This window comes from Gavia stellata, chromosome 14 (assembly GCF_030936135.1).
Source record: "Gavia stellata isolate bGavSte3 chromosome 14, bGavSte3.hap2, whole genome shotgun sequence".
NCBI classification, from domain to species: domain Eukaryota; kingdom Metazoa; phylum Chordata; class Aves; order Gaviiformes; family Gaviidae; genus Gavia; species Gavia stellata.
Window position 1 is genome coordinate 22,661,571 of NC_082607.1, and position 58,223 is coordinate 22,719,793.

Here is a 58,223-nt window from a genome sequence, read left to right on the forward strand (position 1 = left end):
ATCCGCCGTGCGCGGCGCACGGCCACCGCCGCGTCCCCACGAGAGCAGCGCTTATCATCTAAACCAGACATCTCGGTGCCCAAAACCTGCCCTGCTCTCCTGTGTGGAAAAATAGGGGGGAAAAAATGGGGGAAAAAATAGGGAAAAATGGAGAAACCCATAAGGATGGAGCCCGGCTATAGCATTTTATAGGGCACCGCGTACCTCACCGTGGGGTTATGACTCGGAGCTGCTGATGCTGAAGGTTTGGGGGACCAAGGGAGGCCAGACCTGTAGAAGTGTGAAGCGCAGCCCACGCCGGGTCGTCCCCATGTTTCCCCCCGCTCTGTCCCCAGAAAGCGCCCCAAGGCCCCGGGCTGCCTTTGCGGCTTTCGGGAGGACTTTGGGGAAAACGCAGCTCCAGCTCAAGAACTGCAATAACTGAGCTCTCCCTTAGAGGTCAGCCCAGCATCAAAACTGGTCCAAAAATCCGCAGAGGTGGATGCAATTCCCGCAAAAAGCGGGAATTTGGTTAAAAAGGCCATTCAGGGAGAGCAGAGGATGGTCCCCAACACCTGCAGCCCCTCGCCTTGCTGTTGCCAAAGAGTATTCCCAAAAGCTGAGCTCTCCTGCCCACTCCCCAGCTCCTTCCCATGCGCTGGCTGCTCCAAACTCCATGTCTACCCCCGGTCAGGGGGACCCCCCAGCTAGGGGAAAGCCTGCCCGGATCCAGTGGATGGTTTTGGGGGAGCAGGAGGACCGGAGGCTGGTCTTGCTGCTGCTGCTGCGATATTTTCCATGCCCAAACTGGCCGGGACACCTCACTCCACAGCTTTTCCTTTTGGCTTAATTCCCCCTTCCCTTCTTCACCTTTCTAACAGACAAATACGACTCAACAAAAATACCCCCCCCAAAAAAAAAAGCCTTCACTGACAGCTTGTGTGTCAGCAAGGAAACAATTCTTTTTTTCTTTTTCTTTCCCCAGATCCCTCCAGCATAAAACAGATTTCAGCATCGTACTAAAAATAGAGAGATTAAAACTAAACCTCCGGCACGGAGCCCCCGCTAGCGAGTGGCACCGGGGGCCGGTGGCCGCCCTGGAGATGGCAGCAGGACCTCGGGGCTGAGCCCCGGGGGGACCCAGAGCCCCGCGGCGATGCCCGAAACCCCCAAACCCGGTTAGTGCAGCGATGCTGCCGCGTCACTCTGTACCCAGGACAGGTACCCCAGGACCATCCCCGCTGTGCTGACCCAGCGGGAGCCGCTGGCTGGGGACCGCTGGCTCACGGCTCCGTAACATCAGGCGGGACGGGATGGGGTACGATGAGCCCTGCTTGGGCCCGATGGGGGAAGAGGCCATGGGCATAGGGAAGAAATTAAACCAGCTGTCCCAGGAACGGTGGCAAACCGCTTGCAGGACCTCAGGTAGAGCAGAAGATGGAGATGGGTGCTGCCACCAAGCTGCAGGTGACACAAAGGCCACCCCACCGCTCCCCTTCGGACCAGAGGGATGCAGAGCATCGCTGTATCACTCACCGGCTGCTGCAAGGAGCTGCTTCAGCCTTTCTGGGGGCATCCACAGCCCCTCGCTGGGGAAGGAGGCAGCAGGCGTGTGCCATGGACCGTCTGCCCACGGCAAAGCAGTGCCACGTCCCTCCGGCCCACCCCCCTTTTTCTTACTTATGGGAGCTCAGGTAAAGCCTGAAAATGCAAAATGAGGGTAACCTAAAAGAGGCACCTATAGAAAGTAAATAAAGACAACCCCACTTTTTCTCTCATTTAAAAAAACCCCAATAAAATGCACAGAGCATCGGTTGGGCAGCTCGTTTTCGGACCCCTCACTCGGCAGCGCCCATCGCTGGGGAAGGCAAGCGGCTTTAAAAAGAAAGCGAACACGTTGCTGCTGCTGTTGCTGCTGCTGCTGCCCGCCGCTCGGCCCGGGCGGGAGTTAAGGACGGGGATTATCCCGGCGGGATGCAGGAGGAGCGGGCGGGGGGAAGCGGATGCTCATCCCGGCTGGCAGAGACTCGCGCAGGAGAGGAACCGTGGACATTGCTAAAGCTTGGCCTTGCCATCTCTGGAGGGAGGTAAGAGCCAGTCGGAGACTTGGGACCGTTCCCCAGCCCTCGGATCCCGGCTCGGGTCGGCGGCTCTGCCCGATACCTTTACAAACTGGGGCAGTTTCAGGAAGAAAAGCCCGGTTGAAGGGAATGATGTGCAGAGCGGCTCTACGCCACGCCAAACGATGCTCGGGGCTGCAATCCAGCCCTCCACGAAAAGACGGTGATTAAACAGCAACCACTCGTTCCCTGCAACGAGCCTGAAAGGTCCCGAAGCGCCCAGCCCCGTTTCTCTCCGGCGTTGCCTGTTTCCAAGGTGAAACATTATTTTCAATTATTTTTATCCATCTCTGGAGACTGCAGGGGGGCACACAGGGTTTTGCCTGCCTGAAATATTTTCTCCCATGATACCAATCACGGTAAGTAGGTCCTGCCTGAGCCGCGGATCCCTCCTCTGCCTGACCCCATCGGCTTTGTACGCCTTTGAAAAGGGATTTGCCTCAACCGGCGCTCGTTCGTGCTTTCGCAACCCCGAGAGCAGAGAGTTTTGCTTGAAGCAAGGATTTAGAGAGATAAAGATGGAATTAAATACACAGCAAAGCTTGCCAGACCGGGTTGCGCAGCAGAAGCGGAGCCAGAAGAGCTTCACGGCCACAAATCCCCGACAACTGCCTTGATTAATGGGCTGATGCTAATTATCACACCTGGCTTAAGAAACGGGGCCGGGCTGCCCTTTGCCTGGCAGCCTGGTCCTAGCCCGGATCTCAGCGGGATCCAGGGATGCCGGACCCCGGGGCGCTCCGCGGTGCTGCCGTGCCCCCACCGGTCCCCCCAGCACCCACATTATTGCTGAGCTGCATCCCCAAGCTGGAAGCCCTGGAGCCCCACAGCTGCCCTACCAATCCCCCCCCTTCCTCTGCCAGGTTCACAATCTCTTTGTTGGTTTTTGTCTTTATTTTAATTAGTATCCTCAGCTGAGACTACACGAGAGCCACGTTCAGCCCCAGAAAGACCAGTTTTGTTCCAGCCTCTGGGAAACACAAGTCATGAGGATGCCTGCAAGTATTACAGATGCCCGTGTCCTCCTCCGTGGAGCTATGTTGTTGTGTTGGCACTTTTTAAGTTACTTTGGAGAAAAAAGGAAAAAAAAGATAAACACTTCAAAGCGTGAAATACATTTGCATGATGACAACTGACTTCCCGTGTGTTTTTACAGTAGGACCTTGTTTGCAGTGAATGAGTCGATTTGTATTTACTAGCAGGCAATTAAGGCTGAAGGTTTGAAGCATCCCCGGTGGGATGGGCCATCCCAAGCACCGATCACGCCGTCCTCACCAGCAACGCTCTGCTATCACGGTCAAACACTTCTCCTGCCATGTGAGCAGCAGGAAAGTGGTGGGAGAAGGAGAAAGCAACACAGGGACAAGGTGAAATCCGTCTCCCGCAGCATCCCTCTGCCCATCTGTGCCCTGGTGACTTCTAGCATCCCCTCGGTACCCGGCCGCCTGTATCCATCGCTCTGCCAGAGAGCTGTTACTCGCTGCGGGTGAAGTTGAAGGGAATACGCCCCAGGCACCACTGACAACGTGCCTGCAGCCGTGAGCGTTGCCAGCGGTCCCCCGGATAACCCCAGTCCCTACCGGGGACCCCAGCCGGCACAGCAGCCTTTGCCATTGCCCTCGGGAGAAAATGCCGTTGCAGCTTTAGCAGTCTTAGACCTCAAAAACGGCAGCTGGAAAGGCAGCCCGAGTGCTTTGGGGAACGTATTTTAAGCCAAGAAGCGTGTGGGATGCAGGAGGGATGCTCAGAATAACAGCCCGGCAGGCTGCGAAGAGGTTAGACAGGATCACAACTCCGGAGGGAGAATTTGAAGACTAAGACCCAGGAACCATCAAGTTCCAGCAGGCACACAGCCCTCGCCCCTGCCCGTCCTTTCAACAGCTTTTTTTTTTCCTTGCTGGATGAGGTTTCCACCCTCAGCAGGGGAGAGCCCTTGGCAGCGCTGACCCGGCTCCACGTGCCATTTTCCCCAGCTGATTACCTTCCAGAGGTCTGCCCGTGTTTAAAATTAAGGAAAATAATTGGCGCTCATCAATCAGCGGCGGTTGGTGCCTGCCCTCTGCCCTTTCCCCTGCCTGGGTATTTTTTTTCCTCCCTACATTCAATTAGGGATGATCAGGAGCTTCTCCCCCCGGAGCAGAGCTGGGCTGGTGGCCTCTCCCTCGTGGTGGTCCCTCTCTGCTTGTTGTCAGAGGTGGTCTCAGCCGCTGCCTTTGTCCCTCACCGTCCCCACGACGGGGGGTCCCGCCAGCGCACACTCCTGCGGGACGGCTGTCGGGGACAGAGCAGGGATGGAGCTGCCCGAAAAAAACCCCACTCACCTTCTCCCCCAGCTCCTATTTCGGGCAAAACTCGCCAAAGCTGTGACTGACATCGACCTTCCCTGGTGACGGCTTCAAACCTCCTCCCTGGGGCAAAGCAACCAAAAGGCCCTTGTTTAAACCCAAAGGGAAAGCCGCTGTCTCACCCCGCTGCACCGTGGCTTCGGGCGCTGCCGGATGCTGCACCCCGGCTCCATCCCACCTGGAGAAAGCCCTTTCCTTCGGGCTGTGGGGTATTCCCAGCTGAAATGCAGCAGTTGGGCAGAGAACAAGGCTACGGGGGCAGCCCGTGGGCCCCCCTGGCCCCTGATCTCCGTGACAGCCCCCAGCGTCTCCTCCAAGTCCGGCAGCAAACAGCCCTCGAGCATATTTCCCTCTCTCCATCAGCCTTGGGAAAAAAAGCCTCGAGTAGGAAAACGTATTAGTTTGGTTAAAATACGCCCTTGGCTGTGGAGCGCGGGCAGCAGAGGTGTGTTTGCTTTCCAAACTCCTTCTCAGAGAGGAGTCTAGGTGCGGCTGGATCCAATCCTCGTCCCGGACTTGGTCAACGGTTCCTGTCTAAAGGATTGTACGTGAACAAACAAATCCCTTACATCACTTAGCGAAGCTTTCAAAGTTTACCGTGCTATTAGTCACTTACCGAGAACCTCTTGCGGCAAGGAATCTCTCAGCCTCGAGGAGTAACCTTGGGAGACATCCCTGCTCGAGGGGAGATCCCGGCGCGCAGCCGTCACAACCCGTGCTGGCGGTCATGGCTCAGCGGAGCCGCTCCGCAGCGCGTCGTGCCTGCTGCGAGCCTCTCCGCTGCCCCACCAACAGCGGGAGAGGTCCCGTACCCCCATACCAGCGTGGGGTGACACATCCCCATCGCTCTTGGGGCATCGTTTCTATTCACTCAGAGCTGTCGCTCGGCTCAGGGAGTTTTAGCAACTCTCATTTCAGCTTTTCTGAAATCCAGCAATGAAATCACCCGGGCCGGGTGCTGAAGAGCAAAAGGAGGTGGGTGAAGGAGGAGTAATGCAGGAAGACGGGTTTCTTTTAAACCGCCGGAGCACAGGGCAGAGCCGATGCCTCGGCTCGCTTCCGCACCCTGCCCCATCCCTCACTCGGCCACGCGTTCCCTCGCCCCAGTGACACACTTTTGAGCACCTCATCACCCAAAGCGATGCTGGAGAGGCCGTTAATTAAACCCAGTCGGAGGGATAAGCTGTTTGTCAGCTCTTAGCTGGGGGAAGATGCAGTTCTCAGCGGTGCCCATGAGCACGTGCCTTTGCCCAAGGGCACTCCCAAAGCCCCACGGGACCGGGATACAGGGCTGCAGCAGAGACACAGCCCAGAGAAACTAACAGACCAAGAAACTAATGCTACTAAACAACAATGCTGATAAATTCCCTTAGAAATGCTTACTCCACAATAAAAACCCAAATTAAAACCACCCCTTCAACCTCTTCTCTTCCATACCAAGGAACCCACCGGTGAGGCCAGCCAGGTAGCACCGGGCAGGGGGGAGGCGAAGCCGACACTGGCTTTCCTGCTCCCATGGATGCCACTGAAATTCCTCCATTATAACAAATTTTGCTGAAAAGGAAGGAGCCCGGCGAACCCCAGCCCGGCTCGCTGCCGCGTGCCGGCTCACCTGCGGCCACGGGCCCCTTGCGAGGACGGACCCCACCGGCGATGCTTCGTCAGCTCAGAGCCACGCCATCGCTGCTCCCGCCACCCACCTCAGCCCCGGCCACCGCTCGAGCCCAGCGACAGCAGAGGATGAGAAATGAACAGGGAAAATTGGACTCTGGGGTCTGGTGCCTTCGATGACGGCTATTTTGCAGGGTTCATTTAACGGCACGGGGTTTGGCTGAGGAGCGGGTGTTAGGGACCGGCGGCGTGCTGTGCTCTCTACAGCATCTCTTCTGTTGCCTTCTCCCATTGACAAAGCCACTTCACTTGCAAATAATCAGGAGATAGGAGGGGAGGGAAAAGAAAAAGATTAAATCGAGTATAAAATAAGCCGTGGGAAAAACCCAAACCACAAGTGAAATCCAATGTTCTCTAAAAATCTGAAGTTTATTCATTAGAATTCAGTGAAAGGAACATTCATTTTAAAACACAATCAATACATTAAAAAGTTTCAAGGACTAGTAGCAATGAGACCAGAAAGAAAATGAAAAAAACCCCCAAAATTCAGACAAGTCGGTCACTGGGAGGAGCCGCCTCCGCTCCCAGGGCGCGGGCAGACCACTCCGCAGCCTGCCCGCAGCGGGACGGCAGGCGGGACGCACGGGCGACCTGGGACAAGGGCTAATTATTTTATTTGTCTTTAGAACTGAGAGGCTTTTCGAGATTTTAATTTATCACTTCACCCAAGTGTCGCTTCTAGGATGACTCGATACCGGCGAGAAGAGCCGGCAGCCCCAGCCGGAGAGGAGGGAGCCGCAAAATTAAGGGGCAGAGGGAATGTGAAAGGCGGCGCGGGTCCGAGCGCCCCGGGAATGTTTGCCGAGCGACCTGCCCGCCCAGTCCCTGTGCCGGGAACAGGGGCAAACCCATTTAAGAAAAGTGAAAAAAGAAAAGCACCATTAGGTGACGGGCTATTGAGTTAAAAGACAAAAACCCTACGCAGAGCCAAACGTCTCAGCGGGAATCGCCATCCCTGCTGGCGTTGGCGGAGGGGGGAAGAAGGGGAAAAAATTTGCTCTCGGCTGTAATCTTTCAGCATTTAATTTTCTGTTTGCACGTCAGCGTTTGACATTGTTCTCCTCTGCTCAATTAATCACCGTGGCCTTCTGCAGAGAAGTTATTTCAGCCCTTATACCCCGTGCAGGGTTGCGAACTCCGCAGGGGCACAACTCCTACAGAGTCAAGCAAACAAAGCAGCATATTCATTCAACAAAATAAAAAACAAAAGCAAGAAGAGCCCCGCTAACTACTGTTGGGTCTTAGCTCACCAGAAGCTCTCCTTGCATTTCTGTTCCCAAAATTCAAGGCAGTATTACTCCAGGAAGATGCTTTCCTGATGCCAGCAATGCAGGCGGCACAGGGCTGGAGCTCCCCGGGCTCCAGCCTAGCGCGGCGGGAGAGGAGGAGAAGGCGGAAAGCCCGGCTAATCCCATGCGGACCCCAGGATTATTTGAAGAGCAATCCTCGGAGGCGGAGCAGGCGATGCTGCCTGGGCAAGGGCGAGAGCCGAGCTCCCAGCCCAGCCAGGGAGCACCACGGGGAGAGGAAATTTGTCACTGGTTTGAAGAGCATCACCACGCACCAACCAACAGCACCTCCCGCCCGGGGATTTAAGAAAAGCCCCAATGTCGGACAAAAATAATTTAAGCGCGCAGAAGGGAAAGCCCCAACTGAAAAACGCGGTTTTCTAGTTAAAAAAGAGGGTCAACAATACTTTCAGGGAGAATTCCACAAAATCCACGAATTCAGATTAAAAACAAACCTTCAAAAAAAAAGAAATAACCGTTGACGAGTGTGACAAAGCAGTACTAAAACAGAGACGTCTCAGCGGCGTGCGCAAAGAGAGGGTGTCTGTATTGGTAAGGGACAGGCTGCCGGGGTTGGGAGCCGGCCCTGGGTATAAAGCGGGACGGCACCTTACGGGAGGGTACGAGGAGCGGGAGGATACGAGGAGCGAGGTGGTTCCCCCGCATTGCACGGGCGGCGGCAGCAGCAGCGGTAATTGCCTTTTCTCCATCAGACCGGTAAACCACACCACTTGAAAGACAATGCACACGAGTAAAAGAAGAGTCCATAAAATTTCCCCATGAATATAAAATGCAAAACTATACAAAAATAGATAAAATCGACCGTTTTTCTTATGTGTATAAAAACAAACAAAAAGAAACCCAAAGTCCCCAAAATGCAATACAGAATTACTTGGTAGACTGACCCGAATGTCAGTGGTTTAAGCGCAGTTTAACAGCCATAATTCATCGCTTTAAGGCGAGACCTTCCCTGGAAGGGACGCACTCAGGCGAGTTCCTCGAGGGGAGTTTTTCCTTAATATCTTGGCGAGACAATCCGCTATTCCTGACTTTTATGACTTACTTCTGGTTCGGAAGCCCTTTTTCATAAAAAGCCTCAATCACCACTCTCAAACTGGAGTTCCTCAGGTAAGGCAGTATTAGACTAACGGCTCCAGGTCAAGACCAGAAGATCCGGTCCTATTTATCCCGGGACAGACGGGTATTTTAGGAAAAGCAGTAAATTAGGCAGTGGAATCCAATCTCTCTACGGCAGCGATAATTTACAGGCTGGGTTAGCGCATTGAAAATTCTTATTTCTTCGGGTTAATGGGGCAGAATACGCCAATAACCCAGAAAATTAGCTGCAAAAATGCTTTTAGAAAACTCATTCGAAATCAATGGGTATTTGCTTCATTTAGTTCACATCAAATTAAGAGGAGAAACCTTTGGTATAAAGTCAGATTATCAAGTCTTGGCTGTATTGCTTTCACACATTCGAGTCTAGAAGCTGTTTTCACTGAGCCTTTCCGTTACGTACCTACAACCAAAAGAATTATACCTAGAGACACGCGTTTGCAACCGAACATTCATTTTAGCACCGAGACACTTTCATACCCCACCAAGACTTTGGCAAAGGCTGCACCATGTCTAAACAAAACGCTACGCAAAACCCCCTTCGCCAGCGAGATGCCTTTGGTGACACGCTAAAATAAAAGAGTAATTAAAACCCCCGGGAGGGGCTGCTGCTCAGGCCGAGCGATCACCGCCGACGCCTGTCCGCGTGACGTCGTCTCCGGTGTCGCCAGCCGTATTCGCTCGTGGTTTTTATTTTGCGAGTGGCGGCGAGCCACGCAGCGCCGAGACCTGACCCCGTCCGTACTCCGAGCGAGGGGGGAGCCTGTTCCGATTAGGCAAGATTCGTTAGCAGACGCTGGCGCGCCGTGCTAACGAGGGGAGGCTGCACTCCCAACCTCGGCGGCGAGGGGACCTTTCGCCGGCCGACCGCGTTCTCCTCTCAGGTGGGGGATGCGGAGCGGGAACAGCATCAAGAGCCGGGTTTGCCCCACGAAATCCTCTCCGGGTGCGCAGAGGGATGGGAGGAAAAAAGGTGGCACAGCGGGTTCCTGCGGTAACTCCCTGCAGCAGTACTGGTAAGAAAATAGTGACAAATTCAGGTTTAAGCTCATGGATACAGGGATGGGTCTACTCTAGCCTCAGCAGTCTACTCAGGAAAGAAAAACACACATAAATGAGTCGAACCATGGGCAAGCAAAGCCTGGCTTCGCCTTCCCCTGCTCCTCCACAAATACACACGGACGGGGCACTAAGGAGTCTCTTCTCAAAAAGAAATACCGGGACCTCATTTTGCCTGGGGGGGGACACACAGAAAAACCGCACACCAGCTCCCGGTGCCTGCGAACACAGCGATGCAGGGAGCTGCTGACGTTTCCAACCGGAGCCACATCCGCACGGGGCCGCGGGTGGAGAGAGCAGCACGGCCGGGGTTTGCTCGCCGCGGGCGGGGGCTGGCAGGGAAAGCGGGTTAGGGCTGGGCAGAGCCGTCCCCGCCCCGCGCTTCGCTCCGCAGATGGGAGAAAACTCTGCTATTTCCAGTTCGCGATTCGTTTTTTTTTTTTAACGCTACAAACTGCTGCGGAGAAAAGCGGAAAAGGGGCAACGCGGCGAGGGAAACAAGAATCATCGTCGGCAACTGAATTACAATCAGAACACAGAGCTTGGACGGGAGGAGGAAGCAGCTTTGTAAGTCACGGACAGGGAGGGCTGGTTTACAGACAAGCGTGTTTGAGATCACGGAGGACGCAGGAGATGCCTCGGGGACCAACGGCCTCAAATAGATGTTTGCAGGAGCTCGTACGACGTCCTCAGACAAGGTCTGTCTCCTTAGCTCGTGTCCCTCCTCCACGCCCCTTCGAAGAGGAAAAAGAAATCCAAAACCTCCAGCAACCTCCAGCTTTTTTGTTCCCTCCAGTGAGGAGGAAGAAGTCGTGAAGCCTAATTTAGGCTGCGTTACATCCTGTATTCCAATTAACAGAATACTTTCCTCGTACGAGTTTACGCAAAGAAAACAACCGTAAAATAATTAAAAAAAAAAAAAACCCAAACAACCCACAAAACTTCCTTTTGAAGAAAGTAACAGCATCTGCAACTTCGCAGCTACAGGCACGATGCAAATTTAGCTTATTTCAAAGACCTCGTCCATGTGCCCATGGCCTGGGAGAGGCGAGGAGCGTGGGACAAAGCACGGGAAAGGTTTCAACCGGGAATTACGCACCGTGAAGACAGACCACGACAAAGAAGGGACCGACGCTTTGTTCTTAAAAGGGACACCATCGACAGCACATCTCTCCAAGCGCGGTATTTTTGAGCAAATTAAAACTAGACCTGGAAAACGTTATCGGCACGCACACAAAAGCTCCTGCTTTCCTCCGGGGCGAGGGAAAAAAAACCCAATAAATAAAAACAGCACTGCAAAGTTCCCCTTTCAGCTGACTCGCCCCCCGTCCTCGCTCTGGAAATAACCGGCGTCCTTCCTCCCAGCCTCCCCAAACTGAGACCGAGACGGAAGACATTCAAAGTGAGTCTGAACCAAAACGTTTCACCAAGAAGAGGAAGAAAAAACCCAATTTCTCTCAAAAGTTTCCCCAAGGCTTGCTCCCCCAGCCCCAGTCCTGCAGAAAACCCCCAAACCTGCCACGCTAGCAACGGGTCCGTCCCCAGCTTTTATTCTAGCAGCAATGTGAGCGCGCGTCAGGGGCTGCCGCTGCACTTGGCGTTGGAGAGGGCGGCGGCTCGTGCTGGAAAAGAAGAAAGTGCCTCAGAATTAACGTACGAATCCCGGAGGCGGCTCCGAACCCCGCCAGAGAGCATCTGCAGCAGCCAGACCACGTACCACGGCTGTGGGAGAGGAGCTCATCCTTATCAGCCCAGGTCTAAATTAAAGTCACTCACAAATCGCTCGCTAATGTTCATCTTCTCCCCCCCCAGCACTTTGCAACCCTTCTCACACCCTCCCCGGAGCAGCTATTTGGCTTCGGTGACATTCACGGCAGCGCTCTGGCAGGCGGTGGGCAGCACGTGGCCGGGGGTGGCTCTGCCTTTCAGGGGCTCTCCGCAGCGCTCCGGGCTCTGTACGGTGTCGGTGCTGCCGTTGGGATGCTGAGGCATGCCCTGGGCGATGCCAACGGGTTTGCACTTGGCCCGTTTCTCCGGGGAGCAAGAGAAACCAAAGCTCGGGGGCAGCTCCAGCTCTGTTTCTCCCAAGGGTAACAAGCAGGCCAACTTTTTGGCGGCGACTTCTCCGTGGTACCTGTAGGAACCAACCGCCTCCCGGGACCGCCTCGCGTCGGTCTGCAGAGGTAAGTCAGAGGGCCTGAGCGGGTGTTTGTTCAGCTCCAGCTCTTGGGGCTGCCTGTCCGGAGGCTCTCCATCAACGCTCTGGGAAAGAGACAGGAAAGGCGACACGGTGCCCGGTTGCTCCGATGGCTCCCAGGCACTCTCCATCGCGGCGGCTGGAGTGAAACCCCAGTGCTTCATCGCCCCGGCAGCTGTGTCGGTGTCGTGCTGGAGGTGCTGCAAGCCCGGCCAGCTCAACCCGCCATCAGGAGCCGCCAGCTCGCCCTTCTCCTTGCTCCTGCTCCTCCTCGCTCCGCCCGAGTCCTTTTTGCCACCCTCCTGCTTTGACCAGAGCCGGCACGGCTGAGGGCCGCTCTTGGCAGCCTGCGAGTCGGCAAGCTCAAACTCCAGGCTCTCCGTGTCAAGGGAGCGGCTCCTCCGGTCGACGGAGAGCGGTGCTGGCATGGAGGGGCTCAGCCCGTGGAGACGCAGGTGGCGGGGCAAGCTGGCAACACCCCAGTTGCAGCTCTGGAAGGAGCCCAGGGGGTACCCCGGGGACATTCTCTCGTCACATTCGGCCAACGACTCTTTCCGTCCGTAGCCGTCGTCAAAGGCCTCAGCAATGTCCTCGCCGGCGTTCATCTCGGGATGCTGCTCGCACTCCCCTTCTCCTTCCTGCTCCACGTCAACGACGTCGAAGGTGACCATGGTGGGGAGGGCAGGGAGGTTCTGGGTGAAGGAAGAGCCGGAGTTGGAGCTCCCCAGACTTTCGGAGAGGCTGGAAAAGAGGGTCCCACTGCTGGCGAACTCCACCAGCGCTTGCGAGAAGCTCACAGCGTGCTCAGGCTCACGTTCGCTGCCCGCCTGGGGCTCACCGGTGGTTGTCTCCGCTCCGCCGCCACGCTCGTGCTCTGGGAGTCTGTAGCCGGGGAACATCGCTGCTTTGGCTGGGGCTACGCCGCCGTGGATGGAGCCCCCAAACAACCCACAATCCGTGTCCGAATCGAACCCTGGGTTGCTTTTCGCAAGCTGAATAAGGCAACTTCCTTGGGCGTTTTGGCTGTTGTAACAGTTTTCTGGACACAGAGTCCCTGGAAAATCCCTCCACTCTGGATTTTCAGCTCTAGCCACCGAAACCCCGCTGGCCACACCCCTGTTTGGGGTGTGCGAGGCCACCTGCTCACTACCAAGGCCACTCTGATTCTTGCCAATCGAGCTGGCTGCTCTAGTTTTACATTCAACGCACTGCTTTTCCCGGGGACACTTCTCCTTGCTGGGAACATCAAGTCGTTTCAAGACCGGTTCCCTCTGCAGCTCCCAGTACAGCAGCTCCTTCTGAATGGCCGCTAGCCGCTCTTCTTCCGTTTCCATCACCCCTCTTTTCTGATCCATCATCTGGATCAGGCTCTTCTCAGCAGGGAGGCAGATGTCCAAGAAGTAGCTGAAGATCCCCGGGCGTGCGACTTTGCTCTCGAACAGGGATTCCTCCCCGTGAGAGGGACTCATCAGCGCGTCAAACTCATAAAGTGCATCACCGCTGTAACTGTCTCTGGGAAGACGGTCCTTCTTGATCTCACCGAGCCCATCTCCGGCTTCGTCCTCCAGCCCCGGCGTGGTGGAGTCGTAATAACCCTCGTCGCTATTAGGGGCGGACTCTTGCTGGTCACTCTGTGGCGTCAGGAGGTCAACGCCGTCCATCGCGTCCCCCATGTAGGGGTGGGCTTCCGCCTCGTGCGAGGCATGTGTCTCCAAACTGCTACTCGACACCTGGGCTCCGTAGCTCCTATCCCCTGCCGCGTTGCTGTTCCATAACTGGTGGAGGTACTCCTCCGCCTCCTCAGGTATGGCCATCTCCTCCCCACCGCCCTGGTAGGTGACCAGGCAGGAGCTCCGTTTAGCAGCATCTCTGCTGCGCTCCACAGAGATGGTGCTCTCGGCGATGTCAGGCTCAGCAATGTCGTCTCCGCACCCTGTCAGGGAATCGAAGCTCTTCAGGGATGTGACGTCTCCTAAGATGAGGCTTAGCAGGTCCCCGGAGTGTAGGCAGGGAGGGTCGTTATCCATGAAGTCCGGATGAAAGGCCAGCAGCAGATTGTCGTGGTCATACTCTGAGCAGACAACAGCATCAGCCTCTGATTTCGTATCCAGAACGTCCCTCTTCCCCGGCATCGCCTCCGCGTCGCCCTCAGAGCTGCCTTCGTCAGCCACGAGACAGCCGGGCTCGGCAGCCTCACCACCGTGGGCAGCTGTGCCCGCCGAGCGGTCATCCTCCGAGCTCCCCGGGCAGGCTGCGGCAGGAGGGACAGGTCCCAGTCCCCTTCCCTCCGCGGCCCCTCGGCTCTCCGCTCCCACACCAGGAGCTTTGCCGGCCTCCTCCGAATCCCCGGTCCACTCGGGGAGCTCTGCTTTCTCACACTCGGCAACCTTGCTCTTCCGGTGGCGCCGGATGCTGTTAAAAAACCCTTTCAGGCCTTTTTTGGGTCTGGGAAAGGAGGACTTCTCTCCGTTGGGCTTTTTCTCACAGCCCTCGATACTGCCGGGTGGAGAGCTGTCCCGCTGGCCGAAATCCAACTTGGCGCTGGCATCTACGGCCAAGTGGGCACTTTGGGAGCTCGGCAAAGGGCAAGGATGCGAGTCCCTGCTCCCCTCCGAAGGGCTTTCCAGCTGCGCCCCGCTGCCCTTGTCGTATGCAGCACTGCTGAGCCCGTCGTGGGTCTTACATTTACTGAGGCCCTTTTTTGAGGCTACTTTCCCCTGGCCTTTGCTTCTGCCTCCAAAGAAACTGGGCAGTGTACAGATGCTCCTCTTCCCTCCAAAGAGTTTGAAAGCCGTTTTCTTCAGCTTGCCGGGGGGCGGCTGAGGCTGCTGCGGCTCCGCAGCCGCGACGGAGGCGCTGCCCCACTCGGGCAGCCCGTCCCCGTTCTCCTCCCGCCGCTGGTCGCTTCCCTCCCGCTGCCCGCAGAGCACCGACTGCGACCTGGTCCGGGCAGGCTCCTCCGTGCAGCCCGTTTCCATGGCAGCCGGTCGGTTCGGGCGCATCTAGCTGGAAACGATGACTGTGGTAGCGGAGTCCTCTTCTGGGCGCAGAGATCGAAGCATCACAGCTGATCTACAGCAAAGAGAAAGGGGAGAGAGGTGAGCAGACGGCAGCGGACGGCGCAAAGCCAGAGGTGTCACGAGACGAAAGGCTTCATCGCCAGCTGGAACTGGAGCCGCAAAAGCCTCCGACAGCCGCTCGGCTCCCTCCGCTCCTTCCAGCCGGGCATGAAAACGGCACGACGCTTAAATTTACAAGTTTGCGAGTGCAGGAAAACCACGCGCCTCCGCTGGGCAGCGTCCCCGCCACCCAGGGACAGGCAGGTCTGACCCCTGAGCCACCTCGCTCCAACCCCTTTGGATTCCCAGCCTTTTTGCCACCGGGGCGATCGGCTTCGGTTACCAGCCACCTTTGGGTGGGGAAACAGGGGCTGCTCCGGCGGGGAGAGGGCCTGACACCTGCCAAACCCCACTTCCAGCTCTCCCAGACCTATCGCCAAGCTACAGGGAGCGTTTTGACAGAGAGCCAAACCAGGACGCAGCCCTTGCCCTAAGCACGTGTCCAGAAAGGCAGCCGTTTAGTGTATTTGATTTCAGTTGTTTTTAAAATCATCTGTCCAGCAAGAAAGAATTGCATTAAAAACATCCACTACGAACCACCCTGATCAGATTATCTCAGAAGCAGAGAGGTAGGTTTTAAATTTGATCCTAGATTGACATCGGTAACAGGAGAGCTAAAACAATAATGTTTCTTGTGCAGAGGTGAGGTTGGAGAAAGTAAATGCAATAAAAATTGTAACGCGCTGCCGAGTTGCAATGCCCGAGGCTTAGCTCTTACTGCCGTGAGGCCGCTGAAGCTTTCCGTAGTGTTTAGCCAGAGATCCTGAATTAAAAATACACCCAAACGACGGCCTCTAACTCCTGCAACCCGACAGCAAACCTGCAATTTGAGATTTACTTTATTTCCTCAAGTCTGGGGAACACCACAGCGTTGCTTTGCCTCCATACGTAACGATATGCCCCGGTGTTCGCCCACCCCACTCAAACGGGCAGCTGGGGCGCAGCCAGCCGGCAAACCCCCCTCCCACCAGCAAACTGGGCTTGTCCAGGTCTGCCCAAGAGCCCTTCCGGAGTCCTGGACGCCTCCAAAGCCTCTCTGGAGCACCGCCGGGCTTTGCCTGGAGCCCCTCTGCAGAGATCTGGTTAGACAGGCCTGAAAGAAAGTCGTACGCGTGCGTCCGTACACACAGACCACTTAAAAAGTAGAGGGGGGGTGAAATGAAACATAACCAAGATTTCAAAAATTCAATTTGAAAATTCGCACTGGCTCCACATCCACACCGGTGTCAATAGACACTGCTGCGACCACACGGCTATTTTAGAGAATCATTAAGGTTGGAAAAGACGTGTAAGATCACCAGGTCCAACCACCAACCCAACCCCACCATGCCCACTAAACCATGTCCTGCAGTGCCACGTCCACACGGTCCTTGAACACCTCCAGCGATGGTGACTCCACCACCTCCCTGGGCAGCCTCTGCCAGTGCTTCACCACTCTCTCAGCAAAGACATTTTTCCTAATATCCAGCCTGAACCTCCCCTGACACAACTTGAGGCCATTTCCTCTTGTCCTGTCACTTGTCACTTGGGAGAAGAGACCAACACCCACCTCCCCACAACCCCCTTTCAGGTAGCTGTAGAGAGCAATTTATTGAAGCTCGAAAAATAAAGTCACCGAGGGCAAACACCACTATCAATAAAACATGAAAACAGGGTTTTAAAAACCAACACAATAATACAGGGCAGTGTTTCATCTATGCTCCCCTTCCCGGGGTGGCCACGGGTAGATTTGGGTATATTGGGGAAGACGACGGTTCAGTTTTCGGCCCTAGAGATGGGTACGAGTAGGGCACGTCCAGCCGGTCCCGAGGAGAGAGGAGCGGGTGGCCCTGTCAGGAGACTCCATTGCTCAGCGTCCCTGCGAGAGGGAAGGCGGCACAGAGCAAAGCTCTCCCCTCCTCGGCATTTGCGTGTAGCTCAGCCGGGCTCGCCAGACTTTTGAGAGCATCCACGAAAATGTGCGGCCACCTCAGCATTTGCGTTGGGTTTGCGTGGCAAGGTTTTGGTAGCGGGGGGGCTACAGGGGTGGCTTTGTGAGAAGCTGCTGGAAGCTTCCCCTGTGTCCGATAGAGCCAATGCCAGCCGGCTCCAAGATGGACCCACCGCTGGCCAAGGCCGAGCCCATCAGCGATGGCAGTAGCCCCTCTGGGATAACTTAGTTAAGAAAGGGGGGAAAAAGCTGTGGCAGAACAGCAGCCAAGAGAGGGGAGTGAGAGGAACAACTCTGCAGACCCCAAGGTCAGTGAAGAAGGAGGGGAGGAGGTGCTCCAGGCGCCGGAGCAGAGGTTCCCCTGCAGCCCCTGGTGAAGACCATGGTGAGGCAGGCTGTGCCCTGCAGCCATGGGGGTCCACGGTGGAGCAGATATCCACCTGCAGCCCGGGGAGGACCCCACACCGGAGCAGGGGGATGCCCGAAGGAGGCTGTGACCCCGTGGGAAGCCCACGCTGGAGCAGGCTCCTGGCAGGAGCTGTGGCCCATGGAGAGAGGAGCCCATGCTGGAGCAGGTTTGCTGGCAGGACTTGGGACCCCATGGGGGACCCACGCTGGAGCAGTCTGTTCCTGAAGGACTGCACCCGTGGAAAGGACCCACGCTGGAGCAGTCTGTTCCTGAAGGACTGCACCCCTGGAAAGGACCCACGCTGGCGCAGTCTGTTCCTGAAGGACTGCACCCGTGGAAAGGACCCACGCTGGAGCAGTCTGTTCCTGAAGGACTGCACCCCTGGAAAGGACCCACGCTGGAGCAGTCTGTTCCTGAAGGACTGCACCCCTGGAAAGGACCCACGCTGGAGCAGTTCCTGAAGAGCTGCAGCCCGTGGGAAGGGCCCACGCTGGGGGAGTTCGTGGGGGAGTGTCTCCCGTGGGAGGGCCCCAGGCTGGAGCAGGGGCAGAGGGTGAGGAGTCCTCCCCCTGAGGAGGAAGGAGCGGCAGAGACAGCGTGTGATGAGCTGACCGCAACCCCCGTCCCCCCGCGCTGCTCGGGGGGGGACTGGGGAGTGAGGCTGGGCCCGGGGGGAGCGGGGGGGGGGGGAAGGTGCTGTAAGGTTTTGTCTCCTCACCACCCCGCTCCCGGCAACACATTCAACCGGTTTCCCCGCGAGGCGCCCGCCCCGCAGCGCGGCCCCTCCTCAGGGACCTGCGGGCCCCCCCGGGCCGGGCCCCGGACGCTGCCGCCGCCCGCCCGGCTGAGGGGGGGGAGCGAGCGGCTGGGGGGGCACCGGCGCCCGGCCAGGGTGGCCCGCCCGCCGTCGCAAAGCCCGGCGGAAGAGGAGGGCCCCGCGCTGCGCTGCGCCCGCCGCCCCGGCCCGAGGCAACGGCGGCCCGGCGGGGCCGGGGCCCGCCCGGGGGCCGCAGGGAAGCCGCGCGCCGTCCCCCCGGCCCCCGCTCCCCCGCACTTACCGGCTGCGCGGGGCGGCGGCCGCCCGCGAGGTGGGCGCGGCGGTGGCGGTGGCGGTGCGCGGGGCCCGGCCCGCCGCCCCCCCGGGCCAGCCCAGGCCGCCGGCAAGTGGCCGCCGGGGCAGCGGGTCCGCCCGGCGCGGCGAGGAGGGGCGGGGCCTGCGTGACGTCGGGGGCGTGGCCGAGGCGGGGTCTCTGCGGCGGAGGAGGCGTGGTCCCCGTGGCGGAGGGGCGTGGCCTCGGCGGCGGAGGGGCGGCCGCCGCGACGTCAGGCGGGGGCGGGGCCGCGGGCGGCTGCGGGGCGCTGCTCGCCGCGGGTGGCGCGCGGGAAGGCGCGGGAAGGCGCGTGGCCTGCTGACACGCAGGGCGGGGGGGGGGTGGCACTGACGCCGCGCGCGCGCCGCCGCCACGCCGCGGGTGTCTGCCACGGTGTGTGACGCCGCGGAGGCAGCGGGGCGGGGGCGCTGCCGTGACGTGCGCGCCGTGATGGCGAGCGTAGCACCGTGACACTGCTGTCACGCCCTGGGCCGCTGCCGCGCCACGTGGGCGCCGCTGTTACCGCGTGTCACCCACCCGCGGCACCCCCAGGCCCCCCCCACCGCGCACCCCCGGCCGAGCAGCCGGGCACCGCCCCACTTTGGGGAGCCCCGGTCCCCCCACGGCCACACTCGGGCCCCCCGCGGGGAGGGGACACCCTGGGCTGCCGCAGCGTGGGGACAGTCACAGCCTTCGGGTGACCATGGCTCCGTCGGCGGTGGGTGCTGGGGCGGGGGGAGAACCCCCGGGACCCCCACGAGTGCTGCCCCCCAAGTCACAGATCCACAGTGGGTGAGGGGGGAAGGGGCCACGGGAGATCCCCCCACTAGCGCCGGGGGGCCAGGGCCGTGTCCAGGCAGCTCTTGGGTGTCCCCAAGGATGGAGAGACCACCACCTCCCTGGACAACCTGTGCTTGGAATCAGGGAATCGCTCAGGTTAGAAAAGACCTGTAAGATCATCAAGTCCAACCACCAACCCAACCCCACCATGCCCACTAAACCATGTCCCGCAGTGCCACGTCCACACGGTCCTTGAACACCTCCAGGGATGGTGACTCCACCACCTCCCTGGGCAGCCTCTGCCAGTGCTTCACCACTCTCTCCGTAAAGACATTTTTCCTAATATCCAGCCTGAACCTCCCCTGGCACAACTTGAGGCCATTTCCTCTTGTCCTGTCACTTGTCACTTGGGAGAAGAGACCAACACCCACCTCCCCACAACCCCCTTTCAGGTGGTTGCAGAGAGCAAAGCTCCTCCAGCCGCCACCGGCTGTTGTCCCCGGCGCTGGTCACGAGAGCCGGGGAGATGGAGAGACCCGCCGAAGGCAGGAGCGACTACCGGGCAGCACCGCTGCTGAGATACCCCGCTGCGGGCTCAGCCTGAAATTCCCCGGCTGCAGCGTTTCCCTGCATCCCTTCCAAAGGATGCCGGTTGGGCTGCAGGGCTCTTCCGATGAAAGGCTATTTCACCAAACAGGTCATGATAGTTTAATAAGAACAATAGCAACATTTTTAATTAAAAAACCCCCAAAACTGCCCAATCACAAAAGACCCCTCAGCCACAACATGAACCACTTTTGAGGCGAGTGAGACGATGTTTAAAGACAGAGCTGGAGGGGGGAGATGAGAGTCGGGGAGCCTGGGGACTCCGGCCTCTGGATGCTTATCCCAGCCCCTGCCCGCGCTGCCAGGCGGGAGCACCAGGCTTTGCACAGACACCTCCTCGGGGTCGGGAGCACCCCAGGCACGGTGACGCAGCGGTGACGGGCTGGGCACACGCGGCCGGGTCCAGCCTCCCCTTCTGCCCTCGCCGGGCTGCCGCGTGCAGGAGGCACTTCGAAACCTCGCTGGGAAGGGGGTTAGAGGCAGCTGAGGCCACGCTGCGGGGAAAACCCACAGGCTCCAAGCCTGGTCATGCCTCCCTCCTTCCCGCTCTTCCCCAGGAGGGGAGGAGGTACAAGCAGCCTTTGCTCCTCTCCCTCTGCCCTCCACACCCTTCCCCAGCCCCTTCTCCAACCAGTATCAATTAAAGGTGTAAAACCCTCCAGTAAAGAGGGTTTAAAGCCAAACCCAGCTCCATCTGACCCTGCTCTACCATCACCCTGATGCGGAGCTGGAGCTGAGGTCTCCTCGGTTTTCTCCGCGCCTTCCCTTACCATCTTCTCGCACCGCTTTTTGGAGGCGCCTCGTAAGCAAAAATTACTTTGCGACCACAAACTCACGGCGGTTTCGCACCGCGCAGATGTCAGAGTGGCTTTTAATTCGGGTGCTCGACAGGCGTACGGGGCGGGTATCTCTCGTGGCGGGCTGAGCGTCACGGCTGGTGTCGGAGGTAGTTCTCCAGGACCGTCGGGATCTCCAGCTGGCCGAGGGCGGGCGGGCGGCCAGGCTGCTTCAGGAGGCGTCTCATCGCCAGCCTGGACTGGGACATCAAGGACTTGGGATGAGCTGCGTAAGGAGAGGGAGGAAAAACGAGGTGGTCAGCTTCAAGGCACACAACCCCGCTCCCCTCCAACCCGGGCATTATCCTAAGCAAAGGGACATCGATAGGCTAAAACTAAACGTCTTTGCTAGGGCTGGTTACGCGGCGTATTCAGCCGCAAGCTTTGCGGCGTGCGTTTCACGGGAGCTGGGCATACAGAGATGAAATCTTCCACCGTCGTACGGAAATGAATGCAGTTTTCCTGGGCACAGGCAGTACAGGAGAGCCAAAGTTGAGCGGCAGAAAGGAGAGGAACGGCGAAAAGCAGCCTTTAACCCAACAGGTTTATATTAAGTGGAAAAAACCGGCTGCGGAAATCCCCGTGCGCTCCAGACCAGCACCGAATGCAGCGAGGACCCTCACTGAAAGCAGCTTCTTCAGCAAGCGTCTAGAAATATTTGTGAAAAGCAGACGCTGCGGTGAGTCCAAGAGGGAAGATAACCAACGTGGCTGCACCGAGTCACTCCCCGGACCCAAACCAAGGTAGCCTGCCTCCAGCCGCAGCCAGCAGCGGAAACTGGGGATATTTGGGGGATATTTATTAGAAAGAAGCCCTCCTGTGTCACTCTCCCCCAAATCCCAGCAATTTGTTTTAGGAGTTTCCTGCGGTAGCAGGCGTATCCAAGCCATCGGATTTAATCACCGGTGGTGGATCTATTCTCCATAACCTTGCGACGTCCTTCTCTTGCTGTGTTCAGCATTGGAGACTTGGGTTTTTTGGCCTGAACACAGCGGTCACTGGGGGAGAGGCAGGAATAAGAGTTCGGAGTAAAATGGTGATAATAGTCAAGAGTTTAAGACTAGAGAGACCCATGCACTCAAGTGATGCTGCAAAGGGAGGCGAAGCTCGTAGGAAAGCCTGGGTAAGGCTATAGGGAAGCAGAGATAAAGGGAAGGGGAATCTGAAGCAACTGACACCCAAACGAGCAAAATTAGTGCTCGTTTCCAGCCCAGGGGCCAGGCACATGGATTACCTCTCGCCTGCAGCAGCAGCTCCAGGCCCTCACTGCGGGGTGCCGTCTCGTCTACCGTGATGTTGGGCAAGTACACGTTGGCTCCAAAGTCAATGAGCAGCTTGATGAACTCGCTCCTGCAGCCGTGCCTTAGGCAGGTTTCCAGCAGGGTCTTGGGCTCCTTGATCTGGGCGATCACCCTCTCCTCAGTGCAGTTATAGTTGGGATCGGCACCGTAAAGCAACAGCATCTTAAAGCACTCCAGATGCCCGTACGCGGCGGCGAGGTAGAGGGGACCGGAACAAGCCACCGAGTTGGCAGCCCACTCGGGCAGCCTCGCTTGAACGTTGGTTTCCGCGCCGTGGTCCAGGAGCTGCCGCAGGATGTCCACGTCCCCATCCCTCGCGGCGATGAGCAGCGGCGAGCAGTTGTTGTAGATGCTGCCGACGGGGCTGGCCCCCGCGTCCAGGAGGACCTTCACGCATTCCCGGTGGCCGTTGCTGACCGCTATGAAGAGCGGGGTTTGAGCCTTCACGTCCAGGCTGTCCACCTCCGCCCCGTGGGCCAAGAGGACCTTCATGCTCCTGACGCGGCCCCACGTGGCAGCGAGGCGCAGGGGGGTGCTGGGTACCCCCCAGCCGCTCCTGCGGTTGATGAACCTCTTGTACCTGTCTTGGGATAAGAGGTTATCTAGGGTTTGGTAATTGTCCTCCGATACCGCTCGGTGCAGCTCCTCGCTTTCTCCGTTGTCGTCTTCATCTTCTCTGGGCTGGAGCATGGAGAACATTTTAGTGATATCCATTAGGCTCATTTTTTTTTGGTCTGTCTCCCATGTACCGCTTTCATCGTAAATGGTAAAGCCAAAGATCTACAGGACAACAAAAACACCACCAGCGCTGGGTTAGAACCAGCCCCCTGACACCAACACTATCTTTTTATTATTATTTTTTTTGTACACAATTTAAGGAAGATTCTAAAAAAAAAAAAGACAAATAACATTGGATTTTGATGCTGCTGACACGCTTATCGCCCTGCCACCATGGGTGAGGAAATCCATGCTGGTGAAGGGCTAAGGCAAAGACAGAGATCATCGCCATAGGACGTACATGGGCCGCCTCCCCTTAAAAAGATGAGATCAAGAACACGCCAAGATCATCGAATCTGGTGTTGGAGTTCAAACGCTGCATGGGAGAGCTCACAGGTTTTTACTTTAATTTTTAAAATTATTTGATGCTGTACTGCTAGCCCCTGAGGCGGTAAGGGGTATGAGAGTACTCATCGGATACTCACACCTTGAGCTCAGGAAGGCTCCGGGGTGGCCGCAGGCTCTGGGAAGGACTCTGCACCCCATGGGTGGATGAAACCACCCATTTTCCCCAAACCCGCAGAAATCACCCCATCCAGCTCTTCTCTGGGGGAGCTGCTGAGCGAAGAGCACGTTGGAGAACAGCAGGAATCAACTCTGCTTCGTATCGGCCAAGGCTTCTGTTGGAAGCCTCAGCAGCACCAGCACTGCCAAGTGTTTTGGGACTCATGGAAAACTCAGAGGAGTTTTAATTTAGGAGCCGGCAGCATGGCAAGGTTTTTTTACACCCTGCCACGTTTTAAAGGGACTGGATTTCAAAAGAGGAGATGAAGGGGGTGTGAAGGCGGCTGGTTTGATTAAGGACTTTCAGCATCGCCCTTCCCAAAACAACGTCGGCGTTTGAATTCAGCAAAGCCTCTCCTCTCTCCTGCCTACTCGAGCCCGAGGAGCACGGCTGCAAGAAGGATCCGGGATTTTTATAGCAGGGGGTGGCGGGGGGAAGGCGAGGGGATGCTGAGCTGATCGCACCGGAGCTGGGACTGAACCCCAACACCTTTGCCAGGCGCTTGGTGCGGGATCTGGCCTCGCCGTGGCCGAGCGGCAGCAGGGGAGAGGAACGCGATGCCCCGGCCGGCACCTGAGCAGCTGGGAAACACCGCCCGCCGGGAAGGGCAGAGGAATTTCTCGCCAGTCGCAGCCCCATAGAGTCTCGGATTTCCCTGGGGAGAGGCGGCTGTGGCAGAGTTGGGTCTCCCCAAGCGGCTCCTCTGGTCCTCCCTCGGAGGAGGCAAGGAGCTGCACTGAGCAATTAACCTCTTTCTGCAAAGCCTGGCAGTAACGAGGCAGTCGCGGGAGGCTCGTCCCACATCCGCCGGCGGTGGCAAGACGTGCCAGCTCGGAGGGATCCCCCGCGCGAGGCCACCTGCGCGGCTTCGCATCTTGGTTAAGTAGAGCAAGTTTGATGGCAGCGAGCGCCGGCAAAGCTCTGCTGCGCTTCCACCTGTGACACTAACCCAGACAATTCAGGTAGAAATAGGTGAAATTAGAACATTACTGTTATTCATTAGACACGCTAATAACGAGCTCGGGGGCTTTGGAAACCCTCCACCTACGTGGCTAATGGGGTGGGGGGGTTTATCGCAGATTCGATTCAAAAAGAACGCCCAGTTATATTCCCAAGGGAAATAATCTGGCAAAGTAAAAAAACCAGCTGAAACATTTCCTGAACGCACAAATAAGCATCTCCAAAGGGACGTTACTCTGACAGCACAAGCACTCACGTGAGGAGCTCACAGAGGTTCCTCCAGCAGAAGAGCCTGAAGCAGAGTTGTCACCTCTTGAGCTGATGGAAGCTGTCCATGCACCTGTAGCCCCCCAAAAAAGAGGTTACGACTGGAGCTGAAGGTGACAGAGAATACACTCAGGCTTCTACAGCTGGTTACCAAGTTACCTACAACTGCCCGGCGCTGCCCAGGCGTCGTTATGCTGCTGCCTTACCTTTGGGAGGTGGGTGATGCTCACAGCCAGGGTGGGCGAGGCAGCGCGGGTCCCATGGCGAGTTCTCCCTCGGTTTAAACAAAAAAAAAGGAGAAAGAGAGAGGATCTTGCTGTGTCGGGGATGGCCGTCCGCTCTGTGCGACCGGAACGACGCGGGCTGTCAAGCTCACAGCTGAAATGCCACCGCGGGGAAAAGGGCCAGGGCGCTGGGGCTAATTTTAGCCCCTCAGGGGTTTTATCTTACCACTTCCATTCTTGGAAAGTTCCCCCGGGGTAAATATAGAGAGAGGGGCAGCGAGGCGGGGGGAGGCTGGGACAGGTGCTGGAGGCTGCTTGACCCATCCGAGCAGGCACAAAGCGTTCGCTTCACCATTCCCTTGCAGAAATCCCAGGGGACCGGGCGGTTTCAGTCTCCTGCCAGGGCAGCGCCTTCCCCGCGGCAGCACCGGGCTACGTTATCTTGGCTGCTGCCGATCACCCAAGCGGATTCCCTCTTAACCCCTCTCCCAACCGCTTTTCCACTTTCAGAGCAATACCAGTGACCACTTGCAACATCCAGAATTGTTTATTAAACACAAAAAGGACAAACAGCACCGAAGACAGTCCGGATTTCTCGCCCGAGCGGCTCCTTGGGCTTCCCTCCCAGCCACGCCTGCCAGAACAAACCACTTCTTTGGCTTCGTAAAATGAAGTAGCACATAGCAAGGCAGAAAACTTTACAGCGGCAAAAAAACCCCCAAGTGGGAAGCAGTGGTTGGGCTGTCTTATCAAAAGCTGTCAGCTGGTAAGTGTAATCGTATTTTATCCAGTTCCCTTTAAACCTTGTCCAAACTTTTCGGCGGTGGAGCAGGAACGGTCTGACAGTTTGAGGCAGCGTTATCAGCGGTACTAGATAACGAGAGGGGAACCAAATTATTCAGCAGAAAAATCTCCACTGCTGCAAGAAGTAAAATCAGGGGGCTCTGCAAAACATTTATGTCGTCCCCACCACCGCACTCAGTTTGCAGTCACACTGCGACAAGCACGGAGAGCAGGAAAATGTTCAATACTGATAGGTTTTAGACCTTTGGCTCCCTTGTTTCACTCCAAATTCACTCAAAAATAGATGGTTACTTCAAAAAGGTCAATTTCCCAAAGTCAACACTATGAATGGACTTCTCGAGTAGGAGAAATGCGGATAAACATCGGAGCAAGAGTGGGAAGTGCGGGGTTTATTGCGCTTCTCGACGCTTAACCGCAACGTGGATGCTGCAGTCAGAAAAGCCAAGCCTGGCTGGAAACCCCTTCAACAAAATGCAGACATAAAAGCAGCCATGAAAAAGACTGTATTATAATGTGAAAATAGGAGATGTAGGAAGCTGTAAGGGAACTTGGAGATGAAAGGAAAATCCTTGAATGGAAAATGTAAATGATAAACTGCATATTCTTTTGTTGTTTCTGCTGCTGTTTAGTTGTTAACCAAGACAAGAAATCTTAGAAACAAGACCAGCTCTTTGGTGAGGAACAGAGATTAAACCGAATACTAATGAAGCAAAAAGTACAAAGTACTCGCTGATAAATCCACCCTCAACTGGAAGAACGTAAACTGAAATACTCATTGTGCTCCCTTAACGGCCAAAGAAACACGTTAAATAGCATCCTGCATGGATATTTAAATCAGCAGATTCAGATAAACCCCAAACGGGAGCCCAAGGAGAGGCGACTGATAAGTCTGACCCATTCCAGATAAGCTTCCCAACGCTTCAAACAGCGGGGAAGGCTGAGGAGCGGGGAGAAGGCTTCACCTCCTGCCTGAGCTCCAAGCACGAGCGGGCGGCCCCCGAGCCGCTGGCTGACCCGGCACGGGCTCCAGGCAAAGCAACTCCTTTATCAGCTCTCCATTAATTGGGGAATAATTAAAGGGCAGAAGTATATTTAATACCAGCCAAGAAGGTTTTCTGGGAAGGTAAATCCTGCCCAAAGTTCCTTCCATTAAAGAGATTATAGTTATTTACGCAGCTGAAAAGAGGTAATGAGCTTTCTGATTTAACACCTCTAAGCATTCTGATTTAAAAGTTTAGCGCTAAACAGCACCAAATAAATCATTTTTGCAGGGTTTAAGGATTTACTAACAGTCCTCAAGGTCGGAAATGCACAGTTATTGCACGGGGCTACTTCCGACTCCTGCCTTTGAACTCTAAGTCACTGCCAAACCGCAGCAAAGCCTTTGAACTTGGGAGTTTCCCTCCATGCCGATCAAAACATCTGCTCGCCGCTTTCCGGCACTTACACCCGCATATCCTGCTGGCCACCTTCTCACCACCCAGCTTGGAGGTGGCTCCAGCTGCACCGCGATTCAGATATTAACCACGAGTGGGGACGAACACCTGCGGACCATCCCCTGCCTACACTGTCCGCACCCGCACAGCAAACACCTCCCGGGGCCCCTTCTTAGGCACTTCACAATTTAATGGGTGCAGTAACACACAACATACGTAGTTAGAACTGAAGGAGGAATCCAGTAACTGTTTCTTCTCCTCCATGGTCTTAATTCCTCGAGGAATTTCGGCAGCGTCGGAGCCCCAGAAGTTGGGCGGTGTTGCAAGACGGCTCCCTGCTTCCACCGCCTTCCAGGAGCCCCTTTCCTTTTGGACCCGAGGATGCGCTGGAACCAGCAACCGTAAACCCACGTGAGATGATGATCGTTAAGGACCTGAAATACAGAACCCAAAGTTAGCACGTGCCCACTCTTCATTACACGAGTTATCTGCGTGACACTGATTGTTCATGTAAATCTGCCTGTTTGTCCCAGGGCTGGCAACGCTTAGAAGTTATTCCTGGGAAAACTAGGGGGTCTTCTCTGCTTTAATTTTACAATACTAAAATGCGCTCATTTTCATTCCAAAGCTTTGAAGTAAAACTCTAATAACCAGCTCTGAGTCATGCCACCCCCAAAACCATCTTTGCCCTGAGATCACCAACCATCTATTGAATAAGTGAAGGGTTTTTTGATTATTCAAAATATCAAGCAGTAAGAGCAGGCACGGGAGAACTACCTGCTCTTAAAGGATTCTCCAACAGCAGGTAAGACTGCAACAACCACCTTTCAGAAACAGAATTTCTGACCTGTGTGAACTGCCAGATTTACCCCAAACACTTTTTCAAACCACACAGACACTGGATCACTGCGCAACAGAAAACCCCATCATTGTTTTCAAAACATTGTTGGTCACCAAAAAAAACCCCAACCAAAAAAAAAAACCAGGAAAAGGAAAGTATCAAGTTCTAAACTGCTGTATGAAGGGACATATGAATAGGATAAAACACAAGAATTGGACCAGATTACCTTAAAATGGCAAACGGACTCCCCATACCTTTATCCTCTCCCTGGTTTCCCCTTTGTCAGGTAACATCTGTAAAAGTCTCTGTATTGCTTAAGTCCCTTTCAGTGCCTCGCCAGGGAGGGGACTGCCCTTAGTTACTGCACAAAAACTGGAATACTTGCAGAATACTCAAATTTTGGAGAGTCAAGTCAGCCTCAGCCTGTGGTCCGTACACCTGCCTGGCTCTGGGTGTGTTAGCCTGCAAAGCGATCGGCCACCAGCAGCGCCTGCTAATTCCGCAGATCCGTGCATGGGGTTTTTATTTGCAAGGGGGTTTATGTATGTATTTTTATTGATCCCCACTCACACTGGATTCCTTGCTTCTCTCCCACAGCTGAGCAGGCTCCAAGATCTGTTCTTTGTTGAGAGAGAGAGAGGAAAAAAAAAATTCAGTAAGCGGTGTTCACTTTTCCCCAAACCACTGCAAGAGAGCCATGGGACACAGGCTCTGGTCTGACTTACAGAAGGGTTACTACTCTCAAAGCTACTGGGTTTCGTATCCCCCCCATCCCCTCCACTCCCCTCAAGTGAAAGAAAATACAAGTTAAAAGAGACCACTTGAATTTAGAAGCTGATGGCATACGAGAGAAATGACGACACACCTTTTGCCTATCATTAAAGAAACATTACTCAGGACAAAACGTCACTTTATTTAGGGGTTTGAACTTACGAGGATCTGCAGCAGCCCCACACGCCGACTGCCACACCAAGGATTGAGTGCATCTCCCCTCCCAGCAGCGAATGGCTACGCTGGAGGTTCAATCCTGTTCCTGCACCATACTGAGTGCAATGAGAGCGTCTCACATCCTTGCCTATGTAAACAGATTAAAAAAAAAAAATCTTTCTGCTGCTAATCTGGGTTGGCTTTTTTTTTTCCTTTTAAAAGTCATCAACCCAAAAATTTGTAGTCTACCTTCAGTATCAGAGGCGTTTATCCATTTTACATTGGTGTTAAGGCTTCACGCGCATACGTATCTCTAGCAAATCATCACCGGCGTCTTTAACTGCTGGGTAACTGAACTGGATAAAACTTGAGTACAAAGTTACATCGCTACCAAAAAAATCAAGTATTCTCACTCTACTGCAAAGAATGCACCGATGCAGAATGAAAATGAATCAACGTTTTAAGGTCTCCTTGGCACATATGAACCTGAACCTCAATAAGCAAGCAGGTTAACTTCACTGCTTTTTCTCTCTGAACTTAGCAGACTTGACCTTCAAACAGTGATTTTTCAGTACATACCTCCAATTAAGTTTACTGATCAGTATTTTTACGCAGCGTAAGGTATTCCCTAAGAGCTGTTAAAAACATAAGTCTTTAGCAATACTCCTATGACTCTGAATGGAACCTGCCCCCTCAAAGCTAAAGTTAGCTTCAACAGGGAAGTTTTAAATCATCCTCAGCAAAGGTGCTGTCAAACAGACAATAAGTTTTCCCCAAATGCATATTACAGCTTTATCAATTCTAGTCAGTGTTAATGCTAATAATCCAATTAAATGCAAGGCAAGCCTAATCTAGGTAAATGAATGATTTCACTGGCAACATTAAGAATGTTTAAAATTAGCAAGAAGGAAAAAAGACTTTGAAACATCTGGGGATTGAGCATACCCAAGGCCTGTTTTTTGCCTTAATACATAAAAAAGAAATACCCATTTTTAGGACGTGCAGTGGAAGATACTCACCGGGGGCTGGGTAACAGGTATCGGTCTCGGGTCTATTCCTTGTGTTCACAGTCTTACCCCTCCTCCGACTGACGATGGACAGTTTGGGGCTATTCGTGTTTAGGATTAAAGGCTGCACGGTCTGGTGCTAAACTGACCTGGGAATAACAGTTCCTCCATCTCTCCTGCTGGCCTTCAGCACGTTCTTCTGCAAGTCACGGCCCTGCCACTCAGTTCCCCCGTCTCCCACGCAGAGTATTAAAAACCTCCAAATGCTTGTTTTAAAATGGATTACTAAAATAGCTTTGCCAGGCACAGATTTAAACCATTTACATGAATTTACCAACCCAAATGGCTTCCCGAAGCATTTTGTAAAGCCTTATAAACATCAAATTAACTCCTATCACCTCATTTCTCTCTGCTTTGCAGATCTATATTTAATTGTAGGATTTGACTGTTATGCACAGCTGTAGGTTATTAAAGCACCAATGCCAAATGTCAGTTATAAACACAAGGCAAGTTTTGCACCTGGAATCTCCCTCTTCCTTGAACATTCTCCCACCTTACTTGAGTTTGTCTGCACTCAAAAATCCTCCCCCCACCACCACTCCAATCCTCCCCCCCCCACTCACTACTTAAATTATGATGAAAAAGAATTGGATAAAAGAGCATTTTTAAATGATACCATCAGCAGATGGGCTGCAGATTCTTCACTCAAAGCTATCGGAAAATATCTCTTCACCTGGTACCACGCAACACCCAAAAAAGGTCAGGCTCAGTTCCTCACAGCAGGCCAGAAGAAAGGTCTCGTTGCTTCTCAGAAAGCTTTTTAAGCCAGCCTGGAGCCACCTGGAGCCAGACTTATCCATGGGTGAGGGTCAGACAGCTTTCCAGGAGGAAGAAAACACTGAAAAGGTATTGGGTTTTAATATATAAAGAAAAATCTAATTAAAAAAAAAAATCAGAGTAACGAAATATACAGAAGATACTAGGATTTAATACAGCTTCATTAGTATTATTAATTTTTGAGGTTTTTTAAAAAGCAGTGCTGCACTCAGCAGTCCCTCTGAAACCAGTGAGGTCACCCAGTTTCTATTCTGTAAAAGAAGGGGAAGTGGAATCACACTCACTTTTAAGACAAGCTCACTACTTAAAGAGTCTTTAATTGACTTCACATTTCAAAGTGTGAAGTTCTACTTTGAGTTTAATTAATCAATAAACAGACTAGTCATTTACTTTAAAAAGGCAAGGTATTTATTTTTGTAGGGAATAAAAATAAACTGTAATACAAGTGAAACTTCATGGAACAAATACATTTAGAGAAAAAAGACACAGTGCTCCTCTAAACATAGTAGAAATTCCTTTTAAGCAGTGCATGAACTAAAATGACTTACATGTATACAGCCATCGCAGCACGTTCAAGAACATAGGATTTCATCATCCACAATTTTACACAACTGTCCCTCAACAGTTACACTGACAAAAATAGCAACCGACTTACAGAAACATTTACAATTTTCAGCTGAGTACTACAGACAATTTTAGGTACGTTCCTACAAAGATCAGTTTGTGGATGATAGAAAAAGTACTAAGTGTGCTCAGTTACATATGACTAGATCCAGTGCTACAGGTTATTCCAGTAGTATGCTGCTACATTAAATACAGACGCATATACATAGATAAATGATATGAGAAGAGATGTAGGTCAACCATTTTACCCTACCCTCTTTTCTGCATTGCTTTTGTAATTCAGAGATGCCAAAAGGACGCAGTGCTGTACATTAAAATACTTGCCCTAACAAATTACACCGGCTGCAACTGGCACCGACCTGGCTGCTCTTAGTGCTAAAGATGCTCACGAAAACATGGACTGTAACATCACCTGGTTCGAGATGTTCCTCATCTAATTAATCAAGTGCTGTGTATTAATTAAAACAAAACTACTACATTCAGAACACATTCTTCCCCCCACTCCGCCCCAAGGAGTGTCTACATGTGCAGGAGGGACAGTATGTAAACAAGGAATAACTCTGTTAGGTCCGTAGAAAAAATGACCCCAGCACTCAACACAGAGTGGGATAAGAGCAAAACAGCAGACACGTTTTGAATTCTCCTGGTCACTCACAAATATTCATTACTAAACAGTGCCAAGAAACGATCCCTTTGAGGGAGCAACCATCAGGCACTGACCAGTTCTGCCGGAAAGTGAACTGAAGCGGCGTCTTGCACGAGAGCTCTTTTCAACGCTTTCCCTGCAGGTGCTACAGCTTTGGTAGATGCAAGGGTGCTCTCTGAGCACCTGCTAGGCCTCACCGTCTCCAAACCCAATGGAAACAACAGACATGGGGCACTTCACCAACATGGAGGTTTCCACCTGTAACCCAACAAGGTCTAACTCAAGGCAGAGACCCTGCGAAGCTCTGCGCACCTTCAGCTCCCAGAAAATCTCTCTCACCACGACTTGAGCAGCTTGCTTAAGCAAACTGAAGCTTACCGGCTACCCACAAGCAAGTCTCCTTCTCCATCCTAGTCAGGGTAGCTTCACGTACCAGTGAGCGCCCACATAGCAGGTGGATTTTTCTTCTAAGCACTTAAATGAAAAGCAAGAACAGAACATGCAGCTGGAAGTATATTACGCCTATAGGCTTTAACAAACCACTTTTTCTCCCCCATGAAAGAGGGCCAACTGGGAGCTATAACATCTATGGGCAAAGCAATTATTCCTTTTTCCTCTCTAAAGCAAGCAGCACCGATTGGATTTTCTCTACCACAGGCGACAACTGCAAAACAAAATATGATTTAAGAATCCAGCATTGTGAAGTTCACATTAAGACATTTCAACTGAGAAATAAAGCTATACGAGTCCCTCTTCTACTTCAAAGTAGCAGCTTTAACGCAATATATTATAGGCACTTGCCCATTGCAATGCTGTACCTATTTGCAGCAAGAGAGACACTATGTACAGGCATGAAACCATGACACCATGCAGTATCCTGGTAAAGCAAGAGGTGCTCCAGAAAAGGACGCGTTTTACACAAACAGAGCCCATCCGCAGCAAATAGGATCCCTCCTCCCTCCCAGTCAGAGGAATCCAAATGGAAAACAGCGAGTTCCGTCGTTCACTCAACAGCTCCAAATAAAAACCAGTATTCGTGATTTCACAACGCAGAGATGCTCCACTAGGAATAAGTAAGTTACAGTAACTTTTCACCTACACAGTCCTTACATGAAGAAGATTCCCACGTAACAGCTTTTATATTTCCTTTAACACTTTTAGGGAACACAGAATCAAGTCACTCACCACTGGCAGCAGGGCACTCCGTAATGAGTGAACACGGGCTTTCTGCAAGGCTCTGGGAAGCCGATCCCAGCTGACCAGAGACCTGAGGACACGCTGCAGTGCTTTCAGCAGCTTTTCATTTTTGGTCTTGAAACACAGAAGAGTTACCACCAAAACTAAAACGCTTCTAGCTAATCGGTTTTCAAGCAAATAATCCCATGGAAAGCCAGGAAACCCTGGAATCTTTTCCAGCTCTGTAAATTTACAGCACCAGCCTGAATGATTTTTAGTATGTTGTAGACTTTGACCGGGTTTGTATATAATAAATCCAAGAGGTTTAAAAAGACAGATCGTTACCCTTTTTTTTTGGCTAGGTTTTGCATTTCAAAGTATAAAGTCATCCATTGTTTTGTTACTGAAGTCAAAAGCAGCAAGATTACTAAAAGCTTACTAATACTTTCAGTGTATGAAGTAATCTTTTCATGGTTATATGTGCCTGTAGTAATATTGTAGTCAAGAAGGATTTGTGGAGATGTCAGCGCCACGTTTTAGGGATAAGCAAAGATTATTACACTTTTTTTCAAGGTAATCTATGGTAATTCAAAAGACAAGGCAATGTGTAAACATTTATAGAAACCTTCTGCAAAATGTTTTTATACAAAGATTAACCAATGGTATGTGTAAATCCTTCAGTAGTCAGTCAAAATTGTCTACAATTCCGTATCTCTAATTTTCACTACAGAACACATTAAAAGAACTGATGACATCTAGAATAAGTGGTCCTAAAAAGTACCTGTCTTGGTCTCATTTACATTTTAGAGTTCTCTATTTAAGAAGCCGTGCATATTATCCACTACACTCTTCTACCACCTAGAAAGTAAAGACAGGGTTGATCTATCAGTCGACATGAAACGGGCTCCAAACTGCAAAGTGCATGTGTGAAATTCAACTGCTACACTACAAAGAGGCAAAGGGAAATAATTGCCCCAGCACCCTCCAGTGGAAATCCACAGCAGATTCTGAACCCTGGGTATCTAGAGCAGCCGGATTAAGACTTAGGGTGCGGTATCTTCACTTGAGGAGTACGTGGATATGACAAACTTAGGCTGGTAGACCATCTAACTTAATGTTAGGAGCTTAGCAGATCTCATTAGGAGCAAAGAGACTCAACAGCAGATACTCATCTTGAGATTAAGGAAAGGTGCATTCAGAAATGTGCATCCTTCAAAATAAAATACACAGCTGTTGCCTGATGCAGTATTTTTGATACACAACATATTTCGAACATCTTCTGCTTAAGCATATCCAGTTCAGTATTTTATGTGTGCTCAGCTTTCACATCAATCGCACATTGTAGTTCTCTCACTTCTACCTTGACAACAACTATTTTTTAAAACTACTTAAATATTACTTGCTTTAAGATTGAAAAACCTGCAACATTAAAAAAAGTTTCTCTTTGCCATTCTAGGTACTGAAGAAACTCTGTGTTCTCAGGTACTGCCCTTTTTCCTTAGGTCTTTTGATATGCTTAATAAAATACATATTTTCTTACCCAAAGTGAGACACTCAGGAGAGTTTTTAGTTTGGTTTTTTTTTCTTTTCTACTTTATCTTGAACACTGAAACTAACCTAGTCATTTCACCATAGGCTATAAGCATATGAACAATGGCTATTGCATTTATGATGCTATAATGGAATGTTTCTACTTTTTATTGTAGATTGGGAGGGCTAACTTCAGAAGTATTTTCAGTTTGTTTCAATATTTTATAAAAGAGAAAATTTGATTTGAAGGCCTAATGGCAGGATCTAATTTAAACAACAGGATCCAAAAGAAAGCAGAAAAGCATCTTGAATTAAGCTGCACAAAGCAACTCTCTGTGCAATTAAGCACATCTATAGAAGCTTGTCCAGAACAAGTACTGTGGAACAGCTTTCCTGGGCCACCCATTTCCCTGGGGAGACAAGCCCTTGCTTCTCCACAAGGCTTCTGTATAAATAGAATACACGCCTCTGTTTTAAACCTGCAACTTTGAACTAGTATCTCCAGCTGAGATTACTGCAGTTTAGAGAAACCAAGTAGTGTTAACAAGCACTGGAGTGAATCCAAGCTGGAGCCACAGCCACGAGCCAAGATGTCCACTTCTTGTTCCATTAAGGGGTCACATCCCAATTTTTTTGTCACCAGCTTCACAAAAATCACAAAGTTCATTGCCGTGAGAGATACTGTTCATCTCACCATGTCTTGACAGTACAAACAAAACATCTAAGGTTCATGTAATTTTAACATCCAAGATAACATTCACTATAATCACTCAGCACGTGATGTGAAGTAATCATTTTAGGCCCCGTTTCAGGAATAGAACGCACGTCATCTGTAATTATTGCCTCATCGATGGATGTGAGGCAAGCACATTGATTCCAGCTTACAACAAAGAGTTACTCTCTTGCTTCAATTTAACCAACATCATAAAACAAGAGAGAAAAATTCCATATAAATTTTTTCCTATCTTCTCATTTCTAATCCTGCCTCTGCAAAAATTCATGTTTTACAGGATGTCTTTGTGGCTTGCTGCACTCTCTCAATCAGTAAATGAGGTCCCTAAAAGCTGCTTCTTTGAAAGGTAGGCTTAGAAAGAAGCTACTGAACTCAGGGGATCAGCAAAGATCTTGGAGAAGCCCGCAGCAGATAAAAAAACCTCGTTTAAAAATACTGACTACAAAGAAGACCAAATACTACACTCTACACTACAATAATAAAAATAGTACATTGCATGGCTAGACATTAAAATGGTCTCCATAAAAAGGCACAGGGGGGTTTGTTTTTGTGTAACAAATATGCATAGGAAACAAAAAATGAATCAGTTCTGCCACAAGGTGAGGGTCCATGCAGAGATTCATTCACAGCTAAGAAAAGGTTGGGGTTTTTATCATTTTAAGACGAACTGATTTTTTATCATTAAGATGACCTTGCACCACCACTGAGAATAAATGGATTGCATCTTTCCTACTCCAGTTATAAACACTGCACAACTCCTAAGCCCCGTGTTAACTGGCCAAGATTTCTTCCAGCTTGAAATACCAGTACTGGCAGGCAGTCATAAACCTTAAACACATGTCGTGTTTCCACTGAAAAATAAGGTTTACACTAACTCAAGATAGCCTTCTGGGCAGCTCTGTATGCATCTTCATTTTACCTGCAAAACGACGTGAACCAAACCAAATGCAGACTGTCTTCTCTACAGCGAGCGCAGCTCCCTGCAAATATACGCACTCACACTTAGCTGTAAACGGTTAGGGGCTCCACACCCCCGCGGGGGCACAGCTCCCTTCGGTCTCACCACCACAAACGCCTGGCTCATTGAGCTGATCAATGCTGCTGCTGCAGCTTTCCACCCTTAGCTTCGGAGTCTAACGCGTCAACGGCGTCATTAAGATCGTGGAGGTCCTGGTGATGAGACAGGTTCTCTCTGTGCTTTTGGTCCACATCTGACATATCATCTATATGCCCTGCTGAGGCGCCATTGCTCAACACAGGAGGTGGTTCCCCTTCATAATCCTGAGGAGTGTTGAGCATCGGTGTTTTTGAAGCAGCACGTCCTACTTTAGGTAAGGAGCAAGCTTCACCGGGCAAAGGACCATCAAGGAAAGGAAGTTTCTACACAAATAAGAAGACATTAAAAAATTCAGTGAAAGCTGTTTTTCCCAGATGTCAGGGTTATACAGAGAAAAACTGTCAACATAACAGTCCTGTGTCAGTGCCTCTTTTTCAGCTCTGTAATCCAGCATTAAAGTACATGGGTATAGATCCTTACATGTTTGATAAAAACATCATTATTTAATTAATAAAACTGAAGTTTTCAGCATTCACATTAACCTAGCAAAGGACACTAATAGGTCTTCTCACTGGTATATTTTTAGATGACTCTCCCACAACTGTATTTTTAGGGTTTTTTTGGTTTGTTTGTGGTGGGTTTTTTTGGTTGGTTTGTGGTGGGTTTTTTTTTTCCTAATACGCGTAAGAAAGGATGTTGCAGGTAAAGCCTTGAGCACACACAAAAGCCACACTTCTCCTTTCAGGCAGCTGTACAGGACTGTGGTGGGTTGACCCTGGCTGGACACCGGTGCCCACCAAAGCCGCTCTATCATTCCCCTACTCAGCTGGATGGGGGAGAGAAAATATAACAAAAAGCTCATGGGTTGAGATAGCGACAGGGAGATCACTCAGCAATTACCATCACAGGCAAAACAGACGTGACTTGGGGATATTAGTTTAATTTACTACTGATCAAATCAGAGTAGGGTAATGAGAAAATAAAAAACTAAACCTTAACACACCTTCCCCCCACCCCTCCTTTCTTCCTGGGCTCAACTTCAACCCCGAATTCTCTACCCCCTCCCTCCCAGCAGCAGAGGGGGACGAGGAATGGGGGTTGTGGTCAGTTCATAATGCCTTGTCTCTGCCACTCCTTCCTCCTCACACTCTTCCCCTGCTCCAGTGTGGGGTCCCTCCCATTGGAGACAGTCCTCCACAAACTTCCCCAACGCTGAGTCCTTCCCACAGGCTGCAGTTCCCCATGAACTTCCCCAACGTGGACCCTTCTCACGGGCTGCAGCTCTTCACGAACTGCTCCAGCATGGGTCCTTTCCACGGGTGCAGTCCTTCAGGAACAGACTGCTCCAGCGTGGGTCCCCCATGGGGTCCCAAGTCCTGCCAGCAAACCTGCTCCAGCATGGGCTCCTCTCTCCATGGGCCACAGCTCCTGCCAGGAGCCTGCTCCAGCGTGGGCTTCCCACGGGGTCACAGCCTCCTTCGGGCATCCCCCTGCTCCGGTGTGGGGTCCTCCCCGGGCTGCAGGTGGATATCTGCTCCACCGTGGACCCCCATGGCTGCAGGGCACAGCCTGCCTCACCATGGTCTTCACCAGGGGCTGCAGGGGAACCTCTGCTCTGGCGCCTGGAGCACCTCCTCCCCTCCTTCTTCACTGACCTTGGGGTCTGCAGAGTTGTTCCTCTCACTCCCCTCTCTTGGCTGCTGTTCTGCCACAGCTTTTTCCCCCCCTTTCTTAACTATGTTATCCCAGAGGGGCTACTGCCATCGCTGATGGGCTCGGCCTTGGCCAGCGGTGGGTCCGTCTTGGAGCCGGCTGGCATTGGCTCTATCGGACACAGGGGAAGCTTCCAGCAGCTTCTCACAAAGCCACCCCTGTAGCCCCCCCGCTACCAAAACCTTGCCACGCAAACCCAATATATTCCATCCCTCGCCTCTGTGAATCACATATTTAAGAATTATCTTTAAAATCCACATTCATCACACAATCTTCATGATCTTCATACTTCACTCATGTCAACAAAAAAAAACTTCCCCACACCAAAATCTAAATATCATCACAACACCAAATGAAACTGGACAATTTACACACAATCCACAGAATCATTATCACAGAATCATTAAGGTTGGAAAAGACCTGTAAGATCATCAAGTCCACCCCTCATCCATTCACCACAATTACAACAACCAAAATTCACCATGATCATTTTGCTCTCTAACGGTTCAGTCCAATTTTTGCCCGTTACCTCTCCCAACTACTATCCTTATCTTGAGTTCCTCGTGCCGCATGTTGGGTGCCAAGAAGGACTGTGGTGGGTTGACCTTGGCTGGATGCCAGGTGCCCACCAAGCTGCTCTATCACCCCCCTCCTCAGCAGGACAAGGGGGGAGAAAAGACGGGAAAAAACCCCTCATGGGTCAAGATAAATGCAGTTTAATAAAGCAAAAGCAAAGGCCGCGTGTGGAAGCAAAGGCAAAAAACATATTTATCCTCTACTTCCCACAAGTAGGCAATGCCCAGCCACTTCCCGGGACGCAGGGCTTCGGTACGTATAGTTACATTTCGGCCTTTACGTGAAAGCCAACTTAAGTAACTCAACTGTTTTAATACCTGGTTGATCATCAGTTTTTCCAGTGTGGCTTGTGAATGAGAAGGTGGGAAAGAAAAATGTGGGGGCGAGCTGAAAACAAGAATATATTTGTATATTCATATTATTTATGTGGGGAGGGGAAAGCAGGCCCATTCTTTTCTTCTCTCCCTCTCCCTTGAAGTTTGCTGTGAGTGGAGTTGAAACCCAGATGTTCCTTTAACACCTGCTTCGTTTAGAGAATTAGATCATCATGAGCCTGCAACAGAATTTGACCAAACACAGCTTCTATCTAGCAGATGAGAATTTTGGGTAATCAAACCTATTTATTACAGCAATGTCATTTAACCCCTCATTTTGCCCAGCTCTGCCCAGCATGTTGAAATAATTGTTCAGAGCCAATGTTCAATCCCAGTTGTATTTGCCAAAACCATAATGTCATTTTAAATATTAAGATTCAGGACTCACGTTTTCCAGTTCAGATGCATTGTCCTCCAGTTTCATCTTTTGGCTCATGCAGCTTAGCAGATGATCCAACACACACTGTTTTGGATGCATTCCTTTGTCAAAGCGATTATACATCCCACACCAAAACCTCAAGAACAGGGCAAGAAAAGAGAATTAGGTGGCCAATTGTACACTACTGGCCAACAAACTAGATGCTGTTTAAGAACAAAATTTGCAACAAATTGAGATTAGTGTCAGATTTAAGTCAGTATCAGTGGGCAAATTTTCATAAAGTTCAAAAAAACTTCTGAGGATTTAAGTACTTCTGCCTTAGGATTCACATGCACTGGCAGTAGGTATTAGTGTAAGACAAAAATACACTTTTTTCTGTAGCAGACTTGGGCAGTTCACCTTCAAGCACTCAGTTTGCCCTACCTCCCTACTTTTATTAAAACCCCTTGCCCACCAGTAACCACACACAGCACTTAAAAACACATTGGCATCCCTCTCTCTCTCTCAGCAGGGAACAGGAGTGAGCAGAAACAAAGCAAAACTAACCACTTCACCCTGGGCAAGCAAATAGACACAACAACAAGAAATCCCTTCTTGTGAAAACCACCCTGACTGCATAAGCCTGGGTGTGACTGGGCACTGGAATTCCTGTTTGAAAGACTTCCTTAATATATATTAAAAAGAAGGAAAGGAGGAACTTTCTTTAACAATTGCCTACCCTATCACGTAGATTTGACAGAGCAAGCAGTCAGGGTGTGTGTGTGGGGGGTCTATCTACACATCTGAAGTTCTTTTCCTTGCCTTTCCCCACCCTCTTTCTCAACACCAAAGAAAAAAAAAAGTATTTTAAATTACAGTACCTGCACTTATTTAGCAATTAGCTGTGCACTACTACTCTCATTTTATGGATAAGGAATGGAGGGGACAGGTAAAACAAACCATGCTAATCAGTGAAAATTTATTTTATTAAACCTGAACTACCAACCTACATTATGATGACAGAAATGCCCCCCCTTCTTCCCCTTCTTAAATAAGCAACTTACTGGAAACTGAAAGGTAGAGTGTTTGGTTGAAGCTCTTTGTAAGCTGTAAAACCTTTGTACAAAGGATTTCTCAGTTCCTGCTTCTTCTGTAAGAGGAAAGGCCACAGAGAATGGGTCTTCTCAAAGATTCTGTCAATTACAAATAACATCTAATCACTAAAAAAAGAATCAAGTTAAGTGGATTAATAACGCTAGCTGTTCTGAGCAGAATTAGATTAAGGGAGCTAAGAAGTATTTTTACACAGTATCTGACTGATTTCATAAACACAAGATACATCCCTGAGGAATAGATAATCATTTAAAATGGACACTATCCAGTCCAAAAGGAGTATCTGGAAGTTATTACTGTGGTCCAAATTAAAACATTTGACTTTGGGGATATAACTAATCTACAATTATTTTTACACTGTAGAACATAAGCGTCTATCAAGACAATGTTACCCTTAAGCAATCTACATTTACGTTAAAAACCCACAAACACAACCTGCCTTTTTTCTGACATTTAAAGTGACTTCTAAACTGTTGGCTCTATAAACCGCCAACTCACTTCAGATCCTCACGCTCCTTATGACAGGTCCCAAGGAAGTTGCCAAACTGGCAGGAGTAGACATGGTCGTGGATTTCAAGAAGGAAACGCTCATTAAACTCAAATGTGCATGGGAACTGCTGCATGAGCTGCCAGACACATTCAACAAACTGAGTGAAGACAGGGGATACTTCTTTGGGGTCACCATCCAAATGGCCACACCTAGAGAGATGCAAACATCACAAGGTTAAATCCCGTGTCACACAATAAAAAAAGAATCTCCTCGCCATTAACAACTGGGAAGTTCACTACTAGAGTAAGAAATTAGTCTGCAGAGTCAGAAGAAAACCCACGTGGTTTATCTTGCAGCAACTGTAAGTTAATGTGATTTTACAGGTAGGAAAACACTCAGAATTCAAACAATTTGTTCAAGACTGTATGATTTTGTAAAGTAATAAAAAAAGCACTGATGAAGTAACAATCCCAGCAGATACTGGCTTTATGTCACCAAGTCCAGTATTTTCCAAATATTCCCTCCTCTGTCCAGTGTCCTTCATTTAAATTTTTCATGGGAGTGTATGAACCTGAGAACACTATATTAGTTTCACAGACAAGCCTTCACCCAGTCACTACACCCAAGATAACATGCTCTTCTTACCTGTGTGAGAACTTGTGGCCCATTGCAATCCACTCCTTTTCTATTAGAACCTTCAGTTTCAAAACAGAGGTTAAAAAAAAGCATTACTTTGTTTAGAAAAAGCAAAATGAAGCCTTTGATGTTAAACTCTAAAAAGCTTACAACCAATGCTACCTGCTGACCCTACTGTTGTGAGTATATCCACTGAAGTCAACGAAAACAGTAAGAGTGATTTATAGATTACAGTTATCCCTAGCTACCTGTACAATGCCACTGTTGGAATCAGAAGTTATTTCAAGCAAGTCTGGTACTATTTTTAGGAAGTTTCTATATTGTTAAAATCACACTGAGCTAAAAGAATTAACAGCTTAATATTACACTATGTACTGTTTAATTTGGAAAAGAGTATCATAATATGCAGCAAAATAAATCAGCAACTGGAATTCCACAAATGTTTAACACACAAATAAGAATATAAGAAGTACACCTGAGGAGCTCAGGATGAAATCAGAAGAACTATATGGCTATTTCTTTTAAACAGAATGCCTGTGCTTTGTGCTATATATAAGAAACTAACAAGGAAGCAGTATTTTCCTTAAGCATGACTGATAAGGAACAAAGTGACTGATGCTGAATCCATTATTACTTGCCTTGCTGGATCATATTTAAAGATCAATCACTGCTATCATCATCCAGAGACTTAGAGAACAAAAGGAAGGCAGAAATTCATAACAGAGCTCTTTGAAAACTTAAGTTACATTGCTTTTCAATTTTTTCCATTCTTTACACTGCTGTTGCATTCATTTAGGAATAAACACTGTGATAGGATTTGTGCATATAAATCATTTGCTCAGAGGACGGACAAGCATTTGTCTGTTTTAGTTACTGCTCCTGTTCCTAATCAAAATCATGTTCCTTAGTTCATACAGAATCGTCCAGAGCACAGCTAAAGCCCAGGCAGATGTTTCACACTCTGATGTAATTTCAAGTGTTAAAAGACTGCACTATAATCTAGAAGCAAAAATAATAATAATAAAAATAGCACAGAATGCAAGGAAACAGTCCTAGCAGTGCAACACACTGGAGGAGACAAGATTTGCATTGTTCTGATTTTGGGGTTTCTTTTAAGGAACTCTTCTGAGAAAAAGCAACAGCCTGTCTTTCAGGTATTTAACAAAAGGAGATGAACAGAAAGATAACATCACAGATCACACTATATTTATGTGGTGATAGCATCAAGTAAGAAAAAGCCTGCAGTAGAGGCAAATGGCCAAATTCCTGTGTAATGGCTTTAAAAAAGATCTTAAATGATGCACAAATTTTACGTGATATATAGGTTATAATGCTGCTCTGTGCACAAGAGTGAGTTCACCCAGTTTTAAATCCTAGCAGGTAAGAGACCATTCACTGTAACAGTCTTAAATGACAAGCTTCTTCACCACTTTTTTGTGGATTGCTGCCAGAGTTGCATCCTTTGCTTGCTCATCTCTTGCTGAAATATCTCATTAGTGGCTCTCGTGGACATTCAAGGAGACAAAGATTTGGGAATTGTAAATCAACCACTGCCATTTCGTGCCCATGCTGCTCAGAGCAATTAAAGCTTGTTTATAGAAGCAAAGCTGGTTTTATATAGGTCACCTACTGTCTGTTCCAGGAAATGGCCTAAAACATTTAATTAGGGCCTGTTTACATTTCAAATCCAGGAAGCACTCTTTATTTTTGAAATTCCAACATTTGTGTTCTTACCATGAAGCCTTTAAAAGTCCTATAAAATGGATCTAAGAGGAGGCTAGCCAGGGAGCAGACCTGCGCTGTGCGATCCCACCCATCAGAGCAGTGGACTAACACGCTAGCTTTTTCATCTTTCACAGCCTGTGAAGGAGAGACCAGACAGAACAGCTTAGCAGCTTTCTAGGTTGGTTACGGTAATTAAATGCTATCCCTTCATCTGCGTTTACCTGACTGGCCTAAAACCCAAGAGGAACATTTGTCATTTCTCATCTGGACCATGGAAATGCGCCACTTCTGGGCACGTAGCCCTCAACCCATCGGAAATCCCAACTAGAATAAAATGCTGTAGCAAGCCTTGACAGCAACACAGACGGTCAAGAAACAAAGACCCTCTGATCTCAAAATGCTCAGTCTTCTGAAAGGCCCAGAATTCTCAGTCCCCTCCTCTGAGAAAAAATTTGGTGGATGAGTAAAGAATAATAATTGGACACATGGGGACTAGGAACTTCTCAAGAAAAATTAGAAGAGCTCATCCCAACTTCTTCCCATATGGATCACCTTCTTCCCTTTGTGCTGGTGGCAGAAGAGAAACACAAATAGCTTCTTGCTTGCTACACGAGAAAATTTTAAGAGAGAAAAGACAACATTTACAGAAGGTCACTACTCTTGCCACATGTTGCCTGAATGCCCTTTTCTATTACTGAAGAGCCATGTGCCTTAGTGACTTTTGTCCTTTTGTCTGACCTGCAAAGCCACAAGCTCTGCCGAAATAAGTACTGCATTGAATAATCAAAATTAGCAGTCCCCACATCACATAGAACCAGGAGAAAACAAATTAGTCTAAACAATCTGTCATTTAAAGCGGAGTGGTTCAATAACTAACGAGCACAAGGTTATGAGTTGCTTGCACTACTAAATATCCGTTATATAGAGGCATTTGTAAAGGTCATTTATTCACATTCTGTGATTCTATTTGTTTCAAATGAGTTCTAATAAAGCCTAGATAAGTGTTTGTTAGAATACAGTGAACAGGACAATGTCTCAACCCCTATGGCATTTCATTTCGTCACAGGTAGTGTCTAGGAGAGAGCCAGCTGGGTAACCCACTTGATGTTCTCCAACTGCAGGCTTATTTTTGAGACCTGAGGCCAACCTGAAGAGCAATGTTTTCCCACCTTCTCTCCAGAGACAACTTCACAGCCTTGAAGCAGTCCCTAACAGACAAGTACATATTTTTAAATTCACCTGCAGGTTGGGGTACAGTTTTACCTTGGCAAGAAAGACACCTGCATCCATCACAGCCTTAATGTGCCGTAACCAACCTGAGTTCTCCAGTCCAGTGAGGAAATCGCTCATTGAGGGGGACTTCATTTCACACACTAAGATGACAAACAAAGGAATTAGCTGACACTCCATTAACAACATTTATCTCTTTTTCCCACTTCCTCATTATCTATTCACAGAAACAGAGCTTGGTAGATCCTAAAAACTAATAGGCTGGATCGATGGCCTGAGGCCAATTGTACGAGGTTCCACAAGGTCAAGTGCCGAGTCCTACACCTGGGTCACAACAACCCCAGGCAACACTACAGGCTTGGGGACGAGTGGCTGGAAAGCTGCCCTGCGGAAAAGGACCTGGGGGTGCTGGTCAACAGCTGGCTGAAGATGAGCCGGCAGTGTGCCCAACAGCATCCTGGCCTGTATCAGAAACAGGGTGGCCAGCAGGAGCAGGGAGGGGATCGTGCCCCTGTACTCGGCGCTGGTGAGGCCGCACCTCAAATGCTGTGTTTAGTTTTGGGCCCCTCACTACAAGAAGGACACTGAGGTGCTGGAGCATGTCCAGAGAAGGGTGACAGAGCTGGTGAGGGGTCTGGAGCACAAGTCTGATGAGGAGCAGCTGAGGGAGCTGGGGTTGTTCAGTCTGGAGAAGAGGACACTTTATCACCCTCTTTATCGCTCTCTACACCATCTTTATCGCTCTCTACAACTACCTGAAAGGGGTTGCAGAGAGGTGGGTGCTCGTCTCTTCCCCCAGGTGACAAGTGATAGGACAAGAGGAAATGGCCTCAAGTTGCACCAGGGAGGTTTAGACTGGATATTAGGAAAAATTTCTTCACCGAAAGGGTTGCCAGACATTGGAACAGGCTGCCCAGGGAGGTGGTGGAGTCACCATCCCTGGAGGTATTTAAAAGACGTGTGGATGTGGCGCTTGGGGACATGGTTTAGTGGTGGACTTGGCAGTGCTAGGTTAACAGTTGGACTCAATGATCTCAAAAGTCTTTTCCAACCTGAATTATTCTATGATTTCCACCCTTTAAGTGTCAGCAGCAATATCCTGTCGAAAGGACACAGAAACTACTGGTTGCATGCTTAAATACACAAACCAGAAATTTTTAGCTATGAGAGAACTTAAGGATCTGAAAATATCTTCCTCCTCTTTTTTTAAATGGTAACTCATTTTTTCAGCTGAGTTTTTTTCCAACAAAGAAAGTGTTTAGTGATCTGTTATTTCACTATAAATCACCATCACACACACATCTAACAACCACTAACATGAAGTCACCGTCACAAAGATTTGAAGAAAGGAGAGTTCTAATTTAGAGAGAGAAATAACATGTCTAACCTTGACGGCAACTCAGACGCTATACTGAAACCCAGTACTTATAGTAATACAGTTCAATAGTCCGTAAACACCAGTGAGAGAGATTTTATCACTGTCAAAAAAGAATATGGGAGTAAACAAGCATTTATTCTGCCTCCTCTTCTGCCACAAAATAAGTCTGCCAGGAACAGGCAATTCAGGACTTATACTTGTGATCAGGCCAATCTCTCGGTCGTGTGAATAGCCTCATTTTTCTCCAAGGCCACCAGGGATCCTGCAGTGGCAGGCAGGCAGGCAATTGGTAGCATCAATTATTCAGCTATTTTGAAGCAAGATGACCATTACGCTGGTTACTAAAATATTAAACTCATATTTTGAATGGCAGCACTTGTATTACATTTTAGAAAACTAAGCACAGGGACCAAGCAGAATGATTTGCAGCATCTACACTGCCCCATTCCGCAGTCTTTGTCAGCACAAGGATGGTAACAGTGCTGGAAGCCAGCTAGCAGAGTATGCTGGTTTGATCCAAGCTATGCCACCAACTTTAACGGAACTTCTCCAAAATCACATTAGCGAAAATACGGGCCTGGTTCACCTCTTGATCTCCAATGGCTCAGGTAAGTATTTCTTCTGCCCTGCTTCACATTTTTTCCCCCAAGATCACAATCTCACAGAGTAGCTTAATTACCTGAGCTACTCTGCATTTTAATATATTTCAATGTATTAAAACATTAATTTAATACATTAAAATGTATTAAAACCAGGTTCAGTTAAAGATACCAGAAATAACTGAAAAAGAAGAACTATGTACATAAGAGATCAAAGTTTTGGAAGGTCATGCCAAAATTTTACTTCAAATCAGAAATACTGTTTAACACTGAAATACTCCAAACCAAACATAGCAAACCCCAGAAAAGTATTTCCTCAACAACCTATGCTAGTTTTCTTTCAATAGCTCACAAAGTAACCATGAGACTATCTTAATGCTGAAATGTAACATTTCTCTAGCCTTTTTCTTTTAATTTGGCACATATAAGAAATTTACATTTTTTGTAACTAACACAATTAAGGAATGTTGTTAGTACTAGTTGCTGTTTTTGAACCACTACAAAACTAAGCACAATAATAAATAAAATGTCTAGCAGGAAAGCATTTTAACAACACTAATACTTTCAGCCACTTCAATACAGCAAAAAAAGTAAGATACTGACTTCGCTTAACTGCTTCCATCACAACACCCAAGTCCACATGCACTTGTGCATGTAGGATTTACTCAGCAAAAGGTTCTGTCTAAAAGTAGCCAAGGGTAACGAAGGGTGGCTACTGGCAGGGACTGTACCTACCTTCCAGGAGTTTCTGCAAGCTGTTCCGCATCACATGGATGTTTTCTATGCCGATAAACTTAAAACGAATGTTATCATAATTATCTTCATTCTCATAACCCTTCCCAGCAGCTCGGTTGGCCATGGCATTTAACTGTCAAATTCAAGGGAACAGGAATAGGATAGAAAAGAAAGAGAAAAAATTACAACAAATAGACGCAGAAATAAGTGAGTCTGTTTTGCAAGTCCTTCTTTTTTTAAAATCTCCCAGAAAATATACCGAACAAAGTTGTTACTCAGACATACTTCCCCACCTCCCAGACATTACTTCCAGCTGTTTCACTAAAATTATGCCAGTGTCTCCAGTCCATTAGTCATATGCAGAGACTCATTAAGACCCTAGATAGAATTTCTTAGGGTAGGCAGTATCAAAACCATGCCAAATTTCAGAATACTGCTGTCATCAAAACAGGTAAAGAGACATTGAGTCTGCCTTAAGTGTGAAGCTATGTAAAAAGATTCAGACAGAAGCATATGAAAGTAAAACTAGGAAAGTCATTTTTACGAGTAACATACATACATGGTGGTATAGAAATAGTAAGAGAATTCCAAAGCTTTTCACAGACATACATGCACAGATGAAATAAAGCCACCTGAGGGAAACATAGAAATATTAAAGTTGAGCAGAAGGAATACAGCAACCAACTGGAACTGCAGAAAAGAGGTAGAAAAGAAGCCAGTTGCTCTAACAATTACCCAAAACAGTTCAAGAGCTACCAGGAAATCTTTAGCAGTGACCAAAAAAGAGCACCTCAACCACCCACATATTAATTTGGGAAGAGGAGTGATTTACCTCCATAGAGGGGAGAGAAGGAGTCGTCAGATATGGTAAATACATCTTTAGAACAATTAAATAACCCTAGTGCTCCAGTTCTACCATTCAGGGTAAGACATGTTGTGTTAGAAGGAGAAATGTGACCAATTATAAATTCTCCCTTTTTCACCAAATACTTTAGAACAAAATTGCCATCAGTGATAGATTTCAGCAGAACATCTATGATACTGGAAGCTGTCTGTACCAAAAGAACATGCCGTGATTGCTATAAACATACACGTAATTACAGAATAGGTTATCTCTAGGAAATGTCATGCTACAAAAAGCCAAAATAGATCTTGGAACAACAGGTGAAACATTCCCTGTTATCCCAAAAAGACTTTTTCCCTTCTGGCCCTTGCCATATAGTTTAACTGAATCTGTAGTTTCTATAAAATAACTACAGTATCTGAACAGTGAAGCAGGTTCTCAGAAAGCTCAATTTTAAAATAATTAGAGCACTTCTAAATCTTTGTATTTAAATTATTGTGTACTATGAAAATCCTTTGTTCTAATTTGCTTATCTCCCAATCAATATGCTTACAAGACAACCATTTGAATTGGTTTCTAAATTCAGCTCTTCAAGACGACAGTCATAAGAGATTTCATTTTGCAAATGTTTCTTCAATATCCTCTTACATAAACACCTCAGCAACGAAGTTCTAGCCCCAAATAGTGACTACGGACCAGAAGAGCTGAATTGTATTAAACTCCAAGCTGCACATCATGAGAACATTAGTGTTATTTTTCCAAAGGCAAGAAAAATGGAGGACGTGCTTTTCTCAATTGTTATCAGACTCCATACAGCCCCACTTCTTCCCAGGTCTGCTGATAAAAGCACTTCAGCCTCTTGGAACTGAATCCTAAGACTTCTCTCTAACTCAACGTATTAAGGACGTAGCTCTCTGCCAGAAAATGCTTCACTGTCTCAGACAGCTTCCAGACTGCCAGTTGCTTTAGGTCATCCTTAACACAAACCTCAAGCCAGAGTACTCCAGGAGTGCAAGCGTTCTTAACAGCGCTTAACATTGCAGTTTTATTAAGCACAAGCATTCCTCACATTAAGACACTGAACCAGGAGCCTGATACTAAATTCCTGATTCAGGACTGACACAATTTAACCTAATGCAGCGTAAGAAAGCATTAGCAGAGTTGTAAAAGAATGAACTGGAGACAGCATTACTAATTCAGACGCAAGCTTTAAAAGTAGCCACGAACCCCATGAAGATACCTTTGGCCTCGTGTCTACAACATACATGAAGGGGCTCCCAGGGTTGGCTTCTCTGATCGCCTGCAGCATTTGTTCATCCTCGAGACAGCGCGCGCTGAACCCGGAGAGAGGCTGGCTACAACGACATATGGCAGCCTGCAACACACAACAGCTCATATTTTTCTGCTTCTAGATAGTCTCTACCGCACTGCCCCAAAGAACACTAATTTGTTGGGTTTAAGTGTCCTATTCTCTGTTTCACTGAAAAACTGCTTATTAAATGGACACACAGAAATACTACTGGAATATTTCTCAAAGCTAGAAGTTTGGGCATCTTAAGAAAGCAGCAAAGCTAAGTAGCCCTGCTGCAAACTTCATCGCTATGTTCTCAAACCCACTGCTCTGCCTGATGATCCAGTATCCCAAATGTTAGCATTTCTCATGTTTTCTACTTGGTTTCTATTGTCCAAACCATTCTTTTCCACAACTATGCTTATCAGCTGTTACCATTCCACGCTCAGAACTGCACTGAGTATGCTTTAGGGAAATTTCAATAGCTGCCAGCACAACTCCATACAGTTGCCTAGGCCAAGGCACACTTCCTCAGGAAAACAGCAATTCAACTGTGACAGCATTTTCCTAACATCTGCATCTAAAACATTGCTGAGACAGCAAAGTTAAAAATTTACATTCTGGTCTTCAGTGGAAAAAAAAAACCTGAAACCTTCACTTATTCTGAACTAGTGGGGACTTATTTCAGGGTCGTTCCTCTTCTTCAATACGAAGAAAATCTAGCCGAGTTAACATGTATCTTGTTAAAAAATTATTCAATATAGCTGAACAGTAGCTTAAAAAAAACCCCATATAACATGGCATTGCTGAAAGCTGATTAAAAAAAATTCCAGACAGGAAGCTTGGAAAGTTTGTGCTTTTTGCACAGCTCTGGATGCATCCCAAGTGTTCGTCTTTAACTAGCGTATTCTGTGACTCAGAACAAACCAGTATTAAAGCTGTTAAGAGAAGCACAGTTCTTAAACGTAAAGTTAATACACTCTAATAATTATCTCATTCTTTCCTTTCACTAAAAGGGGACTGGACAAGAAGGAGAACCCTTACTCCCCACAAAGATGGCAGACAATGAACAACTAACATTGTTTTCTTTATATAAGTAAGAAAGCACCGGAATCCGCCCTCTGCTTCTGAACCTTGAACTTCCAATCACCACCGCCTTATTAGCAGCTCTAGGCACCACTATTTCTGGAGGATACGTGTTGCAAACCTGAGTGAGAAGAAAATAATCCAGATATTACTACTCAGCAAGTCAAAATTCATGAAAATTTCATCTTTAGCTTATGAGCTAGCATTTATAAACAACAGGAACAGATTGTTTGCCATAGTTGGCATAGTCGACATCTAAAGTTTCAAGCCATTAAGATGCATTTAGAAAAACAACACAGGATTAGGAGCAAAATAAAACAATGTGGTGAAGGAAACAATCAATTTTGCAACTGAACCTAAAAAAATTGACTGCACAGTACACAATACATATTAAAAGGAAGTTCTTTAAATCCATAAATTTTATGAAAGTTTCCGGTTTTTCACAAAAAGAGAAATTAAGAACAACTATATTTAAAAAGTTCCCTCTAAATCTTATTGAACTTGAAATGAGCTTCCAGCAATCAGGTAGCATCCTCAGAGACCAGCTTTATCCTGTTTCCTCAAACAAGTACAGCCTTTTCACTATGTACTTCACAGATAAGCTATTCTCCAAGTCTGGCTTTACTTGAGGCTTGACCATTTTAAAACATAAGCTGGAAACCATAAGGAAATTATAAAGCATTGGCGCTTGAGAGTTACACACTAGCAAGTAAAGCTGCAAAGCGAGTAATGATTTTAGATGCCCACATTCAGATGCCCTAATCAGCTAATGGAAAAAGCACCTCTCACATCACATCTCAATTCAGGCATCCAAAGATACAGTCATTTAAAATTACCAGTCGTTTCTGACAGCACAGGCTTCTATTTCTTCAACCCAAAGTGTAACAGTAAAGAAAATTAGTGGGGGAAGAGAGTGGAGAGCAGGGGGAAGGCATTCAAGACTTAATATATCAGTATCTTCCTCAGAATTGTTTGCTTTGTCTTTTAGACAGAAAGGTCTGACTGTACACAACATGAGAAGAAATAAAAAGGGAAATAATATGAAGCAGGAATTTGAGTAAGCTTCCTGAAAAATGCTTTCATTTAATGTTGTTCAGCTCTAACCTGGCCTTACAGGGAAAAAGAGAAGAAAATAGCAGCAGCAGCCAGTTAGGACTGAAATGACTGAGCGCTCTTATTTAGCAGAAGATGCAACCAAGCAAGAAAAAAAAAATGTCTGTTTTCAGTTACTGTTTTTTTCTTTCCTTACCTAGTCCCTTTCCAGTCTGCCTCATTCCCCACCAAGCCAAACTGTTGCCATTTATTTCTCTTCTACACATCTGCCACCAGCCTGGTGGGACAGGGTTTGGAAATACCGAAAGCAGCTAAGGGTACTTCAGGGTTTCGTAACAGATGGTTTGACATTTCTCTAGAAAAACAAGTATCTGGTACTTTGCCAGGGGGATCAAAGCAAACCAAGGTGACTCTGCAGCTCTGTTCCGTTCTTCCACAGCATCATTATCTGCAACTTCACATCAAGATGATGCTGCTTCGATTAAAACCAACTGAGCTCATTCCTCCCCAGAGGCATCACTTATGCAGCAGAAGAAGGACTGCTGTATGTCATTAATAACAAAGAAGAGATACTGCACTAAATGGCTACTTTGGGCATGAATTACCTCATAGTCTTTATTAACGTCCGTTATTTCCCAATAGTCATTTGGAATTCCCATACGCTGGTAATCTACTTTTAAATCAATCAGCTTCCATCCAATCTCCCGGTTCTCTTTAGACATTTTAGGATTGTAAGAAAAAGCATAAAGTTCTTCAGGTTTCACTGGGAAGAAACAAGAAAAAAATTAACTAGTTAGAGAGAGAGATACAAAGACAGACAGAGAGGTCAACGCTTGTTCCTGAAGGCCATCTTTTGGATAAGCACACTGTACAAGCCAACGAGCTGCAGGTGTACCACAATTGATACAAGGACTGAAAAAAATTACTCAGTCAAGAAAGATCAGGAAACTTAGAAATCATTTACTAAAGAAGCCAAAGGGCTATGCCACTGTACTGCATAGTTGGCTATATTTTAATAATAGCTATTTTCCTTACGCTTCTGCCTCCTCAGAGATCAGAAGCATGGTTTTCTTTTATCACTTTGCATACATCACTAATTTAACAAAAACTTAATCTTGATTCTCACTCCTTAAAAAGAAAAAAAAATTAGTACTGCATAGAAGAGTACAGATATTTAAAATTTCTCAACCTCACATTTACAGGTTTTCATTCGGGGTAGTATCGAGTGCCGACAATTCATACTGAAATCCTCAGGAATTTCGAACACTCAGTTCCCACATGCAGGGAGATACACTAAAACGTTTTGTTAGAATTAATTAAAACTTCAAAGTAGTAATTTTTCCCGAACGAGTTATTTCCTACTGGATTCACTGCAGTAGGCATCTTAGACAAGATTGATAAAAAAATTAATCCATACATTAAAACATATATTAAAAAAGATATTTTCTGTGAAGAGTTCATAAAACAGCTCTTGCACACCTGTAAGTTCATCGTTCAACAGTGAGTTCTGAGCCGCATGGAAAACTTGATAGATGTCTTGAATATTACTGTCAGCCCAACAAAAGCTTCAGGCTGTGTCTGACAAATGGTAATTTCTTCCTCCCTCCATCTCTACCATCCCAATTTCCTTCCCTCTCTTCATAAAATGCAAATCCAACCAATAACTCATTCAGCTGATTCCCAAGGCAGCAAGCGCTCCAGAGACAGAGTGAAACCTGTCAGAGTCTGATAAAGCAGCCAGGTTACCGGGCAGGTAACCCATAGCTGTCAGTCATACATGTGCAAATCATCGATAATTATATGCTCTGCCAAAAAAACAAGAGGGAAGCATACATACAGAAATTTTAAAACAACAAAAGAGAACTGTTAAAATCCATAAATGGAACAAAAGAAAAAAAGAAAGAGCTGCAGCATATTACACAGCCACAAAGCAAACTGACGTAATCCCCTGCAGTGACAGCTCCCACACTTCAAGACCCTACATAAGTCTCTAATTTTCAAAACTGAAAGAACAGTGACAGCTTTTAAACGTAACATCAGAAAACTTGCCAGATACAGCATTAGAATTAGAATGTCAGAACTAAGAAAACTCCAAAGCTCAGAGCACAAGGGAGATGCTGGGAATAGACACAGGCCTTAGTATCAATCAAAAAACCCCAAACTCAACAAAAACCATTTCTACTACAGTGATTCAAGTCCTATGTGACAGCCAGCAGGAAGCAGACTGGCACTGTCAATTCCCTTACCTTAGAATAGTAACATAATTAAAAACACAATTACAAATGGCATCCTTATAATAATGCTGAACTCCAAATACTGGTTCTCTGAAGGAGCACCCCAAAACCAGAAGCTACCATAGACAGACGCCAGGTAGGAAACCCGGTGGAATGCTGTCCTGCAAGAACAGGGAGCCTGAAGATTCACCCATGATGGGCTAAAAAGCTGAAGCCAGAAGAGACCACAGGCTTTTGACGCCGTTTTGCTTACACTCTTAAGAGTGACTCCAAGCCAGGGCAGGCAGGGTGAAGGACAGGGTTTCACAACTGAAATAAGACAAACACTGAAGAGTAGCCTAAATGTGCTATTGGGAAACCAGTGAAAGATGCCAACGTTTAAAGCTTTATTTGTGGGATTCCAGAATTCTGTGAACACCTGGATCAACTGGAAAGGGCAGAACTACACACGGCAAACAGCTAAGTCACAGAAACGACTGACAACAGCCAGGTATGGGATATGACACTCAGCATGAGCACTACAAGAAAAAAGCCTGAGATACCACATACAGCCTCAGTCGGGCAACTGAACTTTGCGTGGGTCTTCAGAAGTTCCTCGTGGGAGACCACCTCATTCCCATTGCCCCAAAAGATTTGTGTTTAGTTTGGAAGCAAACGCCCTGGTCCACAGGCCAGTACTCTACGTACTGAGCCGACCCACACAGATTGTCTCCGGTGGTGGAAACTGATTCTGATTTCACATTCTCCCCCTCCTGTACTGACACTGCAAAACCAACCTCCTGGCAGGCAAAGCTTTCTCTATTGCTCAGACGAGCCTTCCAGCTTAAAGCATTTCAACTAATTGCAAAAGAGGGTCCCAGCCTAAATACCTGGTTGTGAAAGTTTAAGCAATGAGGTATACACTTCGTGACAGTCACGTTCCTGCGCAATAACAAAGTGAGCCATGTGGAAGTTCTTGCAGTGAATTAGGAGTGGATATCCAGCCGTGGTCAGAGGCAATTTTTCTACAGTTGCAATATGGTGATGCAGAATCTGAAAAAGGGGAAATAAACATTTTTCTGAAGCCACACATAAGGCTACGAGCAGTTATTAAGCAGATATTAAGTTTTTGCAATATTATCAGCTATTTACGCTTACTGCATCTAACGAGCAGCGGAAAATGAGTTCATTTGTGATATTTATCAAACAAACATAATAAACACCCAGACTGTGCACCCAAAAGCTAGGTAATTAAGAGCAAGATTGAAAAAATACAGATATATAATATAAATTACTTTTAGGCACTGATGTGCAGCTCTGTTTACATGGGTCACTTTGCTTTCCCTCCACTCCCATATGCAATATATTTGTCATTCCCATTTTACTTTAAAATCAATAAAAGCAGCTGCTAATTTCAGTCCTAATTTTGCACTTCTAAAAGCTGTAAATTCAAGTTTGGTGACTTGGTATATTGAGATAAGAAACTAGGCAAGTTTTTTATGTTCCTGGAACTAATACTAATTCAGTGAGTGACCTCTATCAAGCCACTTCATCATTGTGTTAATTTCCTTCCAAAATGGCTGTTTTTGTTACGCATTTGGTATCAAAACGCGATAAAAGACCACTACAACTTTGGAATTCACAAACCTGTTCACTTTGGATATGAGATATAAAGTAATTTTTATACTTGCATTTAAACAGACTCCAGGTATCACAACATACCCATGTTTCTTTTCGGACTTCAGCAGAAGCATCTACATAGATAAGGTGGGTAGCTGTCAGGTATAACGTCCCATTCGCTGCCTTCCTATTTGTATAGCGATCTAGTAATTTCACATTTTCAACCTGCAACGTAAAAAGAGTATGAAAAAATGAATTTAACTTTCATTGAGGAAATATCTAAGCACCTGTCAAACCGCAATCATGTAACTCCTAATATACAACTCAAGAAGAAAGAAAGAAAAATATAAGAATTAAAGTCTTCCCTGCAACACTAACTCAGCTTTACACTATAAATTCAAATTATTTCTCCAGCAATTAAAGCCAAAAAGGTTAAGCAAATAGCCAAAGTTCAGCAACAGTGTGAGTAACAGGATTACTGGATTTGTAGCCAAGATAATCACAGTTTATTACCATGTAAGATTGCACAAATAATAAGACAAAGAACTGTGAAAGAAACGACTGTCCATGTTCAGTGTAATCAAAGTATTGCTGTGAAAGAAACAGTCCTCTCCAGTCTGACTTCCAACTGCTCAGTCACTACAAAAAATAATTAGTAGCTACTTCTTGTAACACGCTTCCTAGGGCATGCAAGTGCATTTCATAAACCACACTAAGCTAGGTAATAAAAACAGTTTTAAAAAACATTAGCACAGACATAATAAAATACTAATTTTAAAGTATTTTACATTATTTGTTTGATCTTCTCCTGGCCTATTTGCTTCTTAATGAACGTAGACGGACTTTTTCTTTCATCATTAAGCAAAAATAATGGGGAAAAAAAAAATCATTGGAAGGATAATGAAAACAAATGGTTTAACAGTGTACGATAAATTAGTTCTGGGTACTGAATATGCAAACTTCCTTACAGGTCATTGGTCTCAGATAAATCATGGAAAATGTCAGCAAAGAAACTTGAAGAGCAAAGGTCTCAGCTGTATGTCTTCCTAGTGTGTCATGGTTTTCAGCACATATAATTATTATATCTAACATTGCCCTTTTTCAGGCCCCTGGAGACAAGCAGGTCCAGCAAAGCACCTCAGGCAACACGGGTGAGGAGCATCCCCAAACCAACACCCTAGAGAACAAACCGAAACAAAACACAGCAACCAGCAACCCTCGTGGCATTAAAAGAAAATTAACATCAATCAAACAACGGCTGGACAGACAGCTGCCTGAAGTAAATACAATTTGTTTTAGCTGTCATCAGCACAGCATTCCCAGAGCTCCCGTTTCACCTGATTTAACTGGAAAAAGCACGTTTTGATTCACTTATTCGGACCGAGAGAGTCTCGGCCCTTTGATATAAACGAAGTTGACAGGAATCGTACCCAGAACACCTTTTGATCAGTATCCTTACTAAAAATTTCCTCTCCACCAAGGCGGTACAGTAAGAAATACCTAAACACCACGTCAAGCAGGTTCAAGCTTTCCAGACTTCTCCGTGACCCGCCTGAGAAGCGCAAGGGACGACCACGGATACGAGTGCCTTGAAGGAAAGCGAAGGTAGCTGGTTTACTGAAATGAATCACGACCTTAAACCAAAAAGGAGCCGTTGAAAACGCAGGGCCCTGACAACCACCGCGGCCGCGGCCCGCCGCCCCCGGAGGGGCTTCCCCTCGGGTGTCCCGCGGGCAGGCCCCGGCGCAGGGCGGCGAGCGGAGCCCCGCAGCCCGGCCCGGCTGGCCGCCCCAGGCGCCGCGGGGGGAGCCCGACGGGACGGCGGCTGGCTCCCGGGGCGGCACGGCCTCTTACCTTCGGGGTGGTGATGTGCTCCATGGCGGCACCGCCCGCCTCCCCCGGCCTCACCTCAGCACGCCCGCGCGGGCCGCCCTCCGCGCCGCCATTTGCACGGGGCAGCGCCCCGCCCCGCCGCAAACCTCGCGAGAGTCCCGCGGAGTGGCGCCGCGGCCGCCATCTTGGGTGAGGGCAGGACGCCCCCCGGGTAGCGGGGCCCGGCGTCTGGCCGGGTCACCCCGCTCCTGCCGCGGTTGCTCGCGGGGTCCGGAGCCCCTGGAGAACCGCGGGGAGCACCGCCATCCTCCGCAGTCCTGAGCAGGGCCCGGCCCCAGGGCCCCAGGGAGGCCGCTCTGCCCCGCTGTGGCCCCGCCGCCTCCCCGCTGGCTCCAGGCCGCCGCCCCTCCCTCGCCCTCCCGGCACGACCGTACGCGAAGCCCTCGGGGGATATTTCAGGAAAAAAACCCACTTTTTTCCTCGATGTGTAAGGCCATCAGCTCTGGCATCAGCATTGCCCTCCGTGGGTAGCAGGCTAATAGCATCCCCCGCTCGCGAAAGGGGGTCGGACACACATTTCACCACGTTAATACTTAGTACAGGCACTTAACAGAACTAATAATACCTGTTTTATCTGTTTTTCCGTATATTTTCATTTCAAAGCATAATGCTGTCTCTCGTGGATACCAAGCGTGATCCTGAAGAACTGCTGTAATTGCTATTCACCTGCTGCTGCCTCTGCAATGAATATTCATGATGCCTTGCAAACCCAAGGGCAGCGTTTCCCCCAGGTGTTCACTGCAATCTAAACCCTTAATTTGCTGAGAAATTTATTTCAGGAGGATGACCTTGTATCAAGCCTGAAAATTTACATTTTTTAATTGTTAAGTAAGGGGCGATACTAGTGTAATGCACCGGTGCAAGTGTTTGTTATGGATCCCAGCAAGAAAGGCACTCGGACTCCGTAAGGCGTTAATTAAAATACCCTTTATTAGAGATAACATGAGAAGGAAAAAGGGGATAGCAGAGATAATCTTACATTCCTTCAGCTGGTGGCAAACCCAAGCTGTATGGGGTCCGACAGAGCCCTAGCCATGGCACACTGCACCCATCCCGTCCACCAGCGCTGCAGTCCTTACAGCTTTTATAGGACGCTC

General features: G+C 48.8%; 3 protein-coding genes across 4 annotated transcripts; all 3 read right to left on the bottom strand.

Moving 5' to 3' along the window:
- Nucleotides 1-11,298: 11,298 nt before the first annotated feature.
- AMER1 (APC membrane recruitment protein 1) lies at nt 11,299-14,754 on the bottom strand. The gene has a single exon (XM_059824480.1). The coding sequence runs from the start codon at nt 14,752-14,754 to the stop codon at nt 11,428-11,430; it is 3,327 nt and encodes a 1,108-aa protein (XP_059680463.1). The 3' UTR covers nt 11,299-11,427.
- Nucleotides 14,755-20,110: 5,356 nt separating this feature from the next.
- Nucleotides 20,111-24,720, bottom strand: ASB12 (ankyrin repeat and SOCS box containing 12). Of its 2 annotated transcripts, XM_059824487.1 has the most exons (4): nt 24,564-24,601; nt 24,347-24,430; nt 21,782-22,628; nt 20,111-20,773 (listed from the first exon to the last, which is right to left on the bottom strand). In XM_059824487.1, the coding sequence occupies exons 3-4, from the start codon at nt 22,569-22,571 to the stop codon at nt 20,640-20,642; spliced, it is 924 nt and encodes a 307-aa protein (XP_059680470.1). In that variant the 5' UTR covers nt 22,572-22,628; nt 24,347-24,430; nt 24,564-24,601; the 3' UTR covers nt 20,111-20,639. The 2 variants fall into 2 exon arrangements, with proteins under 2 accessions (XP_059680470.1, XP_009812797.2); XM_009814495.2 differs by lacking the exon at nt 24,347-24,430 and having other exon boundaries at nt 24,564-24,720.
- An 11,400-nt stretch (nt 24,721-36,120) lies between these two features.
- On the bottom strand, nt 36,121-57,120 carry MTMR8 (myotubularin related protein 8). The gene is made up of 14 exons (XM_059824319.1): nt 57,088-57,120; nt 55,336-55,458; nt 54,504-54,666; nt 52,006-52,163; nt 50,340-50,468; nt 49,211-49,345; nt 47,127-47,259; nt 44,448-44,557; nt 43,194-43,319; nt 41,469-41,518; nt 40,832-41,032; nt 40,285-40,413; nt 39,251-39,377; nt 36,121-36,522 (listed from the first exon to the last, which is right to left on the bottom strand). The coding sequence occupies exons 1-14, from the start codon at nt 57,109-57,111 to the stop codon at nt 36,235-36,237; spliced, it is 1,896 nt and encodes a 631-aa protein (XP_059680302.1). The 5' UTR covers nt 57,112-57,120; the 3' UTR covers nt 36,121-36,234.
- Nucleotides 57,121-58,223: the final 1,103 nt, after the last annotated feature.

Coding starts and splice junctions, on each gene's coding strand:
- AMER1 (XM_059824480.1), bottom strand. CDS start 14,754: ATGGAAACGGGCTGCACGGAGGAGCCTGCCCGGACCAGGTCGCAGTCG.
- ASB12 (XM_009814495.2), bottom strand. CDS start 22,571: ATGAGCCTAATGGATATCACTAAAATGTTCTCCATGCTCCAGCCCAGA. Junction 20,774..21,781: donor GCTGCTGCTGCAGGCGAGAG/GTAATCCATGTG, acceptor CTCCTTACGCAG/CTCATCCCAAGTCCTTGATG.
- MTMR8 (XM_059824319.1), bottom strand. CDS start 57,111: ATGGAGCACATCACCACCCCGAAG. Junction 40,414..40,831: donor AAGGAGCGTGAGGATCTGAA/GTGAGTTGGCGG, acceptor TGTAATTGACAG/AATCTTTGAGAAGACCCATT. Junction 36,523..39,250: donor ATGCATCTGAACTGGAAAAC/GTGAGTCCTGAA, acceptor TTATTTGTGTAG/AAACTTCCTTTCCTTGATGG.